Source organism: Lotus japonicus, chromosome 5 (genome assembly GCF_012489685.1).
Source record: "Lotus japonicus ecotype B-129 chromosome 5, LjGifu_v1.2".
NCBI classification, from domain to species: Eukaryota; Viridiplantae; Streptophyta; class Magnoliopsida; order Fabales; family Fabaceae; genus Lotus; species Lotus japonicus.
Window position 1 is genome coordinate 42,912,729 of NC_080045.1, and position 72,089 is coordinate 42,984,817.

The 72,089-nt window shown below is 37.0% G+C and overlaps 5 protein-coding genes and 1 pseudogene across 5 annotated transcripts in view; 4 read left to right on the plus strand and 2 right to left on the minus strand.

Annotated features, from left to right (window-relative positions):
* Positions 1 to 8,510, plus strand: part of LOC130716638 (uncharacterized) — an 8,531-nt gene extending 21 nt beyond the window's left edge. Inside the window, exons 1-9 of the mRNA XM_057566619.1 lie at positions 1 to 177; positions 271 to 2,478; positions 3,157 to 3,298; positions 3,402 to 3,481; positions 3,700 to 3,935; positions 5,321 to 5,407; positions 6,032 to 6,131; positions 6,792 to 7,005; positions 7,130 to 8,510. The exon at positions 1 to 177 is cut by the window's left edge and continues 21 nt beyond it. Coding sequence (XP_057422602.1) covers positions 412 to 2,478; positions 3,157 to 3,298; positions 3,402 to 3,481; positions 3,700 to 3,935; positions 5,321 to 5,407; positions 6,032 to 6,131; positions 6,792 to 7,005; positions 7,130 to 8,157 — 3,954 coding nt within the window. The 5' untranslated portion in view covers positions 1 to 177; positions 271 to 411 and the 3' untranslated portion in view covers positions 8,158 to 8,510. The remainder of the gene's footprint in view (positions 178 to 270; positions 2,479 to 3,156; positions 3,299 to 3,401; positions 3,482 to 3,699; positions 3,936 to 5,320; positions 5,408 to 6,031; positions 6,132 to 6,791; positions 7,006 to 7,129) is intronic.
* A 23,167-nt stretch (positions 8,511 to 31,677) lies between these two features.
* LOC130719590 (NADPH-dependent oxidoreductase 2-alkenal reductase-like) lies at positions 31,678 to 33,501 on the plus strand. The gene is made up of 5 exons (XM_057570208.1): positions 31,678 to 31,754; positions 31,896 to 31,962; positions 32,085 to 32,354; positions 32,799 to 32,881; positions 33,018 to 33,501. Exons 1-5 carry the CDS (start codon positions 31,678 to 31,680, stop codon positions 33,394 to 33,396), a joined length of 876 nt encoding a protein of 291 aa, XP_057426191.1. The 3' UTR covers positions 33,397 to 33,501.
* Positions 33,502 to 35,244: 1,743 nt separating this feature from the next.
* LOC130719591 (uncharacterized) lies at positions 35,245 to 37,740 on the minus strand. Its single transcript, XM_057570209.1, has 4 exons — positions 37,614 to 37,740; positions 36,784 to 37,033; positions 35,866 to 35,943; positions 35,245 to 35,518 (listed from the first exon to the last, which is right to left on the minus strand). The coding sequence occupies exons 1-4, from the start codon at positions 37,738 to 37,740 to the stop codon at positions 35,245 to 35,247; spliced, it is 729 nt and encodes a 242-aa protein (XP_057426192.1).
* Positions 37,741 to 38,143: 403 nt separating this feature from the next.
* LOC130720571 (60S ribosomal protein L26-1-like) lies at positions 38,144 to 38,628 on the minus strand (annotated as a pseudogene).
* Positions 38,629 to 49,028: 10,400 nt separating this feature from the next.
* On the plus strand, positions 49,029 to 51,833 carry LOC130719592 (protein FAR1-RELATED SEQUENCE 5-like). The gene is made up of 3 exons (XM_057570210.1): positions 49,029 to 49,109; positions 49,197 to 51,723; positions 51,826 to 51,833. Exons 1-3 carry the CDS (start codon positions 49,029 to 49,031, stop codon positions 51,831 to 51,833), a joined length of 2,616 nt encoding a protein of 871 aa, XP_057426193.1.
* Positions 51,834 to 62,114: 10,281 nt separating this feature from the next.
* LOC130719593 (uncharacterized) lies at positions 62,115 to 62,759 on the plus strand. The gene has a single exon (XM_057570211.1). It carries the CDS (start codon positions 62,115 to 62,117, stop codon positions 62,757 to 62,759), a length of 645 nt encoding a protein of 214 aa, XP_057426194.1.
* The last annotated feature ends 9,330 nt before the right edge of the window (positions 62,760 to 72,089 follow it).

Sequence of the window (72,089 nt, forward strand, 5' to 3'; positions counted from 1 at the left end):
CCTAAAACCCGTTTCAATGTTTCTTTCAATTTCTCATTCATTGTCTCTTTCTCGCTCTAAAACCTCGAATTTAGAAACAAACAACACTTTGTTTCTGCACGGAGAAAAAAAACAACAACAACAACAACCCACTCATTCACCGCTTCAACTTCTAGGTTTTGGTTCAATTCCCACATTGTAAGCTTCGAAACCTTTGCTACCCCTCTTTCTTCCTCGTTTGATTTTGATCTGACCCATTTTTTGTTTTTTTCATGGTTTTTTTCACTGCAGTTTCTGCTTCTCAGAGACCGAGTTTGAAGGCAAGCATTGTTTTGGGGTTAGAATTGAATGGGTGTTTTATGCACTTGTTTTTAGCTTTGTTTTGGTTTGATCCTGATATAGTGTGTTTGCTGAGTTAGGGTTTTGTGAGACATGAGGGAGGGGCTGAGATCTCGGTCGAGACCAGGGAAGGGTTCTGGTGGTGGAGGGGTTGTTCAGAAGAAAAGGGTTGGTGTTAAGGCTGAACCTTTTGACTTGGGTGGTGAAGGTTTAGGGGATTCGAGCTTAATGGTTGAGAAGAAGGGTGGGGTTGAAGAGCTTGACTTGGATTTGAAACTGGGGGGTGGGAGTGGTAATGTTGAACCAGCTGAGAATGGGGACGATAGGGTTTTTTTAAGTGGCGGGGGTAGCATTGAAGAAGCTGATGTTGATAGGAAGGGGGATGAGGTGTTGGTTGAGGGCGGAGTTGAATGTGGCGGGAAAGAAGAGCGTGACTTGGATTTGAATGTGAGTGGCGGGAGTGGTGATGTTGACTCAGCTGAGAATGGGAACGATAGGAGTTGTTTCAGTAGTGGGGGCAGCATTGAAGAAGCTGACGTTGGTAGGAAGGGGAATGGAGTGTTGGTTGGGGGTCGAGTGCTGCGCTCGAGGTCCAAGAGGGGAGATGATAAAATATCATATAAGGAAGATAATGATGATGTCTTTTCTGGGAGTGACAGAGAATGTGGTGGGTTTGAAAGGGTAAAAGTTAAGGAGGAGTCTGAAGGAACTGATGAATTATTGGGTGGTGGTGAGGATCAAAGGGTTATGGTAACAAAGGGAGGGCATGACAAGGTGAAATTGAAACGGAAGCGGGGGAGGCCTCCGAAAACTGAGTCGAAAGAGCAAAAGCAAGAGCAGTTAGTTGATCGGTTGACACGTAAGCGTGGGCATAAGCGTAAGCGTGGAAGACCCCCCAAGGTTGACCATCAAAACGATCTCTTGACAGTGGTGCATAATGATAAAGAAAAGGCAGGCCTTGTAGAACATGAAGAAGATTTAACTATAGGAGATGGTGCAAATGTGAATGCCATAGATGATATGTGCTCAGAGAGATCTTCTGGTAAAGAGTTAGAAGAACAGGGATTTTCTCCTGTCAACAAGAATAAAGTGGTAAAGGTTTTGAAAAATGATAAAAATGGGGTGACCTCACCGTTAAGATCAGATAATGTGAAGGGAACTGATGCTAATAAAAGGCAAAAGAGTAAAGAAAAGCAGTTAGTCAGGGATAAAATAATGGAGCGGTTGTCATCTGCTGGCTGGACTGTGGACTTTAGACCTAGAAATGGCAGAGGTTATGATGATTCGGTTTATGTCAGTCCAGATGGGAAGACACATTGGTCAATCACCTTGGCCTACAATAGGCTCAAAATGCTTTATGAAGCTGGTGATGGTGAAGGGAAAGTCTACGGGCCAGGTTTCAAATTTACACCAATACCAGAGGAGGAAATCAATTCACTAACCAGAATAGTTACCAAGACAAGAAATGATAAGTCCAAGCCAAGAAAAGATAAATCTGGGCCACTTGGGCGAAAGGGTGGAAAGACAGTTGATGGAGTCAATAGAAAACAGAAAAAGGAAAAACCAGGTTCTGGTGCAGTGAAGGGGAAAATGAAAAGAAAACGGTCACTTCTTGAGGAGGGGAAAACAAGTGTTGTGGTCAGGGATCATAAGCGACACAAGACACAAAACAAGAAGCGATGTGGTCTGTTGGTTCGCAATGCTAAGGAAGAGGTAGATTCAGAAACTGATGGATATGTTCCATACAGTGGTAAAAGAACTTTGCTTGCCTGGATGATTGATTCGGGCACAGTCCTCCAGAATGGGAAGGTCCATTATGTTCAACCTGGACGGAAATTTGATGGTAAGATCACAGGAGATGGCATTCATTGTGGCTGCTGCAATAAGATTCTAACAATTTCAGACTTTGAAGCTCATGCAGAAAGCAAAAACTTTGATCCTCTTAAAAATATATATATAGAGGAAGGAATTTCTCTCTTGCAGTGCCTGCAAGATTCATGGAATAAACAAGATGAATCTGAACGTAAAGGTTTTCGTTTAGTTGATATTGCCGGTGAAGATCCAAATGATGATACATGCGGTCTCTGTGGAGATGGTGGAGACCTGATCTGTTGTGATGGTTGCCCATCAACTTTTCATCAAAGCTGCTTGGATATAAAAGTAAGTATCTTGATATGTGGAGAGGGACTTTTTTAAATGATTTTGTTGTTACTGGTCTTAATGGAGCTTTTTCGTTACATGGTTAGAGGGGTATATAATTCATACAGTTATGAACTTTTCAGTTGTCCCTTTTCCTTTAATATCTATTATTGCATTATAGAAAAAATACTTGAATTTCTGCTGACCCAGTGTAAATTTTATTGGATCTCAGGTCTTTCTTTCTTTTACTTTTTGGTTGTGTTATGTTTTCTTTCTCTCTTTCTTTCTTTTTAAATTTGAAGGTCGTATGGATGGGAAAATGCTTGCCTTGTTGTTTTAGTTGTATGAAGGCTCTCAGGATCCAGCTTATTTTAACAGCTGTTTGGGGCATAACTTGTGCTTGTTCATCTGTTATTATCCAACATTGATATTTTGTATTAATGGCTTTGATTTTTCACTACTTGAGAAAGATCTAATTATTGCCTATTGTTAACTATAAATTCATTACTGAAAAACTTGTAATGGATATGCCTTCTGAATTTCGGGAACATTTCATGAGACTCCATGGGAAAATCATATTGTTATTTACTTATTTATATGGTTTATAGTTTTCAGATGTATCCATGATATATCTGCATTTGGAAAATTGTACAACTTATAATATTTGTACTAACATAAAGTGTATGCTTTTACTTGCAGAAGTTCCCATCTGGTGACTGGCACTGCAATTATTGCTGTTGCAAATTTTGTGGGTTGATTGGTGGAAGCTCAAATCAAAGCGAGACCCATGATGATTTTACTGTGTCTGCGTTACTCACATGCCATTTATGCGAGGACAAATGTATGTCCTTAGCTATATTCTTTTGTTAATTAGATACTCACTTCTCATGAGGAGTTGCTTTATTTCCCAGCTAGAAATTAATACGACTTTTTATCTTCTGTAGATCACAGATCCTGTTTTGAGGCAAATGGTGCTATGACTCTTGATTTGAGGGACACTTTTTGTGGAAGCAGATGTCAAGAAGTATGTTCTGTTCTTTTCATGCTCTTAAATCTTGACCACTGCATGTAATTGGTTGATGCTAAGATATTCTGTTGTTCTAACTTTGAAGTTGGATGCTTTTGACTTGTAATAGTATCTACGATTTTACTGGTTTGTTGAGTCCGGTTGATTTTCCCTTTCTGTAGACATTTTCTGGCAATTGTAATCAAACTAATTTTTTATTTTATTTTGTACTCCAGTTATCTGAGAGACTCGAAATGCTTCTTGGGGTTAAACATGAAATTGAAGATGGATTTTCTTGGTCTTTTATTCGGCGGTCGGATGTGTGCTTTGATGCTAGTCAGATTAAACCTCAGATTGTTGAATGTAATTCCAAGCTGGCTGTTGCAGTATCAATAATGGATGAGTGCTTCATGCCATATGTCGATCATAGAAGTGGGAGTAATCTGATTCATAGTATTCTATATAATTGTGGGTAAGATCACATGACCTCTCTTTTATGTTCTCGAAACCACTTTTCTTGGGGTGGCCTTCATGGTTGAGTTGCGTTGCGCCAATGACACTTCTTGAAAATATTTGGTAAAAATACATTGACATATGAGCTTTGAAAGTTTTGAACCTTGTGAATATAGGGATTAAGTACGAGTAATTGACAGGTAGATATGATTTGTCATTTAAAGCTTGTTTTGACTCTAGCAAGACTAAATAAATCAGTATTGTTTGATGGATTTGCTTGATCATTGTATATGGAGGATATTAATTTTGGAGCTTTTTGGCTAGACCCTTGCCCCTTCTGTTACTATCTATGAATATATGTTTCCAAATTTTATGGTTAGTTAATGTGCTAGTATCCCCTCCTCTCCTCTCTCTCCCTCTCTCTAAAAAGACAACAAGGAGTGGTATCTATATTTTCTTGGAACTTACAGGGATCCTGTAAATTTTATGCTAGAGTTTATTCTATAGATAGTTAGATACAGTAATTAACTCACCATTTTTTCTAATTAAAGGTACTATGTACTTCAATTACTTATTTGAATGTGGATACATCATGAAACAATCAATGGGAAAACTTGATAATAGAATAGAAAACAACCCCTTGGAGGAGACTGGCCTCATTATATTGCAGCTATCTTAGCTTGTTGTCTTAAAGATAATGGAGAAGTGGATTTTATTCTTCTCATTTAAGGCACCAAATAAGAGGGCGCAGGACTGAAAACAACCCTTTAGAGTGTACCTTGAGAGGAAGAGATAATATTGGAAAGTCAATTTCCTTAATTCACCCTTAAGGACAAGGGTTTACTTACAGCTGGGGGTAGTAATAGGACCCGTGGATTTGTGGGATTAGAGGAGGACAAGTTGCTGGGCAAACCAACCATTTGGAAGTTTTACTCTACAAGGAATAAGGGTGGCAGGTTTGTAATTTAAAACTGAAAATACGAAATGAAAATATTCCAAACAAACCTATAATATTCAGAAGTCTAAAATCTTAATTACAAAGGGGCACCTAAAGGCCTAGATAGATTTTAATTGGATACACAATCTTAATAATATAAAATTTTCTTTCCTACCAGATCTCTGTTGTTTATGCATTACAAAATTATAAATAACCCTAATCTATTTTGCATCTCTACATTATCTCTTTGTGTAGTAAATCAAACTCTCATTCATAGTGACAAAAATTACTTTATCATAAAATTTCAGAGAATATATTTTCTTTTAAAATGATTATTGTAGTTTCAACATTCACATTTAAGAAAATAAAATGTCATTGTTTTAATTTCCAAGCTAATTACTCCACTAGGATATATTGGTATTGTTTTTATGCTACATGTAGTACTTAATGCTTGTTATCTTTGTCAGGTCAAACTTCAAACGTCTGAACTATAGTGGGTTTGTTACTGCAATTCTCGAGAGAGGTGATGAGATCATCGCTGCTGCTTCCATAAGGTAATTGTCCACTTATATTTATGTTCTCTTATAAATGCTTCCATGAGAAATCATTAATTAGCATGGTGCAGAGTGAAGACTGGACATGGATCTCTGTGTAGTATGTACAAATATTTGGTTTCTGGGGGGGGGGGATGATTATTTAGTTTCCTTTGGTATTTGACTGCAAATTAGCGGGTTAAATGTTCGCAGCATTTTTTTTCTCGATTACCATTCCTTAGAAATAACTGTGATATAGTTAATATCACCAATATGTAATCAACGTTGCCTTTCTTTATATGATTGTAAATGGATTAATTATTGAACTGCCCAGGGTTGTTAATGGCAGATAGCGTAGTGTAGCGGCAAGCCCAATAAACGCTATTTAGAGCGCTATTGCGGCGCTATAGCGGTGAATGGTGGAGTAGCGGTGAACCCCTAGGGCGCTACGCTATAGGCTATAGCGCGCTATTAACAAGCCTCTGCTTTCTAGTACTCCCCCCACCCCCTCCTCTCTCTCCCGGCAAAAAAGCAATTAACACAATTGTGTATTCCATCTTACATTGTGATTTTTTGTTTGTTTTTGGGACCAACGGAAGAAAGTGAGATTTTATTCTGATTTAAGTTTTTAAATTCGTCAAATAGGATCCATGGAAACCAACTTGCAGAGATGCCATTTATTGGGACCCGCTATATGTATAGGCGACAAGGAATGTGCCGCCGGCTTCTTAATGCCATTGAATCGGTATGTCAGAACTTTCATATTTGTTTCTTTAGTTTTAGTTGCGAAACTTTAACTTGATATTATTTTAGTCATGTATAACTATTTTCAAATTTGTTGCTTTTCCTTTTCCTTTTATTTGAAAATCTGCTGTTAGCCTTTAGTTTCTTTACTGGCTAATGTGGCTTCTGCCATATTTTGCTAGAGTAATTACTAATTAATGTATGCCATATTAACTTAAGGTGGGCTGCGGTTTTAGCTGGATGCTGAGACTTATGTTTGACAAGATTTGTTTAATTCCTTGTTTTTGTGTCTGGTAGTTTAGGACAAACAAGGAACCTGATAGTAATTCCTTTTGCTTTCGCTTCTAGAAAGTGGACAAAATGAAAGTAAATATTACCAAAGGCTCCACCTTTTCATCTTCTTAACGTATGTATGTGCTGCAATGAAATGAATGCTTTCGATGGCACTGAATCACAACAAGAAAGTACTATTAACTGATTAGCAAAATTTACTTCTGTTTTATCATATTAATGATTTGGAAAAGTGAGAATGAGCCTTAGCATTTTATTCAAGGGTATATATGGTTATTCTTATTGCAGGACATGATCATGTTTTTTCTGTTTTCTTTGAACCTTTTCATAATGCTGATTCCAAAACTTCTGTTTCTATTACTGTTACCAGGCACTCAGTTCTTTAAATGTTGAGTTATTGGTAATACCTGCTATCTCAGAGTTAAGAGAAACTTGGACCTCTGTTTTTGGGTTTGAGCCACTTGAATCTACGAGCAAGCAAATAACAAAGAACATGAGTCTGTTGGTATTCCCTCACGTAGATATGTTACAGAAGAAGATATCTAAGCACAAATTTGATGATGAAAATCTAATTACTACAGAAGGTACATTTTGCTAAACACTTGGCTATCCTTTTATTTGGTTTTGTATGGTTGGAGATCTACATCCTTGTTCTTTTTCTTTCTCTGAAATTTATAGTTGATTTTTGCACAATGCAACTTGTTGCAGTTTCCAATTTTAAGAAGAATCATACTACATCTATGGCAGCAAATAGGGATGGAGTGGGCTCATCCGGTTCTGATTTGATCAATTCTACTGGGATCCCTCTCTCTGTCACTTGTCAAGTTGTATGCCCGGCAGTTCAGGGAAATTGGGCTGGGGATGACAAAAGTACTGCAAATGCCTGTGAATATGTGACTGATTCTTGTTGCCAATCTGAAGATACAAGTAGATGTAAGAATACTAGTTGCACTTGCATGTTACTGAGCCATGACGAGAAGCCAATAGATTTGAACAGTGTTCCTGACAAGGAAAGGCATTGTCTCAGTTTGTGTCATGTCACTGAAGCTCCTGAAGGACATCAAGTTGGTGCTTTGTTGGAGGTTACTGAAAACTTTCCATGTGAGGTCAAAGTATCGTGTGAAGTCTTAAAAAACAGTGTTGAAAATCCTGCACCTTGTGGCGCAGAAAGCATTCCTACTGACTCTCCAGCTGTTTTCACGACAAGGGAATCAAAAGATTCTGCTGACACTATTCAGCATGGTTCACATGAGATTTCTGATAGTCGTGAACTGAGAAGTAAGGCTTGTGTTCAACCGGACTTTATAGGATCAGAAGTACTTGGTGAACCTGTCGATGATTGTGGCTCTCATTCTATACCCAATGGTGAAGAAGATTCTAGTGTTGTTAGCACGTCAAATGCAGAAGAAGTAGAATTATGTTCTGCCAAAACATCCGAGCTCCAAACAAACATAAATCTCAGAGATTGCAAATCCATACCAGTATCTTCAGGTGTTGGTGAGAAGATTGCAGATGGTGTCAATGAGAGGGATAGAGCATCTAGTGTAGCTGAGGCCAATATCCTTACCTCCAATGCTGACACTATTCCTGACGATCAGCCTGAGATGAAAGAATCTGCAGAGCTAGCTGAGCCTGATTTGCAGGTTGATCAAACTGCACGGAGCGACGCCCCATCCTCGTGTCACCCTTCTTGTGGTAGTACTGAAAGGAGAGTTCTTTCAAACCAAGTCAGTTGATTTTGTTCTTTCATTTGTAAAGTTTAGTAGGTTATCTGGTGGCGGTATTCACTGACAAAAGGAAACTAGCATTACATTTTGATCCCTCGGTCTTCACTTCAGGAGGTGAGAGCCCCCCCTGCTTAGTCGGGACGAGAGATTTGTCTTTATAGCAATGTAAAACACAAAACAGAACAAAACAGGTAATTATTTAGGATCTTACCTTGAGAAAAAGTTCTACGGAGGTTAGCACCATTTTTTTGGAGGGAGGATGGGAGGGTTGTGCATTTTGTTACTCCCCATGGTTATTGTCATTGTGAAGTAAATGGAGTAGAACAATACTTTTATTATAATGGTAGCATTTATTTTCTATCTCTTTGAGGCGTTGCAGTTCTTAAAAAAGTTCTAGATATCAACTGATTATTGGAGGTAGATGTTAAAAATATTATTGGGTCATTTAAGACTAAGGTGATTATTGTGTGATTTAGACAATTGCATGTTAAAAAAGAAAGAACATTGCAAGAATATCTTTGATTATTTTTGTTGGTCCTTACTCTTTTCTTTCTTGCCATAAAATGCCGCCTTTTTTGGTAAGGTCAAAGGCGAATTGAGGAGTGAAAAATATATAAAGAAATGAACTTGAAGTGAAGAAAGAAAAATGTCAATGGAACAAATATAAGGTCTTGTATAATGAAAGAGTCAATTGAATTACATTTGAAATGAAAGGTACTGCGTTGCACGTCCAAATTTGATGTTGAATCGTGCAAACATGTCAATTGCTAAGAAGATATGATCATTAAAATTAATACTACCTTATGTCACGTCTAAGAGAATTGAAGCTTTTAATTTCATTAAGAAACATATTAACAACAATAATAATAAACTTTATATTTATAGTACAGAAATTCCATGTAATAAGTAAATTCATAATAGTAGCAGTACTTCATATCTTTATCAAATAAAAAACGCAGTACCTAATCTAGACATGGTTTCCTATTGATGTTGAAAAATATTGATGGAAGCCGGCCCTCGTAGAGATTACATTGTTTGTTGTGTGAAATCTAGACTTGGTTTCCCATTGATTTTGAATATTTAGGGATGTGTGTGTGTCTGTTTTCTTTAATGCTAGGTGTGTATGCTGCCAGATCGAAGTTACCATCTAAAAAATTTGGAGATGTTGTAACTTTTGATACCATGTGATGCACTGGTTCTAAGTTCTAACAATTTGGAACCATCCATATCATATCTAAATATAATAAAAAACTAATAATATGTATAACACCAAAAGAGTTATATCAGTCTAAGATAAGTGATGGCAAGTGGCAACATAGAAATTTATTCTTTTCAACAAACTTTTTCACTGTCCGATTCACTAAAATAAGAGTGAAATTCATATGATTTAATGCACTCATGGAATTTAACCAATAAAAGTGTATGTATTGGAAGGGTTGTCTAAATGACCCATGATAAAGTTTTGGTTAAATAACCCATCATCCAATCACATTTGAGATAAATGAATTGGAAATAAATTAATAAATAAAATATAGAAATTCCAACTCACTTATCTCTAATGTGATTGGATGATGGGTCATTTAACCCAACGTGTTTCAAAGACACTGTTGTATCACTAAAAAAATTGCTAGTTAGTTAGGTTGAAAACCTGAATGCTAAGTCAAAGCTTACATTAACTCGCTAAGGTTGTGTTTAATTTTTAGTTTGGAAGTATCTTTGGAATATTGAAATTCGAGATTTTACGTCTTAATGCCTCAAACAAAAGAGACTAACAGATACTAAAGCATTGGAAAAAATCACATACAATTTTTTTAGGTGACTATCATGTCTAGCTCATGTTAAATGAGTTGGAGCTAAATATCTAACATTGGTTTAGCTGACTCAATCCACTTGACAGACTATAATATACGCAAATATCTATAAATTAGCGTCAGTTGTATAAGCCCACTCTAAATAGTGTCGGCCTAACCAACATTATGTATAATGTGGGAAATTAAAAAGTGTGTGTAGGTTAAAACTGACACTAATATTGACTATTAATACAAAGATGATGATGAGTTATAGCCATTTGCTCACAATTTATAAAAGCCTTAATTGACCGCTCTTGACCAGATCAAACAATACCTATGAGTTGCTACTGCTATGCTTAGTATCTCCAAGTCCAGGGTATCGTTTGACTTCCATGAAACTACTAAATTATTAGTAAGGGATGCAAGTCATCAACAAATTTGTATTGAAAACCCAATATATCAAGGTAACGTATATAACATCAAACATGTTATAACATAATGCACTTATTATAATAAAGTATCATATAATATTTTCATCCAAGGAACCAAAAGTTTAAAGGTCAAATATCACAAATGTTACAACTTGACATAAGAAAAATATTACACATTGACAAAATTAAGTTCAAGCTAATTAAAATTCTATGTCTCCGACAATGATAAAAAGAAGTAATTTAAAGGTTCTCCATCAAGAGTTGTGTTTCTTGTCAGATTTAAATTCTCTCATGTGACATGATAATGTTATGTGAAACATTGTATTTATATATACTTAGAGTATCTCAACCCAAATATAAGGAACAAATGAAAGGAAGGGAAAAGAAAGTTCCAAAGGAACCAGTACAATGACAAATCCACTAAGTGTCTCAAGATTCCACTACAGACCCCGTGAGACAAACCGAGACAGAGCTCCAACAGCAGCCAAAAAAAACAGGCACACAACCAGCAAGAAATTGAACCAGACCACATCCAAAAGCCCAAAATCCCAAGGTCAGAGATACTCAATACAGCTTCTTGGATTTGTGCTCCAGTCACTCCAAGTTACACATAACTTCTTGTTTTTAGCTCCCAACCAATTCCATGCTCTTACCTGAGCTAATTCCCACACTCTCTCTGCATCTTTCTCCCCTTCCTTAAATATAACTTTGTTCAATTCCTACATTGCCAAATAGACCAAAGGACTGCCACCCACACTGTTTGAGCTCCCATCCGTTGTTCTGCAGTCCTCAAGTCTCCACCATCTGTACACAATCAATGCCACAAAAAATGACACGTTTTCTTACACTTCACACAAATATCATGGCATTCAGAAAAGTTACTTTGTCAAAGATGAGTATGCAACCCTGAATATTTATTGTAAATAAAACTTTCATGAATAAGCATACCAAAGCGTTCTTAAAATTATGTAATAAAATCAGTTAGAGTGAGAAGTTCAAATCAATGTGTTATAGATAAGCATCATCTAATAGATTAGACATTGACATCTGACAAGGAAGCAATGTATATGCCCATGCATGGGTCTTTGCCAAATCAAAGCAGTCTTTGAAAAGTATTCTGATAATGTATCTATTAAATTCATTAACTAATGCTAAGTACCAGCAATGCGTAATTTTATAGGAGTTTTTTGTGGTGCCCGGCGTTTTTTTATGGGTAGCGTACAGGAGTTTGACTGACCAATTACATTATTTCATTTGTTTTGATTTTTTTAAATCCTGGATAATAGTACCATATTTTCGTAAATCATGATTCTACCCCCTAACTTCATTTATTTTTAAGTTGGTCCTTAATCTGAGGTAAAAGAAAACAAAAACTGAGTTAAAAAAACCTTGCTAGATTTTACCAACTGTGTTCATGAAAGATTAGATTAGGTTTTATGCTAGAGGATTTGTTCTTGAATGGCAGATGGTTGAGGCCCTGGGCCATTTGCGTCACCGTCGCCGCCGATTGTGCTTTGAAGCTTTAGAAGCCGCCGTCATCGTCGATGTGTTCGAGTCTGTGTTCTTCAGGTGGTGCGTGGAACCTACAAGGGAAGAGAAGGGAACGTGACTCAGGTCTACAGGCGCAAGTGGCTGATCCACATCGATCGCAAGGCCAAGGGACGCCGCCGCCGCTGACAAGGAGAAGGGTACCCGAAGTGCTGCAAGTCTGGTTCGATCAGGTCAGATTTCACAAACAAACACCAGAATCTCGATTTCATACTCGATATGTTCAAATCAATGGCTATTCACGTTGAGCTTAATTAGGTTTTCAACAAACAAACATTCACTCACTTGAAAGAATTTAGGGGTTTCTGTTGAATTCTTGATTTGTTGTTTCTGTTGAAGTAGCCTGTATGTGAGAGTAACCCATCACTCATTGCTCTATTCAATTTGTGCATAGCTTGTTAATTGAATTGCTTTCAAGTTAAAATAAAATGTGGAGTCCTGATGCCATGAGTTTGGTTTCAATTGAGATCTATTAGCAGGGATCTTATTTGTGAGATATATAACATCATTATCATGTTCATATTTGCCAAGTATCTGTGTTGTTTGGCCTTTTCTGATTTAACAGTGACTCACTCTTGTGAATTCAGCTACTTGCTTTAGACTCTAGAGGAGTTGAACTCAGGTAGTTGAGAGCTTTCTGGCATGACTGACTTGAATTAAATTTTTTTGTCATTTCTTAATTTTTAATTTCTTAATTTGGTTACTCGCTGAAGTGTACTGAAAGGCATTAACTTATGTTATTTTGTATGCATAGTAATTCATGACCAATAACCTTTTGATTTGAAAGCATCATCTCAATTACTAGCTAGTGTGTGTCAATGCCAAAGGTGGTACTTCTTGCTCACCTTAATGGATTCATCATAGACTCCACTCTCATATTTCTTCTTCACTTTTGTAGTAGTGTTGGTTCTCATTTAATGGTATCTATGCATGCTTAATTTGTTCCTGACCATCTTATGATAAATTAGTGAATTGAGTGTGAAGAGTTTACTTAAGGCTCTAACGTTGAAGAGGCACTTAAAGTAGCACCATGCTTTAGGTCTTGAACTGTTGAACACTTCATCTGTTCTTTTATGTAAACCATGCTTACTGCATAAATCATAACAGGTTAGGAGATGGTTCCCCTTCCTAGGTGCCTCACTTTAGCTTTCAATTGATGGCCCTTAGTTGAATTGCATTGCTACTTGCATTTTCTGTTTGAAATTAGATAAGTTGCTAATGATGAGAAAACTGCATAATTTTTTTTATTTTTTATGTTGATTCTCTTATTACTTGATTATCTTGCTAATGATGAAGAAATTGTTGAATGAATAGAAATAGGCCCGGTCAAAATTTGGTGCCAAATGCAGTCTTATTTCTTATTTCTTATCATTCTTATACATGTGCTAAGTAAAAGCTTGAGTATTTTCTTTTTTTTGCAGTACATGCTGGGTTTATATCAGAAATCTCTGGATTATAGTCCCTTCCGAGTTCCGAGAGACGCTGCTTGGAACAGTGTGAGAAGAAATGCTTGACATGGTATGGGAATTTAATCGACACGGAGAAACTAGTGATCAAGGCCAAGCACTTGTCCTTGATACTGTTTTAGGAAAATTGAGATGAGTTCACTTGTCTATGTTTATGACCTTACAATGTTCAAATGTCATCTAATGTTAACGTATTTCTGTTTGATCTGTTAAAATGGGAACGGATCCTGATATGTAAATAAGTAACACAAGAAAGGGGGGTTTGAATTGTGTTCTTAAAAATTACTTGTTAAAACTTTAGTTTATGAAAAGAAGATAAGTTCTTAAGAAAATTGTTCTGGTGACTTTTCAAAAACTGTTTAGTGCAGCGGAAGTAAGTAAGTAAAGCAGAACGATCAGCACACAGGAATTTATACTGGTTCACCCTAAACGATTGGGCTACGTCCAGTACTTGGCCACCACCAAGATTTTCACTAGCAAGTATCAAGGACTTCTCCAATACAAGTATTAGACAGGACTTCTCCAAGTATTATCACGGACTTCTCCAAGTATTGTACAGGACTCCTCCTAGTATTATCACGGACTTCTCCAAGTATTGTACAGGACTCCTCCTACAATCAACAAGATTGTTTGGCTCTACAAGAAATCTCTTCTCAAAAGAGTTGGTGTAGACAATTTATGGCACTGGAACTCTCAAGTGTTTTGGGTTCTGAAAGGACGTTGGAACACACAAGAGTTCAGAATCTAAGAGAGAAGTAAGAGAAGAGGTTTGACTCTTTTAAGGTTTGGTATTCTCTCTTGATTTAGCAGAGGTATGAGATCGGATTTGACTCTTAGGAAATCTGCTGTGAGCTTTTAATGCTTTGAAGAATGTTTGGAGTAACTGCTCTGGGTTCTTTCTTTTCTTGCAATAAATTTTTCTCTTTTTCTTCTTCAATCTTCAGATATGTCCTTTATATATGATCTTGCTAGTTGTGTAGCCGTTGAGACACAAAATCTGGCCGTTGTTTGTAGCCGTTGTGAGTGTCATCTAACCATTGATTCAAATCTCCGGTTGGTAGCTTCATTAAATGCATGTTGCTGTTCAAAGCTATCCTTTAGCCAAAAAGGTGTACTTTGTCAGCTAGTAGGTGGTGATAGCTTTGGACTACTTTGCAGAAGAGAGACATTTTGGAAAAGTGATGTTGACGTGTTGTCCTTTTTCCTCTTCATTGGTCATCGAGACTTCTCTCTTCAAAGGTAAATCAGTTTGCACGTGACCAGATTAGTTTCCTTCTGACTAAAGCATGGGGCAAATAGTTGAGATACAATTTTGACTTTCCCGCTCAAAGGCTTCTTCTGAAATTCTGAGGTATGACGTGGCATGAAACGATACAGAATAAGTGTCTTCCTTGTTTACTGGACGATGCGGTCATATCTTGCGTAAACTTCTTTTTCCTTATAAGGCTTAGACATATTCGTTGAAGCATGTGACCTTATAATATATATTTCCTGAAAAATGTCATTAACATCTGGAATTAGATTTTAGTAGAGAAAAGTATTTATAAAAATTGTTAGGATCAAAATAAGATTGAAACACGTTGTAACACGTTTGAACTTAACAGATCCTCTCAAGCAGTGTCATTAAACTCGGCTCGAACCGGCCGGTTCGACCGTTTGAACCGTAAACCGGACCCCTGACCGGTTCGAGTCGAGCATCGGATCGGCCATGCAAGTGACTCGGTGAGAATCGGATAGAACCGGCCGGTTCGGTCAAAAAACCGGCGACTCAGATCTATACCGGTTGGACCAGTGATTTTTTTTTTAATAAACTGCACTCTTCCATTCTTCTTCTTCATTCATTCACCCTAAAAGCTACGTACTGAAGCAATGTGTAACAAGGGCGGCGTGATCGGATCGTGGCGGGTTGGGGGCGTTTGGCTCGAATCGTGGTTGTTTGGTGGCAGAACATGGTCGTTGGGGGCAGATCGTGGCTTTGGAGGGGGTTTGTGGCCGGTTGGGGGCTTTGGATGGGGTTTGTGGCAGTTGAGAGGATGAAGAAGAAGACACGAAAGGCATAAGAAGGTTAGGGAGATAGGAACGTGACAGAGGAAGAAGAGAGGAAGAAGGGAGAGATGAGACTTAAACCTGTGAATTGAATCACAATTGATCTGGTTGCAGCAAAGAAAGATGAGAAGGTTTAGAAGAGAAAGAGAGTTGGACATGGAGAAAGACAAAAGAAAAGAAAGGTGCGGCTAGTTCTAAAGTGAGAAGTGTGGAAAAGTAAATATTAGGGTTTAGTAATTTGGACTTTACTATACAGGGCCCAAAAGTAAAACTATCCATTTTTAATGTTTTGAAAATGGGCTTAACAGAACCGTTGACCAGCATTGTAAAGTTTCCATGTTTTCTTTCTTTTCTTTTTCATAAATTTCAATTTCTTACTTGACCTTAAAACAATGCAAAGATGTGTAACCAAACTATGTATGTCATGGTAGGATTTTTAAAAAAAATGTATGTCATGGTAGTGTTTTTAAATTTGGATTATAAAGTAAAGAAATAATGATAGTTACTAGTCTAGTATTAATATTATTTTTAATTTTTTAGTGTAAACCGAGTCAAACAGTTCAACCAGTGACCCAGCGGTTGAACCATTGACTCATTGACCCAGTGCCTCGACCGAGTCGATTACCGGTCCGAGTCTGATAACACTGCTCTCAAGTCTTTTCTCTCAATTTTCTGCAGTGGACATTTGTGGCGGTTTCAAACCGCCACAGATGTTGCCAATAATTCGCATCAACATTTGTGGCCGTCTTGCAACATTTTGTGGCAGCTAAAAACCGCCACAAATGTCCACGGCAAAAAATTGAGAAAAAACTTGAGAGAATCACCCATGGGGGTCTTTGTTGGCTAATTATAGTGTCCATATTGTATTGGTAATTATTGGACTACCTTATTTCGATGTTGTTACCACAGTATAATGTTTTTTGTATTCTCTAAAGTTCTACTTGTAGGAGTCCGAACCTCCCGCAAAATACAAGATTTTTCTCTGTAGTGTTAATACATATACCGACGGAAAACAAGCCATAAGAATGTCTTAACGTATTATTTATTTATGTCACTACAGGCTATAGTAATGACAATTATCCGTAGGTATAGTGACTGAAGGTATGAAAAACGGTAGAAAGGGGGGGTTTGAATAACGTTTTCAGTACAAAACTACCACCTTAAAGATTTTAACAAATCTTTTCGAGAACTAAGTGCAAAAGATAGAGATAGAAAAGCACACAAGGACTTTATCCTGGTTCACTTGATAAATCACTCAAGCTACTCCAGTCCACCCGTTAAGGTGATTTCTTCCTTCTTAGAATGAAGGCAATCCACTAATCAGGTAAGAGTTACAACTGCACTTGAAACCTACAAGTGACTAACAATTACACTGACTTAGCTCACACTAAGATTCACTCTCTTAGTCTTCTCTAGGATCCGATCAACCTTGATCTCCTAAAGGAAAATCAAACAACTGTTTGAGGTTGGTGTTTACAAGGGTTTGCTTCTGAATAAGCTGAGTGTAAACTAAAATAAATTACAAGATGAAAGAAAGCTTAGAATATTTTGAATGTCTTGCGCGTGTGTTGCTTCTTAGTTTCTTAGCCGCTTCTTTCAATCTTCAGCCTCTATATATACTCCAAGGATTAGGGTTGAGCGTTGCATGGGAAATGCTACCGTTGGAGGGCAGTTCTGGAAAATCCAGCTTCTGCTGTGGCTGAGAACGTTAGGTAGGTCGTCAGGAAGGTACACTTGCTTTTGTACTTGGATAGCGACTTGACCTTTTAACCTAGGAGACTTCTGATCAGAGGAATGCTTCGTATTGGAACTTGTGAAGCCGGTTGATCAGAGTCAGAGGGATAGCACAGATCCTCTGACCATTGTATCTTCTGATTCTGAACTCAGAGGGAAGAACATGGCCTTCAGAGTTTCTTGCTTCTGGACTTCAGAGTTTCCACTATTCAGCTTCTGGATCTTCAGAGTCTTCTACACCATCAGAACATCTGAACCTTCAGTGTTTCTTGGTTGTCAGAACTTCTGGATCATCAGAGCTTCTAGCGACTGAGTCCTCATCAGAGTTTGTATAGCTTCAGATCTTCTGAAGCTTTTCCACTGTTCATACTGAACATGGTGAATGCGAAAGCGTTGCTTGGGTTACCCTTTATACACAGTGCTTCTGATTTGTGTGAAATTGAGTCAGGGTCAGAGCCTGTAAACAGCACACTCAGAAAAACACGTTAGAGTACCACAATTGTTCATATCAAAAGGTTAACTTGTAATCATCAAAACATAGAGTTGTACTACTAGATCAAAACTTGATCTTACAATCTCCCCCTTTTTGATGATGACAAAACTAAGATTTTTGATGAACAATTCTTAAACATTAAACTGAATTCACTCAGAGTTTATAGAATAAGACTTATCCTGATGTGAATAGTTTATCTTGCTCATTCTGAATTCAAGTTACTGCTTGATTCTGAGCTTAGCTCCCCCTGAATCTAATACTTGATGAAAACGTTAGTAAAGTCTAGATTCTGAGCTAAATCATATAAGAGTTCAGAGTGAAAAGCTTATGACATAGATGAAAAACGAATAATCAGAGCGCATAAGTGATCAGAGTCATGGACAAGGTATCAGAGTCTTGGGTATCAGAGTCAACTTAGAATCACTTCAGAAGAAGTGAAATGTATTCCTTGTATTTGCCCAGTGACACATCTATGGTCATGAAGGTGGAACTCTTAAAATCTCCGAAAGAAAAATAAGTCACACTAACACATCTTACACATCAAAAACTGGGTTTACTCCCCCTTTTTGTCATAAGCAAAAAGCTCGGGGTGTGAAAAACTTAGCTTGAAGTACAAGGTACTCCCCCTTAGAGAAGGTCTAAGTTTAAAGAAAATGAAGACGATGTAAGAATCAGAGTGAGGCGATAATAAATAGAAGAGTTAATGCAAGGGATGAACGTTTACCACCGGTCAAGTGAGTAAATAGAAGGGTCAGTTACCAAGAACTTAACCTCGAGAAACTGTAAGAGCATTAACTTTCAGAGAGAAAGTGAAGCCTATAAAAACGTTGGAGAGAAAGGTAAGCTTCACATCTCGAATAATATTCAGAAAAAAAAAAATGGCATCATACAGAATGGCATTAGAAGAGCTCAGAAGGAAGGCGTTTGAGGAAGATATGTTCCTCAATATTAGGCATCCCGATGGTACAAAGACCATACAAGAGCTGACGAAGACACTGCTTGAAGAAGATCTTGGTCCAGAGATGGAGAAAGATCTGAAGGAGTTCCTCTGCTTCGTGGAAGAGATTCAGGAGCTTTGCCAGCGGGAGCTGAATCTGCTGGAAGAGAAAGAGACTGTGGAAAAGAGACTCAAGACGACAGAAGATAGTCTAGAAAAAGATGATCTGAGCATCAAACTTGGCAACATAGAGTATGCATTGGATCGTCTGGAGAAGGAAAGAGTGGAGCAGCGCCAAGAATGCAGAAGAATGAGGAAGGATCCTCCATTCTAGAGATAGGGAATAATGTATGATGGAAAGAATTATGATGTAAACATCGAACAATTATGAATAAAACAGGTTTTGCAAACATATGTGACACAAATATATATAGATATAAGCATATAGAATCACAAATGAACAAATTAAAGTAAGTAAATAAGCAGAGTTTAAATAAAACAATGTTAAATAAAAAGGAAAAGGAAGAAAAAGAAGAGATCCTAAAAAACTAAGATTTGTCAGTACGGCGCAGAAGTTCCATCATCATGTGCTTCATCTCAATCAGCATGGATTCATGAGTGTCAAGACGTTGTTCCATGATGTCGAGTCTGGATGAGCTTGTCGGAGTAGAGCTGGAAGGAACGTTCTGAGCAGCTTGAGGTTCTGGAATGGAAGCAGAAGCAGCAGGAGTAAACAGAACTGGTGCAAGTCGCTCTGCCTCAGCCTCAGCTTCAAGACGTTCTGCCTCAAGTCTGGCTTGTTCAGCCTGAGCTGCTGCTTGACGGGCAGCTTCTTCTTCTTGTTCTTTCTGTCTCTTGGCTTCTTCAATGGCTTCAAGAAGCTTGGTTCTCTGTTCGAGTTCATGAAGAGCCACCCTCCTAGCAAACCTTTGCTTTGCAGCCTCAATGCTCTGACTTCCCTCTGCATGCAGGAGCTGCAGCATAACGGGAAACTGAGCCACCAGCCAAGTGCTCAACTCATTCCACTCATCAGCCACATTTTCAGCATTCTCACTGAGGTCAGTCTGACCGTGCACATTGCGGAGCCTCAAGGAGGCTTCATGATTGAAAATATTGATGCACTCAGAGAGAGATGTGGGTTGAAGGTGAGTGTAGGGAATGATGGAGAGGTTGGGTGCAGGAGGGGCTGGGTGATTGCTGCTATGAGCTTCAGAGGCACCTTGTGGAGAACCAATGTTAATTATGGGAGCATTGGGTTCAGAGGTTCCACGGTGAGGGTCTGAAGTTTCAACCAGAGGGTGAGGTGATCTAACCGAGGATTGGTTAGATACTGATTGTTCAGGTTCAGGGTCTGGTTGAATTGGCTCTTGGTGGTCAGGGACAGGGTGAGCCTGTTGGACTAAGGGGTCTGCCTCTTGGATAGGATTGGCCAAGATAGGTTCATCTGGGTCAACTAGACGTTCAGGTCTAGGGCCAGGATATTGCCTAGGGCTTGGACAGGTAAGGTAATATTCTTCCAAGGCAGATACCTTCTCTTTCCTAACCTCCATGAATTTTCTAAGTGATTCAGAGGTATTGGAGGGAGGAGAGTCAAAGACATTGATGGGGAAGGATACAGGTGTGAAGGCTGATGAAGAGTCTGTATCCGTGGTTCTGACAGCGGGACGTGCTGATGCTCTGGGAGCAGAGTGATCAGACGTTCTGGGTTGTGGATCTGTTGGTTTGGGTTCTGGTTGATTGGGGATGATGGGTTCAGAAGGTAATGGGTCATATGGAATGGTAAGGAGAGAGGTTGGATCTTCTGACCTAGAGGATTGGTTCTGAAGCAAATTCCAGAGTGGTGCTTCAGTAGGAGAAGGTTGAAAGAATGAAGATCTTGGGGAATGTGGTGGAGAGGTGGTTTGTGCGGCTGGCTGGGATTCATGAATAGGAGTGAGGGGATTTGAAGAGTGTTGGAGTAAGGCAGAAATTGGGAGTGCATCAAATAAATTCAAATCATCATCAGAGGTAAGTGCAGGCTTACTTGTATGTGCTGATGATCGAGTCACTCTGGCAGGAGGTTCAGTCCTTCTGACCTCTGCAGCAGCTGGTTCCACCCGAGTAGGCTTCACCATAATTCTGACTTTCTTCTGCTTCTTCTTTGGAGGACCATCCTCACTATCATCACCATCATCATTATCAGGCTTGCTCTTCGCCTTCTTGACCAGAGGGACATCAGATTCCTCTGAGGATTCGTCCAGAATCATCTTCCTCTTGGTTTTCTTCTTGGGAGGAGAAGGAAACTCTGGAGCTGGTGGAAGTCTGCTGACGAAATCATCAAGGTCAATCTCGAATCCTTGAGCCCTGAGGTCTTCAACATAGCATCTGATGGCTTCAGGATGGTCTGCTTGAGTCCACAGAGGGTAGTCATTCAGAGGCATTCTTCTTCCTCTGATCTCAGAAGATGTGTCCTCATGAGCAGGAGCAATCTTCTTCTGGACCAAACCCATCTTCTTCAGAGAGTTGGCAGTGAAGACATCGCTAACAATTGTGCTCAAGTCCTCTGTGCAACCAGCATTGATCAAATCTTGCACCAAGTTGCTTTCAATGAGAAAGTCTGAGATCAGCCTCCCAAAAGGGATATATTTGATGGCTGACTTGATGGAGGAGGTGGTGCGAGACTTCCGGATGCATTCCTTCAAATAGGAGAACAGGAAGTAGGGAAGGCAGATCTTCTCCTTGTCTTGAATGAAGAACAGCATCGCCTTCTGATTGAAGTTGATGTAGTCTGGAGAACTGCCCTTTGGTCGTTGATTGATGCAGTTGAGCAGGATCTTGTGCCAGACCCGGAGTTTGGGTTGAAGGTCCATCACTTTGTAGCTCGTCTTGCCCGGTTTGAAAGTGGTGTACAGGGCCTTGTTGACGATGTCCTTGGTTCTGGGTTTCAGCTTCGATTCCGTCAGTGAGAACCGATACCCATGAGCAGTTTCTGCACCTAGCAGATTCACGAATGACTTCTCCGTGATGATGATCTTCCTACCCAGTATGTAAGAAACCACCTGAGTGTCATCACAATCAGCGTGCTTCCAGAATTCCTTTACCAGCTTCTCATACACCGGTCCTCGAAGTCGATTGAAGTAGTTTCCCCAACCTTGAGCTTGGACTTCAGGACGAAGATCAAACCCATTTGCAGCCAAGTTGTCGAGGTTGAATCTCCATTCTGCCAGGACTTGGAGTTCCTCATGAGGAAATACACAGTGAACGGCACAGCCCCGTTCTGCAATAGGAACAATCTCCTCTTGAGCTTGAGCTTGTTCTTGTGCTGGGTTCTCAGAGCCCCGTTGACCCGTTGCCAACCCGACTACCATGTGAGGGAACTGAGGTGCATCTGCAGTAGATCTTCTGGTTTGTCTCACCATTTTGAAGAGGTTGAAGGTTTGAGGTAGAAGATGAAGTTTGAAGGATGAAGAGAGATCGAGAGAGAAATCACGAAGGAGGCGGTTTTGAAAAGCAGGGAGTGCGAGAGTGAAAACCGGAAGTGAGAGAGAACGTGTGTGTATAGTGGGTTTTATCAAATAACCGTTGTTGATTCAAAAAGCACTTTAAGATCAACGGTTGAAAATTAAAGATAGTCAGTAACAGTAAAATACACAATCACACACAGAAGATAAGCATATCTACACGCAATCACAACAGACTGTCACACGGGCACAAGGAACTATGCATCAGAAATTCTGACGCACGTGTTGTTGTCTCAGCTTCAGAGTCAGTACCAGTGGGCACACACACTCTGATTGAGTTACCTTCTGGACTAGACATCTTCTGATCAAGAAGTATCATAGTCAGAGGTTCTGATCTATCTTCACTCTGGACAAAAGTCCATGTTTAGATTTTTCAGAATAAAATTAAATCTATCTTCAGCTAAGGGCTTTGTAAAGATATCTGCCCATTGATGGTCAGTATCAACAAACTTCAGAAGAAGTACGCCCTTCTGCACATAATCTCTAATGAAGTGATACTTTACCTCAATGTGCTTTGCCCTTGAATGCAAGATAGGATTCTTGCTCAACGAAATTGCAGCAGTGTTATCACAATAGATTGGGATATTGCTCTCAAGGATCTGATAATCCTCCAGCTGATGTTTCATCCAGAGCATCTGAGTGCTGCATATTGCTGCTGAGATATATTCTGCCTCTGCAGTTGATAGAGCAATGGTTGATTGCCTCTTGCTTGCCCATGAGACTAGATTGCTTCCCAGAAATTGACAATTTCCAGAAGTACTTTTTCTCTCTGTTCTATCTCCAGCATAATCAGCATCACAATAACCTGAAAGCTTATACTCTGATGTTTTCTTATACATCAAGCCAAGGTTAGTGGTGCCTTTCAGATACCTTAGGATCCTCTTAACAGCAGTTAAGTGGGTTTCCCTTGGATCTGATTGGAAACGAGCACATAAATGAACACTAAATAATATGTCTGGCCTAGATGCAGTTAAGTACAGAAGTGAACCTATCATGCCACGATAGAGCTTCTGACATACTTTACCACTTATATCTTCTTTTTCCAGAATGCATGTTGGATGCATTGGAGTCTTGGCCACTGTAGATTCCAGCATATTGAACTTCTTCAGAAGTTCTTTAGTGTACTTGCTCTGATGGATATATGTTCCTTCTGGTGTTTGATCAACTTGTATTCCCAGAAAGTACTTTAATTCTCCCATCATACTCATCTCAAATTCAGCCTGCATCATCTCAGAAAATTCTTTGCATAGAGATTGATTAGCAGAACCAAATATAATATCATCAACATAAATTTGCACAATTAAGATATCATCTTTATAAGTCTTGCAAAAGAGAGTTGTATCTACTTTACCCCTTACAAACTCATTCTCCAGAAGGAATGAGCTAAGTCTCTCATACCATGCTCTGGGAGCTTGCTTCAGACCGTAGAGTGATTTCTTCAATTTGAACACATGGTCTGGTTTCTTTTCATCTTCAAAACCTGGGGGTTGATGAACATAGACTTCCTCTGAGATATAACCATTTAGGAAGGCACTCTTTACGTCCATCTGATGTAGAACTATGTTGTGATTTACTGAGAAAGAAATCAATAGTCTGATTGCTTCCAGTCTTGCTACTGGAGCAAATGTTTCAGTGTAGTCTATTCCTTCCTGCTGGCTGTAGCCTTGAGCAACTAGCCTTGCCTTGTTTCTGACTACATCTCCTTTCTCATTTAGCTTGTTTCTGAATACCCATTTCGTTCCAATAACATGGACATTCTCAGGCTTCTTCACTAAGCTCCAAACATCGTTCTTGGAGAATTGATTCAATTCTTCTTCCATGGCCAGAATCCAATCCTTGTCCTGAAGAGCTTCATCTATGGACTTGGGTTCAATTAAGGACACCAATCCTTTCAGACTCAGCAAGGTCTCTTCAGAGGGTCTGAAGGCAGATCTGGTTCTGACTGGTTCATCTTTGTTGCCCAGAATCAATTCCTTAGGATGAGCTGCAGTGATTCTGCTCTTCTTCAGAGTTTGTGAGTTAGAGGGACCAGCTTCTTCCTCTGGTTCATCTTCCTCTGGCTCAACTTCCTCTGGAGCTTTGCCTTTGTCAGAAACATTAATGCTTAAATCTGCAAACTTTTCAACTAGCTTTGACTGGTCAGAGTCAAGCTTATCATCAAATCTAACATGAATAGATTCTTCAATAGTCTTAGCATCAGTATTATAAAATCTAAAACCTTTAGATCTATCAGAATAACCAAGTAATAGACACTTAGAAGATTTAGCATCAAACTTATGCAATCTATCCTTAGTATTGAGAACATAACAAACACAGCCAAAAGGATGAAAATAAGAAATGTTGGGTTTTATGTTCTTCCACAATTCATAAGGAGTCTTATTCAGAATTGGTCTCACAGAGATTCTGTTCTGAATGTAACATGCTGTATTTACTGCCTCTGCCCAAAAGTGCTTAGCCATGCCAGTTTCTTGGAGCATGGTTCTAGCCATCTCCTGAAGAGTTCTGTTCTTCCTCTCAACAACACCATTTTGTTGAGGAGTTCTGGGACAAGAGAAATCATGTGTAATTCCATAGGAATCAAACAGACTCTCAAACTTGTCATTCTCAAACTCTCCACCATGGTCACTTCTGACACGCACAATTCTACAAGCCTTCTCGTTTTGCACTTGAGCAATGAAGGTAGAGAACACGGCATGAGACTCATCCTTGCGGGTTAGAAACTTTACCCATGTCCAGCGGCTATAGTCATCAACGATAACCATCCCATATCTCTTGCCACCTATAGACTCAGTTTTCACTGGTCCAAACAGGTCGATATGCAGAAGTTCTAACGGCCTTGAGGTTGAGACAACATTCTTTGCCTTGAAAGGGACTTTTGTGAATTTGCCTTTCTGACATGCTTCACAAAGAGCGTCTGAAGCGAACTTCAGATTGGGTAAGCCCCTGACAAGGTTTAGCTTGCTCAGCTGAGAAATCTTTCTCATACTGGCATGCCCTAACCGTCTATGCCATACCCACTGCTCTTCATTAACAGACAGAAGGCACTTCACATTCTGAGCCTCCAACTCAGATAATCTGATCTTATAAATGTTGTTCTTCCTCTTGCTGTTAAACAGAACAGAGCCATCGATCTGACTTACAGCCCGGCAGGACTTTTGATTGAATATAACATCATAACCCTTGTCAGCTAATTGACTTATAGACAATAAGTTATGTGTTAAGCCGTCTACCAATAAAACATTATCAATGCATGGACTACTATCTACACAAATAGTACCAGTACCAATAATTTTACCCTTTTCATTTCCTCCAAAGCCAACTTCGCCTCCAGGCTTAAGTTTCAGCTCTCGGAACATACGCTTTTCTCCCGTCATGTGACGCGAGCATCCACTGTCCAGATACCATGATTGGTGTTTCAGTGGAGCTATCAAGGATATCTCATTTTCATCGTCAGAGTCAGGATCTCCTTCTGATTCTGAGTCAGAGTCAACAGCTTCCTTTGACTCTGTTCCTTTGTCTTTGACAATAGCCATGAGTCCTTGGACTTCACCATCAGAGTCAACATCCTCTGACTCTGATTCATCGAATGTCACCATCAGACTCTTCTTGGTCTTGAAGTGCTTCTTTGGCTTCTTGTCCTTCTTCAATTTTGGACAGTCACTTTTGTAGTGCCCTGATTCTTTGCACTCAAAGCAAGTGACTTCCTTGATTGATGACTTCTTCTGACCTGAGGATTCAGACTTTCCTCTTGCCTTTCCAGAGCCTTTGAACTTGCTCTGCCTGTGTTTCCAGATGCGGTTGAGTCTCTTGGAGATCAGAGTCAGCTCATCTTCATCAGAATCTTCTGATGCTTCTTCAGATTCTTCTTCTTCAGCTTGAAGAGCCTTTGACTTCTCAACCTTAGCCTTTTCAGATTTGGATTTCAAGGCTATGGACTTTTTCCTCAGATCTTGCATCTCTGAGCGCTTCAGCTCATGGCATTTCAAAATGCTGATGAGTTCTTCTAAACTCATATTCTCAACATCTCTCGTGAGCTCTATTGAAGTCACCAAAGGCATCCAACTTTCAGGAAGACACCTGATGACCCTTATGACGTGATCTTTTGTTGTGTAGCTCTTGTTGAGAGGACGTATGCCAGCTACAAGCAGTTGAAATCTGGAGAACATTTCTTCAATGGACTCATTTGGCTCCATGATGAAGGATTCATACTTTTGGATCAAAGACAATGCCTTTGATTCTTTGACTTTCTTGTTTCCTTCATGAGACATCTTCAGAGAATCAAAAATGCCTTTAGCAAACTCACGATCTGTAATCTTCTGGTACTCCTCATAGGAGATAGCACTTAGAAGAATTGCTCTTGCTTTATGATGTTGTGAGTACAGCTTCTTTTGATCTGCAGACATCTCTGACCTTGGGATCTTTTTGCCATCTGCATCAACTGGACGCTCATAGCCATCCACAATAATATCCCAGAGATCTGCATCGAAACCCAGAAAGAAACTTTCCAGTCTATCTTTCCAATATTCGAACCTTTGACCATCGAACATAGGAGGCTTTGCGTTGTAACCATCTCTTTGAGTTTCACTGGTGGTGGCAGCCATTGTTTTTCACACCGGCCCGGATCACTGAACACTGTTAGGTGTGGTAATCAGAACTTGCGCTCTGATACCAATTGAAGGTATGAAAAACGGTAGAAAGGGGGGGTTTGAATAACGTTTTCAGTACAAAACTACCACCTTAAAGATTTTAACAAATCTTTTCGAGAACTAAGTGCAAAAGATAGAGATAGAAAAGCACACAAGGACTTTATCCTGGTTCACTTGATAAATCACTCAAGCTACTCCAGTCCACCCGTTAAGGTGATTTCTTCCTTCTTAGAATGAAGGCAATCCACTAATCAGGTAAGAGTTACAACTGCACTTGAAACCTACAAGTGACTAACAATTACACTGACTTAGCTCACACTAAGATTCACTCTCTTAGTCTTCTCTAGGATCCGATCAACCTTGATCTCCTAAAGGAAAATCAAACAACTGTTTGAGGTTGGTGTTTACAAGGGTTTGCTTCTGAATAAGCTGAGTGTAAACTAAAATAAATTACAAGATGAAAGAAAGCTTAGAATATTTTGAATGTCTTGCGCGTGTGTTGCTTCTTAGTTTCTTAGCCGCTTCTTTCAATCTTCAGCCTCTATATATACTCCAAGGATTAGGGTTGAGCGTTGCATGGGAAATGCTACCGTTGGAGGGCAGTTCTGGAAAATCCAGCTTCTGCTGTGGCTGAGAACGTTAGGTAGGTCGTCAGGAAGGTACACTTGCTTTTGTACTTGGATAGCGACTTGACCTTTTAACCTAGGAGACTTCTGATCAGAGGAATGCTTCGTATTGGAACTTGTGAAGCCGGTTGATCAGAGTCAGAGGGATAGCACAGATCCTCTGACCATTGTATCTTCTGATTCTGAACTCAGAGGGAAGAACATGGCCTTCAGAGTTTCTTGCTTCTGGACTTCAGAGTTTCCACTATTCAGCTTCTGGATCTTCAGAGTCTTCTACACCATCAGAACATCTGAACCTTCAGTGTTTCTTGGTTGTCAGAACTTCTGGATCATCAGAGCTTCTAGCGACTGAGTCCTCATCAGAGTTTGTATAGCTTCAGATCTTCTGAAGCTTTTCCACTGTTCATACTGAACATGGTGAATGCGAAAGCGTTGCTTGGGTTACCCTTTATACACAGTGCTTCTGATTTGTGTGAAATTGAGTCAGGGTCAGAGCCTGTAAACAGCACACTCAGAAAAACACGTTAGAGTACCACAATTGTTCATATCAAAAGGTTAACTTGTAATCATCAAAACATAGAGTTGTACTACTAGATCAAAACTTGATCTTACAGTGACTTAAATGCTATAGAAGAAAATGTATATGGGGACACCTAACTACCAATTTTATGTTTAAATTTTTTAAAAATAATAAAAATAACGATGATAACATGTTTGATTATATTTTTAAAAAATATATAATATTGAAAAAAAAATATAGGCATAATAATGAAATATGATCAATACATAAAATAAAAATAGGCATATGTATCTCTTATTGGCACATTGAAGGTTTTTTTTTGGAGAGTGCTCATTGAAGGTTAATGATGCTTTAGGGTCACTTGAATTCTCTTATTAGGTCAAAGTAGCCCTTAATAGTCCATTGAAGCTTAAAGATACACTTGAGAAACTTGACTTTCCTCATTGGGTCTAAGCATATCTTATTGGCTCATTTAAGCTTAGTCGGCGAAGCCAGGATTTGGATATCGGGGGGGCCAATTAGATCAAACACAATTTTACCGAACGATAATCGAAACGGACTCCACAGTGCAAATCAATTGATATAATCAATTTTTATAAGTAGAAGAAATATATAATTAGTTTGAATACAAGAGATACTAACCAACTTATAAGTTTTTAGAAATTGAAAGTCTAAAATAAATAACAATCCAACAAATGTGTTATCATCTCAAAAAAGTGATGGATTCAAAGAGTAATTATATGTTTATAAATAAATTAAATTGTAATATGACCATAAAAGCTATGCTTGGCTTAGTGGTAAATCAATTGAAAGTATTGTTTTGTGTCCGGGGTTCGAATCCTCGCCAAAACTTTTTTCCGTATTATAAACTTTTTTTGTTAGAAATTTGAATTTAAAAATGTGGCAACTGGGATTCGAACACGGGACGAGTAGAGGGACGATTGACAGAAACTCCGCTACGACACTTTGCTTTTTTGTATCAAACTACCTCGATATGTATATATTTAATTTCTTACGGGGGCCATAAGAAAAATTACATAGTATCATGATAAAAATCGAAAAGATGCACTTGAGACACTTGACTATTCTTATTGGGCCTAAGCATCCCTTATTGGCACATTGAAGCTTAAGGATGCACTCGAGACACCTGACTTTTCTTATTGGGCCTAAGCATCCCTTATTGGGTCATTGAAGCTTAAGGATGCGCTTGAGACACTTGACTATTCTTATTGGGCCTAAGCATCCCTTATTGGCCCATTGAAGCTTAAGGATGCACTTGAGACACATGACTTCTCTTATTGGGCCTAAGCATCCCTTATTGGCCCATTGAAGCTTAAGGATGCACGTCAAACACTTGACTATTCTTATTGGACCTAAGCATTCCTTACTGGCCCATTGAAGCTTAAGAATGCACTCGAGACACTTGATTTTTCTTATTAGGCCTAAGCATCCCTTATTGGGCCATTGAAGCTTAAGGATGCACTTGAGACACTTGACTTTTCTTATTGGGCCTAAGCATCCCTTATTGGGCAATTGAAGCTTAAGGATGCACTTGAGACACAAGTGATTTCTCTTATTGGGCCTAGGCATCCCTCATTGGCCCATTGAAGCTTAAGGATGCACTTGAGGCACATGACTTCTCTTATTGGGCCTAAGCATCCCTTATTGGCCCATTGAAGCTTAAGGATGCACTTGAGACACTTGACTATTCTTATTGGGCCTAAGCATCCCTTATTGACCCATTGAAACTTACGGATGCACTTGAGACACATGACTTCTCTTATTGGGCCTAAGCATCCCTTATTGGCCCATTGAAGCTTAAAGATGCACTTGAGACACTTGACTATTCTTATTGGACCTAAGCATCCCTTATTGGCCCATTGAAGCTTAAGAATGCACTCGAGACACTTGTTTTTTCTTATTAGGCCTAAGCATCCCTTATTGGCCCATTGAAGCTTAAGGATGCACTTGAGACACATGACTTCTCTTATTGGGCCTAAGCATCCCTTATTGGCCCATTGAAGCTTAAGGATGCATTTCAGACACTTGATTATTCTTATTGGACCTAAGCATCCCTTATTGGTCCATTGAAGCTTAAGAATGCACTCGAGACACTGGATTTTTCTTATTAGGCCGAAGCATCCCTTATTGGGCCATTGAAGCTTAAGGATGCACTTGAGACACTTGATTATTCTTATTGGACCTAAGCATCCCTTATTGGCCCATTGAAGCTTAAGAATGCACTCGAGACACTTGATTTTTCTTATTAGGCCTAAACATCCCTTATTGGCCCATTGAAGCTTAAGGATGCACTTGGGACACCTGACTTTTCTTATTGGGCCTAAGCATCCCTTGTTGGCTCATTGAAGCTCGTTGAAGTTTAGATAGGATTAACACAAGAATAAGTATAACTCTTAGTTAGGATTGACCTAAAATACTTAGGGTATTAGTGAGGAATGTGCAGATCTCTTAGCTAGAGTTGACATAAAAACCTCTACTTTGAACCCTGATACGAAATGTCCTCATGCCGATGACTTCATATGAACCAAATAATGTAAATTCAAGATAATCATTACACAAAAATTGATCGAACAGTAAGTAAATCGAGAGGGCTCGACCCTAGCCCATGTCCTACATGCTACCTCTTAGGTGTATGCTTGAAAGCATCCTTCGTGGGCTAGCTGTATGATGTCCGAGTCATATGGTTGAAGAGTCGATCGGAGCAAATCGTCAACATGAATTATGAAGTAATGAATTTTTAAAATAAGTAAATATTAATAAAAATAAATCGTCGACATGAAATAATAAGTAACTCATTTTCTAAATAATAATGTCGATCTTTTTTTAAAAAAAATATGAGAATTATGGCGGGACATTTTTTTTTTTGAAACTGGCGGGACATGTTGGCGCTAACATAATTTCAAAGTTTTGAAATTGTGAGGAAAATTCCAAATTCATTTAATTTTTGGGAAGAAACCTAGCAGCCCAATTCCATAACCTCCTTCCTATCCAGCGCTGCCACCCAAGTTGTTGCCCTCCCCCAGCCACATCCTCTTCACCTTCCTCAACCCCCAAACTCTTCTCCTTCTTTCCTCCTCCTTGCATTCGCTTCCTCCTTCAAATCACCACGAAATCGCCGCACCACCACTCATAGACCAGCGCTGCGCTCTTTCTCGTCCGTTTCTCTCTCTCTCGCCACCACCGTTGAGGGAGTGGATTTCACCGCCGTTATGGACGGAAGTAGCTGTGGGTAGAGTCTCGTCCTCGATCTCCGCTGTCGCCCACTTCCACCACCATCCTCTTTACTCTTACTTTTTCACTTTTAATCTTTGTTTTCTCACTCTTTTTTTGTTTATTTAATCTCATTGTTTTAAAATCATTCTAATGAGCTATGTGCCTATGTCTACTATTGTATGTTGGTTGGTATTTGAGTTCTATTTTTTAAACCTGTTTCGAATGCTAATCTAATCGATAGTCAAATTATGGGTTTCAAGATGAGCATAAATTCAGGGAGAAAATTCATTGAACTTTGCAATATAGGGCAGCCAAATGCATCTGTAACCAAATATCTGACGATATCTTCATTTTTAAAGCAATTTGTGCAAACTGGGAGCCAGAGTACAGCGACCATGATCAAGTGGTACTAGAAGGCATTCATGGGGCACCTTAACTTTGCTAGCATGGTACACTTCCACGCGCTTCAGTTTTGATACCAATGTACACTTTCTTATTCATGTTCATTGCATATAGTGTGAAATTGTATTATATTAATGTAGATCTTTATCCCCACTAATGACAACGGAAAGATCTAAGACTTCATTGTTTACCACTGTCATTCCAGATGGTATAGGTGTCCAGAGGAATGGATTGTAAGTTTCAATGTCTCTTTCTAATATATTAGAATGATGATATCTTAATTTTATCACCTTTTTAAGGGATGGATCATACCTTGCAACATGTCTATTTAACATTCATCACAATTAAGATTTGTTTTCTGTTTGTGTTTCTAGAAATAATTGTGGTGTTTGGGTGGCAAAGTGGATGATGGAAATGGGCAAGAATGGATATAGAATTGAGGTAAAATCAACTAATTTGGGATATTATAAGTTTTACATTTATCTTTAAAAATACTTTTTATAAATAGATGGATAGATGGCTTAACCATCATCATGGAATTATATAGCTAATTTTTTTTGTAGGCCTGTTGCAGCCACAACTCTGTAATAAACTCCTCTCAGCTTTCATTTGACTATTTCCTTGTGTGTTTTGACCTTACCAGTGTGTTTTCATCTTTTAACACAGGTATGCCAGGATTGACGGCATTTGCAGGTCTCTTTGAAGTGGGCTCTCCCAAGAAAGGAGAGAATGTGTTTGTTTCAGCAGCCTCTGGTGCAGTTGGTCAACTTGTTGGCCAATTTGCTAAACTTACAGGTTGTTATGTTGTGGGAAGTGCTGGAACTAAAGGAAAGGTATTGTTGAAATTATTGAAGTTATGGGTATAATTCATAATCACCTATTCTTAATTTATTATTTGTTTAAAATACTACTATTCTTTATTAGCCTATGAACATATTTCTGCTCTGCTCATTTCAAGCTTGAGCAATACTCTTTTAAATTGAAATCTCCTAATGAAAATTGAGACATCTAGCATAATTTTTTCTTTAATTTATCCATGATTGATGGTGTATTTAAAATCAATGAATTTTTTTCTAGTCAATGCCTCAATGGAGCATCTCGTTACTTTACTTGCACCAAAAAATGTATAACTTTGTGGTTCTATGCACAGATTTGGTTAAAATGTATACTTCATCATGTATAGTTTTCTTTGCATAGCTCATTCAAGGTTAGGCCTGAAGTAGATTCTGTTTTATCAGCACAAAAGTAAAAACTTAATGTGGATCTTTTACAATCAGGTTGATCTATTGAAGAATAAATTTGGGTTTGATGGAGGTTTTAACTACAAGGAAGAGCCTGACCTAGATAAAGCTTTGAAAAGGTTTGTGTTCTATACCTGAATTTTTTTTGTAAATGTGAGGTTTAGATCTAAGTTCCTTCATGGCCATCAAAAATTTAAATTATGTGTTTTGCAATGAAACGCAGTAGTGACTAGTTTATGTCATTATACAAATCAGGCACTTTCCAGAAGGCATTGACATTTACTTTGAGAATGTTGGGGGCAAGACACTCGATGTTGTACTCCTGAATATGAGAGTCCACGGTCGCATCCCTGTCTGTGGAATGATTTCACAGTATAATCTTGCTCAACAGGAAGGTGTACAAAATTTGGCACACCTCATATATAAGCGGATTCGCATGCAAGGGTTTATGTTCAGTGATTTCTATCACCTATATCCCAAATTCTTGGAGTTTGTCCTGCCTCATATCAGAGAGGAAAAAATTGTGTATGTGGAAGACATAGCGGAGGGTCTTGAGATTGGTCCTGCAGCTGTGGTTGGCCTTTTTAGTGGTCGCAATGTTGGAAAACAAGTGCTTGTTGTTGCTCGTGAATGAAAATCTTTTCTGGCATTATTATGGTATCAGATTTTGTTCTGAATTCTTATTGAAAATTTAGCAGTCTTGATATCATCTTTTGTGATCATCTTTCTGAACTGTATGCTGATGCACTCTGTTCCTGATGGTTCTTTGAGTTAAGTCAATATATTATACTGATTACTCATGACTAAAAGAAGTTACTTCTTTTTTCTAATGTAAATAATTTGTTATTTTACAGGTCTGAGAATAATTCTTGGTATAAATATTCATAAACTTTGATTAGATTTCACCTATTTGATCTTTATAAAGGAAGAAAAACAAAATTCTCATGAGACACTCATGAGAATTTGTGGCTTCCTTTTTAATAAAAGACATTAGATTTGCCTCGAGCTGTACACATAGGGTGTGTTTGTGAGTTGGGGCAGGGGAGGCTTATGAGTTATGAGAAACCATCCTCTTGTTTGAGAGTGTGTGAAGAAGGAGGTAAGGGTTTGAGGAAATTTTTAAAACCCTCCAAAATCCCTCCAATACATTCCTCTTGTTCTAGTTATTTTGTGGAGTTTCTCGAAAGTGGAGTTTTGGTGGAATTTTAAGCTTCCAAACAATGGGAGGATGTATACTCCCTTCCCCTCTTTTCCCCTCCCATTCCTTTTCCCTCAAAGTCTTCATCTTCCTTCCCTCAAAATCTCTCAAACAAAGCCATAGGGCACTTCCTCGCCCTCTCAAGTGAGTACTTTACACAAACACCACTTTCTCTTTCTCGTGTGTTCTTCCTCTTAGGTTTTTTTGGCTGCGCCCAGCACCACCATGTTTCACATCTATGATTAAAACTCCTCGCCGCTCTCAATGTCGTCGAACATGTTTCTCTCTTCACTACCCTCATTGCTTACAACAACCACTATCGCCGCTTCCACTCTCCTCCTATGGAAACATCTCTTACTTTATCCTTCGACGACACCTCGGTTAGTTTGACAAGGATTGGACAAGATTGAACTTTTTGTGAATTTTAGACTATGATCATGCAATTGATAGTCCTTGGTGGTTCTTGAGAATTTTTTTTTAATACAGAGCATCCCTAGCAGAGGGATAAAGCCATACGCCATGGAAGAAGCTATGACATACTTTACTTTTTTTTTAAACTTATATCATACTTTACTTAAATACAAACAATTTTCAATATGCATTTATAAATCCGATCCTACCAATAACTAACCCAGCACCTCAAGAGTCAATCACCAATCTGAGTTTAAGATAGATTTGTTTCACGATTTACCTTCAATAATCAAACGACCTACTGCCACTGAAGTTCTAAATGATTTGGGACGATGAAAATTATTCATAAGATCTTCGGATGTACACAAACAAAGATAAAGCATCAATGATAATACTGATACTTGGATACATTAATGTTTCCATAATTGGTCCTCTGAATTTCTATAATCAATAACCCAATAGTTACTACTTACTACATCAGAAATGACCTGATCAAGCAAAGCATTAACACTGAAAAGCACTCTTACCATTCAAACCGAAATTTTCCCAACCATATCGAGCAATTCAAAAACACCATCTAACTGATAGTGCAACATCTTAATTTGTAAATCCAAAACAAATGACATAATGAACTGTGTACTCGTAATCTGGATACTCTGCAGTGCTATGAAGCCTACCTCTAATATACAAAGCTGTTGGTCCTTAGCAGATAGGGGACATCCTATTACAATGGTTAACACTTCAAATGATGTTCCCTGTACTCAAAAGCCTGAGGACCTACATTGTGATGTTACGGGTGGTGGCAGCAAAGGGACACCCTGGCTCAGCATTTGTTGGGCTGGAAAACCTTTCCGATACGGTGTTGGTGGAGGTCTAGTACCCTTGCGGAGGTGGCATTGATGGAGGTCTAGCACCCATGTTGAAACCTGTTGATGCGCCACTAACAGGAGGTGGGGGTGGGATAGATGGCATTCCACCAGGAGGAGCAGGTCTAGGACCGTTTGCTGCCATAGGAGGCGGAGGCGGTGCAGATCCTGGCATTGGAGGTGGAGGGGCTCTAGGAGGATTTCCAATAGGTGCACCAGGAGGTACACTTTGTGGAGGAGGTGGTGGTGGTGGTGGTAGTGCACCTTGTGGTGGTGGTACACTTTGCAGTGAAAGTTACACTTTGCTGTGCTTTGGTGACGTTAGCCAAATCATCATTTGGTGTGCAAGATCCACAAGAACCCTATCCACTGTCTTTCTGCTAGAGACCCTGATATGAAAATTCTATGCTAGAAGCAAAAGAACTTCTTCACATAAAGTATACACATCTATCTATTGTACTTTAAAAATAGATTAATCATCACATTGTTAACCAAAGAAAACTGTCAAATATCCAGTAATACGGAGTTAACCAACAGAAAACTATAAAATATCCTTTAACAGAAATGAACTGAAGATCAGATACCCGACATCGAGCATGGCAGACCAAGCCAACACACAAAAGTATACAGTAATGCAGAGTTAACCAAATCAGGTGCAAAACTCAAATTCCAAACATGTATCACCATGAGCAAACCAATGAAGAATCTTAACCAAACAATAAAACCTTTAAATTAACTTCAAACAATGTAAGACTCAACCTTTAGTTGAAAGCACAGAACAAGCCAATAGTAACGAAAAATCCCTAAACATGTGCATTGCTGCATTGCATCCAAAATGTTTTACGCAAGTCCACAAAAACAGTATTGAGATAATTGGATTTCCCACAATACACTTGGACATCCATGCAGTTAAATTTCCACTCCTGAAATCCATTGCAGAGAACACATTTCAGTATTTCACCACCCCTCATCTATAACCCTCACCCTCATCTATAAGGAAATGCAAGTATTCAAGTTCAGATAAATAAGTTGAAAACAACAATGGCCAGACAAAGGCACTCAAGTAACTGTAAAATTGTTAATCTCATCAGGCCAAAACAACAACAATTGAACACAGTTTTGATATGCAGCAAAACAGAATCACAGTAAACAGATTTGCATAATTAACTCCTCTACTAAAGTAACACAAGATGATCCACAATTGCAAACTAATAAAAAATATCGAGCAATACAAAAACACCATCTAACTGATAGTGCAACATCTTAATTTGTAAATCCAAAACAAATGACATAATGAACTGTGTACTCGTAATCTGGATACTCTGCAGTGCTATGAAGCCTACCTCTAATATACAAAGCTGTTGGTCCTTAGCAGATAGGGGACATCCTATTACAATGGTTAACACTTCAAATGATGTTCCCTGTACTCAAAAGCCTGAGGACCTACATTGTGATGTTACGGGTGGTGGCAGCAAAGGGACACCCTGGCTCAGCATTTGTTGGGCTGGAAAACCTTTCCGATACGGTGTTGGTGGAGGTCTAGTACCCTTGCGGAGGTGGCATTGATGGAGGTCTAGCACCCATGTTGAAACCTGTTGATGCGCCACTAACAGGAGGTGGGGGTGGGATAGATGGCATTCCACCAGGAGGAGCAGGTCTAGGACCGTTTGCTGCCATAGGAGGCGGAGGCGGTGCAGATCCTGGCATTGGAGGTGGAGGGGCTCTAGGAGGATTTCCAATAGGTGCACCAGGAGGTAGCCTTTGTGGAGGAGGTGGTGGTGGTGGTGGTAGTGCACCTTGTGGTGGTGGTACACTTTGCAGTGAAAGTTACACTTTGCTGTGCTTTGGTGACGTTAGCCAAATCATCATTTGGTGTGCAAGATCCACAAGAACCCTATCCACTGTCTTTCTGCTAGAGACCCTGATATGAAAATTCTATGCTAGAAGCAAAAGAACTTCTTCACATAAAGTATACACATCTATCTATTGTACTTTAAAAATAGATTAATCATCACATTGTTAACCAAAGAAAACTGTCAAATATCCAGTAATACGGAGTTAACCAACAGAAAACTATAAAATATCCTTTAACAGAAATGAACTGAAGATCAGATACCCGACATCGAGCATGGCAGACCAAGCCAACACACAAAAGTATACAGTAATGCAGAGTTAACCAAATCAGGTGCAAAACTCAAATTCCAAACATGTATCACCATGAGCAAACCAATGAAGAATCTTAACCAAACAATAAAACCTTTAAATTAACTTCAAACAATGTAAGACTCAACCTTTAGTTGAAAGCACAGAACAAGCCAATAGTAACGAAAAATCCCTAAACATGTGCATTGCTGCATTGCATCCAAAATGTTTTACGCAAGTCCACAAAAACAGTATTGAGATAATTGGATTTCCCACAATACACTTGGACATCCATGCAGTTAAATTTCCACTCCTGAAATCCATTGCAGAGAACACATTTCAGTATTTCACCACCCCTCATCTATAACCCTCACCCTCATCTATAAGGAAATGCAAGTATTCAAGTTCAGATAAATAAGTTGAAAACAACAATGGCCAGACAAAGGCACTCAAGTAACTGTAAAATTGTTAATCTCATCAGGCCAAAACAACAACAATTGAACACAGTTTTGATATGCAGCAAAACAGAATCACAGTAAACAGATTTGCATAATTAACTCCTCTACTAAAGTAACACAAGATGATCCACAATTGCAAACTAATAAAAAATAGGCTTCACTATCAAAATGTATCAGAACATCTCTAATTTAAAGGCTACAATTCAACAATTCACCCAAAATTACAGATTGAATACGGGTTATTCAGCATAATTGCAAGCTGTGAATAAATAAACAACTGGATTCATAAACGCATATGCAGCAAAATTAAAATAAAAGCTAATGTTGATAATAGAAGTATCAAAAGGTTTGATTTAACATTAAAGCAAAAGATAATAACCCATAACGAATAGCTGAGATCCAAAAAGAGCATATAGATAGTTTTCTAATATCAAATGAAAACAAGAACAACACTCAGGAGCAAACTTGGTACTCTTCTCCTTATCAGTAGCGGCGCGTCCCTTGGCCTTGGGATCCTTGTCGAGCCTGAGCTTGGTGACCACCACCTTGGAAGGGTGGATCCCAACGTTGACGGTGGAGCCGTTCACCTTCTCACGGGTGATGCGCTCGATGTGGATCACCCACTTGCGCCTGTAGACCTGAGTCACCTTCCCTTCTCTTCCCGTTGTACTTGGAGCGCAGGTCGGTTGAGAGCGGTGCGCTCATGAGGACGCGTGCGGACGCTCGACAGCGCTGTGAAATGAGCCTTGCGGCTCTTTCGCCTGCTGCGCGAGACTAGGGTTGAACTTCATCTTCTTTTCCTTTTCCTTGACAAGTTTGTGGCTATTGTTGTTCCAACTTCCTTCAGAAGTTCTTTTAGAAATGGTACGTGAAAATTTACTGGGATAAGTGAAAATGACAGTGGGGTCATTAATTTAGAAACTAGATAGAAATGGGGTCGTTTCATAATTAATGAAAGTATAAGGATATATTAAAATACAATATAATTCATTTATTGTGCCTAACTATGATTGGTCTATGACATTTCTGTACCTACCCATGTTCAAAATTGTGGGCACCACAGCAAGCACCAATTTTATATGACCAAAAAATGGGAAATTTTATTGAGAATGACAAACAAAAGCAAGTACAAACCAGACCAATGAAATAAAAGGATTTTCACCATCAAGCCGGACAAATGTCAACTGCTTTCTCTTAAATGCATCCACAGCTGGAGTTAAGGGCTGATTTTCAGATGATGCATCTATATCACTGTGCTTAAACAATGCTTCTTGGACCATGCTTCTTGGACCATGCGCATGGTCCAAGAAACATTATCTAAGCACGTGAGGTAGATGAACCAAACATTACAACCTCTAACAAAATTTTACAAATAAATTCATTTATAATGGTGGTGATTGAGAATTTTTGGAATCTGTTAACTCTGTGAGTGAGTGCAGTGAAAAATAGGAAACTAAATCTTCTACATTAATCAATAATAAACAGTCTCTTAAATAGGCTTTACACCCAAGGGTTACAAACAACTTGACAGACAACTAATAGACACTTTGTCATTCTTGATAACTTAATGCTAAAGTTTAGGAACTAACAACTTGACTTAGTCCTCCTAATTCCTAAAGCGACTTGAACAAAACCACATTAACATTAATAAAATATTTAACACCTTTGAATATGTCCTCCGATATTTAAGAAAAAAAAAAGAATATGTCTTCTGAATCTGAATATCTTACACGTTTCTCTAACTGTTGCGAGTTGCGAGTAACCTATGCTACACGTCACTTGTTCTTCCACTTTTTCAGATGAAAAATAGTAGTGGGCAGATTTGTTCAAGCAGGGAAGAATGACAATAGATTTTGAAAATGGCAACGAGATATTGCCACAGATTTCGGTGGAGCTGATGGTGAATAAGGGTATGTTTGGATGTTGCCACTTAACTGCCTTATCTTATCAAGTTTTTTTTTTCCAGCAAAATGGAATTAATATATAAAAACTCTTTGGCGAACCAAGCAGAAATAAATACAGAGGGGAGTGAAGGTTAGTACATCAAAAAGCTAACCATCAGATGAAATAAACAGCCCCAAAGAAAAAAGATCCAAGCCAAACCCAAAAAAACCATCTAAAACATACTCCTATAAACAAACCTGAGCACGCCTGAAGCGGCCAAACAATATCATTCCTTTTTTTCTCCTTTATTTAACCACACTACCACCCTCTCCTTCACGAGCTACAGAGAAATTTATAGTAATTGTTCATCATCTAAGTCGTCTAAGTCTAACTCTCTCTGAAGGTATGTAAAATAAATATTGCTACTACTCCCTCCGTTCCAGAAAGTTTGTTGTTTTGCACAATTTTTCAATATCCCAAAATATTGGTTGTTTTAGAAAATCGATGCATTTTTTACTAATTTTTTCCACCTCTACCCTCATTTAATACATTTTCTCTTACTTATCACCTTTCATATTAACCAACCACAACTCTTCTCTATTAATTACATTCTTCTCTATCTTAATAGTTGCACATCATACTAGTAAAATTAAATAAGGGTAATCTAGTCAAATTATGCTATCAATAATTGTTTTCTTACTCTTTGTTTCATAACCTTAAACTACAAACTTTCTGGAACGGAGTGAGTATTATTTTTGTATGCGTTATATTGTAAGTTTCAGTCCTCAATCTTCAACTCATAAAGTCACACACCACCATGGATGAAAATCACTTTTTTTATCATTCAACTTCAGTCTAAACATACACCGTACGTCTTTTAATAGTTAAGAGTCCTTTTTCATTTACACGTCTTTTAAAATAACGTCTTTATAAATGCTGAAACCGTAATAATTTCTATAATAAATTAAAATAAGATATTATAAGTCCATAATTAATGAAGTTTTTGATCAATCAATCCCACAAAAGTCAGGGAATTAATAATGGGCTAATTAAATACTAATAGTATACTTAATTAGAAAAAAAACGTTTTCCACTAAGATCTTCACACAAATTAAAAACCATTCTTTATAGTTGTAGCTATAGCTATCTAATACTATATACTATATATAATACCCGTGCGTGCATTGCACGGGTTTATTTAGAATATCTTTTTAAAATTTTATAAAAAAAATATTATAAGAAATAAAAATTAGGGGTGTAATCGACCGGATTGGTGCGGATTTATATATGGTGTTTAAATGTCCGAACCAATCTACCATGTTCAGTTTGGGTTGGTTCGGATTTCATGATTTTTACTTCTAAACTCGAACCAAAACCAACCAGATCTCAATCGGTGCATCGATTCGGATGATCGGATTTGAAATAAAAAAATATTATTTGGAAATATGTACGAAGATTATTCTAAAAACGTGAAAAATTATAAAAATTATAGAAAAAATCTAACATTTTCAAAGAACAGCTGAACATTCGATAATGACAATCCATATAATCTAAATAAAAATAACACTTCCAATACAAATATAAACATGTAATGTAATGATGGGCTGAAAGTGTTTGAGCTTAATGTAAAAAAAATTATAAAAAAATATAATTTTAGTCTATTTATCCAAACAAAACAATTTTAAAAAAGTACCTATAGCAAATCAACTTTGCATATGAATGAAACTAACCTTGAAAGAAAATATGACTGAGCAAAAGGAAATGAGCGAATATGAGTACGGTGGAGTGAATGAGGGGGGAAGAGAACGTGAGTGAAAAAGAATGTACCTTTAAGAAATTGTTATTGCACCTAAACAAACTCCTTAATGCATTCCGTTTTGATTTATTATTATATTATATTAATTAGAATAACTAAATAAGAAATTATTAAGAGTTTTTTTCATTCCATGGAATGATTAGGAGTTGATATCCCTCAATAATGGAAAACATTTAAAAAATGTATTTTTATATTTTATAATTGAATCACAAAATTGATTGTGTTAAAGAAATTATTTGAATTTGAAACACTTGTTAATTTAAATGTTTAAAGTATTTATAAAATTAACTAAATAATTAAGGGAGTAATTATTACTACATTTATGACTCTTATTCTTAAAAAGATATAACTGCATATATTGGTCAAGAAATTGTTAATGCCCCGTATTCAAGTTCTCTACTTCTCTTTAAAAGAAAAAAAGGTCTCCACTTCGCATATGGTTCCAATTCGTTAATATATGTGCCAAAACAATATTATTCAACTATTATTTTAAAATCTCTATGTTAGTAATATTGCTAAATTGTAAAAAGTAAAAGTAAAAATTAATTTTTAATTATTTTGGCAATATTTTCAATTTCCAAATATGATTCAAAATAATGGTTACATAAAAAAACTGAAAATTTAATTTTGAATTAAATAAAACCATAATAAATAGGGTGAGTCATGATTGTATGTTGTGACAAAAAAGTAGATTAACATTTTTTTTCTTGGAGGGAAAATGGATGAATTTTGGAGTGCCATGTGTCATAAACCTTCTAGAATAAAACCTTACTTTCATATATACTAGCGTTTTTACCCCGTGCGTTGCACGGCGAATATTGATCTCATTATTTAAGCACGATTTATGAATTAGGCTTAATGGCTCTTTTGGTCCCTCACTTATCACAATTTTTCACTTTTGGTCCCTTTAGGAAAAAATTAGAAAAATTAGTCCCTCATATTTACACACTTTTGCAGTTTTCGTCTAAATATGGATCATTTTTGCAAACAAATAAGCAATATGGAGGACCAAAAGTGCTATTTTTTTTATTGGGGACCAAAAGTGCAAAACTGTGATAAGTGAGGGACCAAAAAAACTATTAAGCCTTGAATTAAGATATGAAAAATTGAAAAATGAGCATTCAACCAAACAAAATCACAATGAGTATTACACAACTTGCAAAATTTGACAAAAACTTTATATACATTTAATCCTAAATATTTTTAAAATTATAAAAAATATACTTAAATTAGATTAAAAATTGTTCCCAAGAGTTAGCAATAGTGGTAAAAGCTAGGAGCCATAAGGGAAGGATGGGAATGAAGAGTTAGCAAAAATTATTAGTTTTTACATGAACTATTTCTTGTGTAGAATGTTTTTCCCCGTCGAACTTTTTTACCATGTAATCTAATCATAAGTATATAGTACTCATTTAAGAAAAATGTTTTAAAATTTGACTGAAAATTTGGCCTCAATTACTATTATTTAGTACTCATTTTAAATTTCAAACTCAAATCTCAATTTTTTTTACAATTTTTAAAAAAGGAAATTCATTAACTTAAATTGAATATTGACTCATTAATCAATGAGATCATTCTATAAATTATACTTATTTCTTAAAAAATTAAAAGAAACCTAATTAATTATTATGAATGAATTTACAAATGATTTAGGGTGGAAAGAAAAGCGTATTCTGTGTCTGAGCAAAATAATTTAAAATCCGAGTGAAAAATTGGATCAAATTACTTTTATTTAGTACCCATTTTAAATTTCAAACCTAAATCGCAAAATTATTTTTTACAATTTTAAAAATAATAAATTAATTAAATAAAATTAAATATTCGCTCCTTAATCTATGAGATCATTCCATTATTTACCTTTTTTCTAAAAAAGGTAAAAGAAACCCCAATAATTATTATGAAAGGAAAAATCAAAATCTACTCATTAAAACGGAACTGACTCTTTTTTTCATCATTCCACTCCGAAATTTAATGTTGCCCAATTAGAATGTTTTTTTTTCTAAATTGATTATTCATTTCCTTTTTACTTAAAAAACGGATTTGCCTTATTTATACTCATAACTAACTAAATCTGATTTTGCTTAAGAAAGTTGATTATGTACTGCACTCATTAAATTCAATATTTATTTTCTTTTTTCATTAAAACTAAAGGATTAAGCGTTTACATTTTTTTTAATATCACACCATAAATTTTGACGCAAGTACTATTATTCACAACCAATTTTCAATTTCAAATTTCAAACTCAAATTTCAATATTAAATTGAATATCCACACCATAATCTATGGAATTATTCTAAATTTTATATTTATTACATAAAAAAGTTAAAGAAACTCCATTAATTATTATTAAAGGAGAAATCAAATTTATTCACCAAAACAGAATTGACATTTTTTAATTTATTTTACCTTGAAATTAAATGTATCCCAATCAAAATGATTTTTTTTAAAATTGATTATTCATTTCCTTTTCATTAAATAAACGGATTTCTCTTATTTATATTGATCACAAACTAAATCTGATTTTGCATAAGAAAGTTAATATCTACCCATTATATTTATTATTGATTTGCTTATTTTGTTAAAAAAAAGTATCAAGTGTTTTAAAATCTGACTGAAAATTAGGCTCCAATTACTATTATTTAGTACTCAATTAAAATTTCAAACTCAAATCTCAATTTTTGTTTACATTTTATAAAAAAAAACTCCATTAACTTAAATATAATATTATGAGCTAAAAAATTCTATATGACCTAAAAAATATAATATTCACACCATAATCTAAACGCAAAACAGTAAATAACTCAAAGTGCACAAATAAATAAATAAATTACAACTTAAAACGACAATCTTTGCTAAGTTGGAAGAAGATGCATCAGCCTTTAATCTAGAAGTAGTTGTCATGAACGGATCTGAACTATCCTGAAATAAGAGTAAAAATTGAAATTCACAATACATAACTATCTATAGTGATAGCATGTGCATATATAATAGTATTTAATTTAATTTTAACTTACATCACTTAATACTAATTATGTAAGCCGCAACTGTTCAAAACTGTCACCATCAACCAAAATCTGTGAACACCAAAAGAAAAAGAGTATAACCAAATTGTAACATGCTAAACATTAAATCAAGCAACAAGGTCAGTAGATGAACATTCATGCCTAAAATATAAAGATGTATATGTTTTCCTGAGTTATATGTTTCAATATGCTTTGCTCAAAATAAATGTGAATCAAAAATTCATAAGGCTTACCTCTCCTTCCTCGTATCTCTTCTTTGGTTTTTAATTGTAGAACAAAACTCAACCAAGCCACTCTTGAAAAACAAACAAAAAAATTCAGCGAAATCTAACAGAAGGGGAAATCTTCCATACGGCATCTCTCTGAGGAGGTACCGGTCCACCAAAAAAAAAAGGACTGAAACTACAATTATTTTTTTTTCGGCGCCATTAGTGTAAATGCGCCAGGGGCCTAGGTCAAACTTCAAGATTTGTTTCCACTTTCAGTCCCTTTTCCTCTTTAATTTCATATCCAGCGCCTAAAATATGGTATATTTCAATAGCTAGTCCTCTAAAATAGATCTGGGCTTCATCACCATGTTCTTCATCATCATCATCATCATCATCAATACTTCCTCATCTGCCAGAACCATCATTTTCACTATCTCCGTCATCAATTTTCATGCGGGAAGCCCATACAGCTGCACCAGTAGTCTGTTGCTTGGAGGCCCGCGAACTTCATTTTTCCGGCGACATTCACAATCTGAAAACGTGTTCTTGTACGCGGTCTGGTCTCAGATTGCCACGCCGGCGGATCCACCACCTTTGATCGGATGCATCACCTTTGTTCCTCTATAAAAATCCCACATCATCGTGGGTGGTCCATTCATCTCCGGCGGAACTCCGGCGTGGTGCCGCCACACATTCGTCTTCTCCGGCTAATAAATCTGGAAATTTTCCAAATCTGGATATTTCCCAGATTTTGACATTTTTCCCAAAATTGTTGTCTTAGTTTTACCTGCATAATTCGTTAAAGATGGATAAAGATTAATACCACCTTTCTTTTGAGACTTTTACCATGACCTCAGTGATAACTGAGGTCTTCCATTTGATTAAATGACAATTACGGTACACTTAAATCAACGTAATGATAAATAGTTTAGTTTTTCATCTGATCCTATTAACTAACTGTTAGGAGTACAATAGTTGCGATAGTCATCTTTTATTATCTCCTTTTGAAGGAATTATTATTAGGTTGCCCTATCCATTAGTTATTATATAGTGAGTTAAATTATGTTGATGAACATCTTAACCAAACGTTGGTGATTCTAATATCTCGTATAAACTGATGTTATCTATTATTATAATGGCCTACCTAACATAATGTTAGTACTTATATAATCTGAATCAAACTGGGGTTAGTTAATATATGGTTCGATTAAACGAGTGTTGGTTGTCGACAGATGTCGGAAGTACTACCCTTGGTGGAGGGACTATTGAACATCTAGGTTAAACCACAACTATCTAATTCAATGACATGTTAACCCATTATTAGTTGTTACAACGAAGAAGATGACATTAAAGGTAGTTAAAATTTAGTCTTTATTAGATGAGAGTTTGTTATTCTAATGACCCTGCTAACTAAATGTTGCTTAGTCATGCTCTAGCAAATCATATAGTAGGGTTAGTTGTTCCAATGATCCACTTAACCTAACATTAGTTATTTGATGGACAATTAAAGGTAGATGAAATTTAGTCTACAATGGAGGAGAGTTAGTTATTCTAATGACCCTTCTAACTAAATGTTACTTAGCCATGCTCTAGCCTTTCATATCATAGGGTTAGTTGTACCAATGATCCACCTAACCTAACATTAGTTATTTGTTGACAACGTAACTTGATGACTACATATAAAATACTCCCAATTGCATAACCAAGTTTGTTGTTAAAATTATCAACTAAACTAACATTAGTTGACTTAATGACAATGTAACGTGAATACTATCTTAGTTAAACTCTCAGTTGTCTATGCTCGAGGTTGAACAAAATACAGTACTGTACAAAATAAGGTAACCAATTACAATTGTATATGATCTTAAGCTAGGGTTAACTCAACTATATTATCGGCTACAGAAGATTATGTTTTTAAGATCAAATCAGCAAAATAAAAAAATAAAAAAAACATTAGGTAACTACTGGGCCGTCAACCACGTTAACAAAAAACGGCCTATATGTTTTTCTATCAATAAAGGCCTACAGGATAAAAAAAATTAACATTTTAAAGGTAAGGCCCACCAGAAACGCAATGAAGAATTAGTCCAGAAAATAAAGGGAGGGGTTCTTTAGTGGTTTAAGCAAAGCTACAAGAATATTGACCAAAAAAAAAAGAAAGGATACAAGCACAATTCCGTCTTTAGACAAAATAATTCAACCAATTCATCTTTCTTCACAACAATGCATATTCTGCTAGTCATTTCATCATTTATCTGTGGTTCCTGCATAATTCGTTATAGATGGATAAAGATTAATACCACCTTTTTTTTTAGACTTTTACCATGACCTCAGTGATAACTGATCACTTTGGTCTTCCATTTGATTAAATGACAATTACAGTACACTTAAATCAACGTAATGATGAATAGTTTAGTTTTTCATCTGATCCTATTAACTAACTGTTAGGAGTACAATAGTTGCGATAGTCATCTTTTATTATCTCTTTTTGAAGGAATTATTATTAGGTTGCCCTATCCATTAGTTATTATATAGTGAGTTAAATTATGTTGATGAACATCTTAACCAAACGTTGGTGATTCTAATATCTCGTATAAACTGATGTTATCTATTATTATAATGGCCTACCTAACATAATGTTACTACTTATATAATCTTGAATCAAACTGGGGTTAGTTAATATATGGTTCGATTAAACGAGTGTTGGTTGTCGACAGATGTCGGAAGTACTACCCTTGGTGGAGGGACTATTGAACATCTAGGTTAAACCACAACTATCTAATTCAATGACATGTTAACCCATTATTAGTTGTTACAACGAAGAAGATGACATTAAAGGTAGTTAAAATTTAGTCTTTATTAGATGAGAGTTTGTTATTCTAATGACCCTGCTAACTAAATGTTGCTTAGTCATGGTCCAGCAAATCATATAGTAGGGTTAATTGTTCCAATGATCCACTTAACCTAACATTAGTTATTTGATGGACAATTAAAGGTAGATGAAATTTAGTCTACGATGGAGGAGAGTTAGTTATTCTAATGACCCTTCTAACTAAATGTTACTTAGCCATGCTCTAGCCTTTCATATAATAGGGTTAGTTGTACCAATGATCCACCTAACCTAACATTAGTTATTTGTTGACAACGTAACTTGATGACTACATATAAAATACTCTCAATTGCATAACCAAGTTTGTTGTTAAAATTATCAACTAAACTAACATTAGTTGACTTAATGACAATGTAACGTGAATACTATCTTAGTTAAACTCTCATTTGTCTATGCTCGAGGTTGAACAAAATACAGTACTGTACAAAATAAGGTAACCAATTACAATTGTATATGATCTTAAGCTAGGGTTAACTCAACTATATTATCGGCTACAGAAGATTATGTTTTTAAGATCAAATCAGCAAAATAAAAAAATAAAAAAAACATTAGGTAACTACTGGGCCGTCGACCACGTTAACAAAAAACGGCCTATATGTTTTTCTGTCAATAAAGGCCTACAGGATAAAAAAAATTAACATTTTAAAGGTAAGGCCCACCAGAAACGCAATGAAGAATTAGTCCAGAAAATAAAGGGAGGGGTTCTTTAGTGGTTTAAGCAAAGCTACAAGAATATTGACCAAAAAAAAAAAAGAAAGGATACAAGCACAATTCCGTCTTTAGACAAAAGCCAATTCATCTTTCTTCACAGGAATGCATATTCTGCTAGTCATTTCATCTATATCTGTGCTTCATCTCCACACGCCATTGATAAGCAACAAGAAGAGTTATAACAGTCTTGTATACCAGTTCAATGTTTATTTTTTAGCGTTTCCCTTGCATAGCTAAAGCACGAAAACTAGGTGTATTCCTTGTCGAGCAGATCCAAACCCTATCTTGTCTTCCACAATCGAATAAGATCATCCCTGTTGCATTGTGAGGCCTTCAAATCTGTTACAGTTTACTATTGTTGGCGCGGTTATATTGATTTATCTGGCTACCCGTGTGCTGTTAACGGATTTGTGAAGAAATTTGTTTGTGAGTATACTCCTTGAGATCGACTTCATCTCCTTTGAGTTGCGTGCGTTATTGTTATCTTTGGTTTCATGCATTTAATTTTATTTTATTGAAGTTAAAAACTATAGTGATGCCGCCGGAGTTTCTACTCTGTCAAAGGTCCTCTAAGTAAGTAATAAATTTGATATATATATATATATATATATATATATATATCTTGTGTAGGTCTGAGTTGATCCAATGAGCGACAACATGGAGGTTGACTCGAATTTTGGCCTGGATGAGGACTCGCAGAGTTCACCATCTAATGACTCGTGGTCAGCAAATGAGGAGGTATGCATTGACCGGTGTATTATGTACTTGTAACATACTTTAACCATGGCTGCGCACTCTAAGAATCTCCTTCTTGATTGTTTGTAGAACATATATGAATATGATTTTGGGGCCCTTGAAAATTATTTTAACGGTGATGACGGTCAATCTATGAATGAAGACGACAATGACTACGAGGACGGTCAATCTATGAATGAAGACGACAATGACTACGCTGATGGACAAAACAACAATTCAGATTATCAATTTGAGGGTGAGGGCCTTGGTGACCGCGGCGATTATGATCTTCATGAGACTGAGCTTGACTCCGGTGAAAGGTCGACAAGCGATCTCGATGGCGAAGAAAACAACTCTATTTGTGATGAGGACGAAGGTTCGCCTGACACAGCTAACCCAGCTGACAATACAGATGATGTAGCGGGGGTAAATTATAACGAAATGCATGGCAAAATACCCGTCAATCCTGTCAGAATTGATTCAAAGGATGACTTTCTCCTTCTGGATCTAATGACCATGAGACTGGAGGAAATCATGAGGTTTTCATTTTTGAGCTTGGAGCTGGCGTTCGAGTTCTACTGTTGGTTTGGAAGATTGTCCGGATTCTCTATTCGTAAAGACACCAAACGCTGGACCAAGAAAGGAGAGGTACGCCAACAAACTTTTGTGTGTCATAGGGAAGGCTTTCGCAAGAACAGTGATGTGAAGCGGACAACTGAGGCTAGGAGTAATTATAGGTGTGGATGCAAAGCTAAATTACGGGTCCGTATTCAGGGTTACTCAAAACGGTGGTACATCAGCTTGTTTGTACACGCTCATAACCACGACGTGCTCCAAAGAAGCCATGCAGCAATGTTGGCTGCACACCGGCAAATGCACGAAGCGGATATCTTGAGTTTGAAAACTCATTTGAGTTCGGGTCTAACAACAGCCGACGTCTACAATTCACATGCTGCACAGGTTGGGGGGTATAACAACACGCAATACAGCTTGAAAGATCTGCAGAACCAAGTTGGGAAGCAACGACGAGCACATGTTTCAGATGGACGCAGGGCATTAGATTATCTAGCCTCGTTAGGTATCAAAGACCCATCTATGTTTGTGCGGCACACGGAGGACGCTGATAAAAATCTGGAACATTTGTTTTGGTGTGACGGGATAGGTCGGATGAACTACAGCGTGTTTGGGGATGTTTTAGCATTCGATGCCACATATAAAAAAAACAAATATCGGCGTCCCCTCGTCATATTTTCATGTGTCAATCACCATAATCAAACAACCGTTGTTGGTGGTGCTGTAATTGGCAACGAGAATGAAGAAACATATGTGTGGTTGCTAGAGCAGTTGTTGGAGGCAATGGACAAGAAGAGTCCAACAGCAGTTATCACAGATGGAGATAAGGCAATGAAGAATGCCATTCGGAGGGTCTTTCCCAATGCCAGTCACCGACTCTGTGCGTGGCACTTGATGTGTAATGCAACCGATAATATCAAAATTCCTGACTTCCTCCCTAAGTTCAAGACTTGTATGTTCGGTGATTTTCAAATAGGTGATTTTAAAAGAAAGTGGGAATCATTGGTTGAAGAATTTAATTTACATGAACATCTGTGGATTATTGACATGTATGCCAGAAGACATACTTGGGCTGCGGCCTACTTTCGTGGTAAGTTTTTTGCCGGGTTTAGGACTACATCTCGGTGTGAAGGGTTCAACGCCCAACTTGGGAAGTTTGTCAAGAGAAGATACAACTTGAAAGAGTTTCTACAGCACTTTCATCGTTGTCTCGAATACATGCGACATAGAGAAGTTGAAGCTGATTTTCGTTCAGGCTATGGAGACCCGGGTTTGAAAGCTCAACCCCTTTTTCAAAGTATTGAGCTTTCAGCCTCACGTATTTTGACCCGCCAATTATTCTTCCGATTCCGTCCCACCATTGTATCTGCCGCTGAAATGATAATTTCTAATTGCGAAGATACCCTTGGCATGTCCATGTACACGGTTAAGCGGTCCCAGGAATCTAGTAGGGAGTGGCTTGTTTCATACTATACGGCTACATTTGAATTCCGATGCTCATGCATGAGAATGGAAAGCATTGGTTTAGCTTGTGCCCACATCATTGCTGTGTTGGTTGATCTCAATATACATAACATTCCCAAGTCACTTGTGCTTGAAAGGTGGAGTCAAGGTGCAAAGGATCATTTATGTGAAACGCCGGGGTCATCCCCGTCGCTTTTCCGAGATTCCGCGGTCCTTGCCAGGTATGTTTGTATGCTCGAAGCCTGTAGGAAAATGTGTACACTTGCTTGTCCGCTTATTGATGACTTTCGCCAGACATGGGAGATTGTTGGAGGTCACACTCAACACTTGGAGAATAAAAACAATCCCTCAGTTCCAGAAGGTGTCACTGGAACTCCATCTGCTAACGCAGGTCTAACGACTCACCGGCGCAGAGGTCGTCCCCGTGGACCGTCAACTTCTCGATTGAGGGCAAAGCGACCCTTGAAGTGTAGCGCATGCAAAGTGATTGGCCACAATCGCTTAACTTGCCCATTGGTTAAAGGAACGTCGACCGATGGATCCTCCATGGGAGGGGATCATGAATTTGATGACTTTGAAGGTGTTATTTTTTTAATACCTATGATTTTTAGTGATCATTTCCATGATTAACAAAAAAACAAAAAAACCGTATAAATCTTACTTAATTTGTTTCATGTTGCAGCTTACTAGGACGCCACGGACGGGTAGGGCCATATGCTGAGCATTCGGTATCGTTGGATGTCTGAGACTAAGTGCTATGGAAACTGTTTAACGTGATGTAATGTTTTAATCCATTATTTGTTGCCTTTGTATTATTGTAATGCATTATTAAGGAGTTTCAGTTGCATTAGCACAAATTCTTTACCGAATATCGCATCATAACTTATGGATATTACTCCCCTCCGTCCCCATATATAAGTCACTTTTTGAGATTTTTTTAATCCCAAAATATAAGTTAATTTATATTACCAATGTAGTATTTAATGCATTTTTCCAAACTTACCCTTATATTTAATATGAAAGACGTAATGTAATCTTGAAAAAAAAAATTAATTTCAAGAGAGAAGTTGATGTGTAATCTAGGAAACTCAATAAAACATTTTACAAATTTAATACTAGTAACTTCTTTTCTTAATCCTAGAGAATTACGTAAAAGTGACTTATAAACGAGGACAGAGGGAGTATTCGACTATGAATTCGCTGTCGTCTCAAATTCGCTCCCGTGTAGTTCTTGAAACTCGGCGTGCCAGCGAAAAGGAGTTGTCTCGAAAAAATCGAGGTGCCAACTTTATGTCACGCAATTATCATCGACAGGTTTCAGATTGGTGTCACATACTTACGAGATGTTTCAGCTTTATGTCACGCTTCATTGTGTCCTTCGGCGCGATAGCACACACTCTGAGATGTTCTCAACTGTTGGTCCTTCATTAGCTTTATGTCTCACAATTATCTAGGTCACCTTATGATGTCAGGCACGTTCTTCCATTCCATAAGGAAGCTTCATGGAATCCGTCTTTATCCTAATAAGACAACACGACTTTCATGCCCAAATACTGTAAATAATCGTGGCTTACTTACTACCATTCCTTACAACAAAGATCGCATATTTAGAAAACAATAACTATGATTAGTTGTTTTTGGAAGCAAAAAATATGATTAATGTATTACATTACGAAAATAGCATACTTTCCATTATATTTAAGTTTTCACATTTTCTCTTTATAATTAATGATATTTTTTTTATACAGCGGAAGTATAATTAATGATAGAGTGAACAAATTTATAGAATTGAGACAACTAATTTGAGGGTATTGTGTATATTGTTTTAATAGTTTAAAGTAAAACGTCTTATATTTCCTTAAGATATTAAAAACTAGGTAAGCCAATATCACATTAAATTTACTACTAACCGTTTATGGTTAAAAATGTGATGATGGCCAAAAAAAGAATAATGGCTTTGCTTTTTTAACTGTACCCTTAGATGTGGATGTTTTGATCCTTTTTTATCTATTATATCCTTACTAGTAAATGAAAATTAAATTCTCATTACATCAATTCAAAGTCTTGGGTAGTAACTGTAAATTAAATTTCATGAAAGTACCGATAAGATATTCCAAAGTTATATAGAAAAAGGTGTTAATATTAAATTATGTCAGAAGAAATAGATGGAATTGGCGGGAGTTTATAATTTTTTTATTCTAATATGGAGGGAAGAATGATAAATGTTTTTTTCATATGAGAGAATAGAAAAAAAGTTAATTATCCACTATCTTGTTTAGAAAGCTTTATAACTTCATTGAGAGGATAGAATTGGAAAAAAGACTCCAATAACCCACTATCTAGGATGAGTGGATGACACTTAAAAAATAAAGGAAGAAGAGTAACAGACAAAGCTAAACCAGTTGCGTTAATTTTTTTTAATTGTCACATTACAGTTGAGAGGATCATACATGCCACACTAAACCATGTCAAAGGCCCTTTTTTTAAGAAAGGTGAATTCTAGTCCACCTGAAAAAGAAGATACAAGCAGGCAAAGGGACTAACATGATAAAATCCAATGCATAAAGGATAAAAATATAGAAGACATAAGGGAAAGAAAAACAGAAACTACAACTACAGATATACATCACGCTTAGAGCATAGGAAAATACAAAAGTAACACAACAGCTTTAAGAGCGCACTCAGAGGGAAAACAACGCCAGCATCTTGATTCCACTACTAATACACCAGAACCGTATTTGCAGGAGGATAATAAGATGAGACCCTTCAAGGAAGGGGGAGGGAGAACTTCTGACATAGGCTGAAGCAGAGTGCGTTCATAGCCCTGTTCTGCAAGACTATCGGCGATAGTATAAGCTGCCCTAAATATGTGAAAGACATCAAAAATTTCCACTTCAGCCATAAAATGTCCAAGTATCTTTATGCGACATAATCTCTATCCCAGAAAATGAAAATGAACACTTAAGTAAGACATCCATGTCTAAGTAATCTAAATATTGTATACGAAATGAAAATGACCACATTTGCCAAGAGATGCACGCAGCAACCCAATATTGTGGTTGAATGAAATTTAGTTAAGGGGCAGATTGTTTCGCCTAGAATATATTAGCTTTGTGTATCATCTTTGTAGTCCAAAGCAGATTGTGTCGCCCAGAATATATTAGCTTTTTCTTTCATCTTTGTAGTCCAAAGCTCGTTGTGATTACCCCGAAACATTTCAATTGCGATTTCCATCCGCATAGCACTTTCATTAATCTACTAATGCAAAACAAAGAGGTCAGGAGAAGTTAAAGCAAAATAGCTATTTTGATTGGCAAGCAACCAATCATGTATGATGTTGCTAACCTCGGCAGGGATATTGGATCTAAAGTTATGTTCCATACCCATCCAATCCAACACGCGAAGCACGGAGTCATAACTGGAAATATGAGCATAAATTCAAACGATAATTAGATGAACACTGACAAGGTCAGGTGACAAGGTCAGGTAAACAAAACAAGTCAAAAAAAACAAAAAACCTTTCTCCGGATGGGGGAATCGGACTACCACAAATAACTTTCCAATCGTCATTTTGAAATGCGTTTTCTAAACCAGTGACCACTGCAGAATCCTGCGCGGGAAGAAGTTGGCCAACGACCAAACACTGCAAAGTGCAAACAAGATGTAAATACAGACGTTATTGTGTAAATTTTCACTGAAATAGTCGTAAAGGATACCAAGTTCCTCATCATCTCATTTCTGGGCTCTATCTTGTTCTTTTGAAGATTTGAATCGAAATGGTGAATGACTCGATCAGTAACGGATACAATCATTAAGTACCAGTGATCCGTCGACCGTTCCTCTATTGGAATGTATATCTACAGCAGGAAGCAAAACTAAGCATCAACTTTTAACACATTATAAAGGACTTTTGTAAAGATGTTAATTAAGTATTTGCATCTAACATATTTGATAGAGGGGGTAGTAGGCATCCAAGATTTGTATTTGTCCTTCAGGTTTGACAATGTCATGCTTTCGTTTACGTCTATCTGTTTGAACAACAAATGAAATTTTAAAATAATAATTTGCCGACCATAGTACTATATATGTGATATCAAATAGTCGAGACCGAGACTAAACTGCAAACGACGGTGGCAATGAACAAATGGTTTGTTCCGAGGCTAGTTGTTGATTAAGTGTTGCCTTTGTAGAACTCCATTCAATTACCTGTAACAGAGAAAACAACAAATACACCTATAATTTTAACAACAATACGAACAATGTAATGAGACACGTAACAACAAGACGTACATTGGAAGAAATTCTGTTGAACGGGATAAAACATTCAAAATCTTTTCGGGTGGCAACAAGATTTCTCATCCTCAGGAGCTCCTCGCTGCGGAAGTCGGTGAAAAATGTCAGATGATTCGGTGGTACAACATTTACGTCACCAACAATATAAAAACTACATCTATTGTGTATTTGTGTATTACAAACTTACCTATCAGTTAGATTGGTGTGAAAAAGGTAAGCAACAAAGGGTGCATCTGCGATCGAGACACCCACATCACTTGGAGGTCTAAATTTATATTTGATGGACTGAAAACGAACAGTGAACGTCAAACATTTGCACAATATTGTGGATAATATCAGGAAAAATGGGATAGCGATGCTGCACTCACATTTGACATAACAACCATAGATAGTGGTCCACATCGGAGCGCCTCTTCGTTTTCCCTTAGTTGTAATGTTTTTTTCCCAGCACGCGTTTAGACACCACCATGATTTGATGGAACTTTTGGTGGACCGGTTTTTGGCCTAGCCGTTGATATAAATTCTGTGTTGGACAGGGTTGAAGTTGTCACACTATGCGGGAAACTATTCATTTTATTCGTCAAAGCTATGGGGTGGTCTGTGCGAATTGTTTTCATCTTCATTCCCGGACCAATACGTACACCGACCGTCTTGGTGGGAGTAACAATTTCAATGCAACTTTTTTTGGGTGTGTGGCTAGTTCGGGGAGTACTGTCATAGCGGCCAAACATTTGAGTGGCACCTATAGGTGCAAGGGGAGAACTACCGTAGTAACCTCTAAGTCGCTTATTATGCATAATAGCTGCATGAGAAACTTTCGAATGTGGTCTGGGTGGTCTCGCAGACGGAGTAGCCGTAGACCTTGGAGAGGTAGATGACGAAGGGTTGCCAGATATGGAACCACTTCGCTGTCTGGACGCTGAAGTTATCATACCATCAAAATTCTTGCACGTGGCTTCAATCTTAGCCTCTAACCTAGCAAACCGTGTTGAGAGATTTTCTACTCCATCAGCAGTTTCCTGATTGAAAAGGAATCCATTTGGAAATTAGTAAAAGGAAAGACCTAAGTAATAAATAAATATATTAAATAATACGGTTATATTACTTTTATGCGCCCAGACATGTGGACCACATCGTTAGATAGAGACGACACTTTTAACCTTAGGAATTCCAACCGATTCCATTGGTCCCTTTTGAAGTCCGAAAATGCAGACATTAGTGCCGAGTAAATCAAAGCTACATCCCCGCAAGAAGATTCGGGCTCAGATTGAGGTGTTGACCTGCATCAAAGCAATTTGTCTTACCCGTCCCCCACCACAGACAACATACTAACATTTCATATACACAAACCCATTTTTCTCATGTGAAAGTAATAAATGGTAGTGAATGTGCTTACATTGTGATATCCTCGTTGTCTATGTTGGAGGAGGAGCTTCTTTTGCCTTCCATAAAGGACACTTTGCTCTTGTTATATCGTTCTTGGTGACTTCCACTTCTCTGCCTAATGTCATAATACCAAAATAATCAGTTTCATACTATAAGTAGATAATACTATTATTTGTACTTTATTTCAAAAAATAACTTGGTTTGTAAAAACAATGATTATTTTCTCTGTTTCATGATTATATATTATTATTTAATATCATATTTCCTCGGTCCTTAATAATAATTTAAAGTTGTATTTATCACTCTTATTAACAAAGTCTATCCAACTCTCACTATCTACTTAACCAATAATAAGACTTCTTTTCTTCTTTGTATAAACTTCTTATACAAAGAAGGTAGTGAGAGTTGGTATTTCGGTGCATGCTTGGGTGCCCATAAATTCATGTGAGTGTAGGCTACAGGAGTGAGGTGGACCAGTAATATTCGAACACTTAATATAATAAGTGCTGACTAGATCTTTTTTATACTATTCAGGATATGAGCCCAGCTAAATTGTAGCTTACTAAATATAAATATACCCTCACCTTTTTTATAATTATGTATGTGAAACTATGTTTTACCACTATTAATATAACTTTTTAATGTATTGAGAATAGGGTGGTTGTGTTCGTTCTTCCCTGTGTTCATTGTTCTTGCCCTTTTTAATAATTAGTGAGATTCATTGTTCTTGCCTTGAACTTCCATCAAATTTGTGGCTTGTGTTCATTCTTCCCTGTGTGCAAGTAGTGAAGCTTTGTTCTTCCTTGTGTTACTTGTCCAATTCCAAAGATCCTGAACTGGGTTTTCTGATAACATATTAGAATCCTCGTCAGCAATCTGAAGCAGCAAACTTCAAAAAATCTCCTCATCAGTGAAAAAGAGAATCCTTTGTGAAACCGCGTGGTGTAAACTCAAGAACTATGCCTCCCCTCCCTATACAAGTAACCAGCAGCCCAAATAAGTGGTACTCAAATCCCAAATACAATACAAGAGAACAGTCACATAATCACAAGAAGACAGAAAAAACAACTTACAATGAAAGGAAATTGACATAACATAGGACAACCCCAACAACCCACAAACACCAGAGAAAACAAACGAAGCTCAGATTGAAGAATGAAGCTTCACGGCATACACAAAGGAAACAACAATCCGAACCCTAGCTAGAACCTTCCTATGGAGCGGAGCCCAATCCACGGTTGATGCAGATTCAACATGTATAGTGATCAATTCGAAAATCAGAGACGAAGAACATAACGAACCCAGACGCTGAACCTTTCTATATATGGAGCCCCAATCCACGATTGATGCAGATTCGAAAACCGAAGAACAGAACGAACCCAGAAGCTGAGGTGAATTTGGAAGAAGCGAAAGAACCCTAAAACTAGAGGAAAAATGTAAAGAAGGTGAAAGAAGGTACATGGGGTTAGTTTATGATTACAATAAACTTAAAGGGTTGATTCAGAGTTTCAACAAGTCTACAATATTATTAATAAATAATTCAAATGTAATTTTTCTACTGGTACATGTCACTCCTGTATTTGACCCAAGAACTTTTTGCTTGTACTAGAGGAATTGCCTGGTATTTCAATCAAATATTTGTTAATTAATCAACTCTTTAAACAGAGTGAGTAATAATTTACACACTGCATGAACAGAAGGAGACTTTCCTAAATGAAGCCAATGACATGAACGTGATTGACTTGCAGCTCTACCAATTTGTCACCTCATAAGATTTGATTTATCCAATAGCTATAAAACCGGATCGGAAAAGGGACTCCCAATGGGTTAACATTACTTTCCTGTGCCATATCTATGCGACTACTTGAAACAAGTTTATGTTTTGACAAGGCAACAATGATATGTACACACCTCATTTTTTCTCCACTTCATTTTTACCTATTTTTATTTGTATTTCTATCTCTCTCCTCTTATGATCTATCACATCTTATACTTTCTCTCTCATACTTTTTCTTTTCTTCCTATCTCTCTCCTCCTCCACCTCTTTCCACCTAAAAAATGAGGTGTGAAAGAATAATTATTCTTTGACAAGGTAAACACCTGCTACATCCGTTTCAAAGCACATCTAGTTTAAACTTTTTTTTGGTTCCCTATTTATTGTTTTTAATACATTCTAAACATTTTTTTCTCATTATTTCTCATATATGCCTCATTTCATATTGTATTCAAATAGCTGACCAATGACTTATATTTGTTTTCTTCATATAACTCATTTATAATAATTGTGTTTAACTTAAATTATGACATTAATTGAAAAACTCATGCACTTTCAGTATAACGTGGGAAACATATCCTCCATACAAAAATTTTCTTTCTAATATTCACCATTTTTAGGTAGTGTAATTTTATACCTCATACTTTAACCGGGTATAGTACGTCAACACATTCTTTAAAAAAAAAATATGTTTAAAAATTTGTCATATATTAAATTTATTCAAAAAAAATGTATTTACCAATTATAGGAGGTTAAAAAAAGTGCTCTAAAATTAGACCACTAAAAGTGGTCCACATTAGGTCAGTCATGTTATGGTGAGGTGTAGTGCTGTGAGGGAGACAGGTTGTAATAGGTGCGCGTCTGCGCGACAACGAAAAATAATTATATTTTAACATCTGATTTTTTTTTATATAGCTTGAATAGAATGAAACCCGAGGCTAGTTGATGATCAAGTGACATAGGTAGCCGTAACTAATCATGATCTTTTGCTTTATGTCAGACGAAGCTTTCAACCAATTCTCCTTTATGTCAACAAAACAGCTTTATACACTTCACGGCACCCATCTCCTTCATGGGTCAAAATCAACTTTATCCTTTTCAAGCTAATCCAATTCAGATTTACTTCAGCCGACGGGGGTGAGCTAATCGTATCACACGTAGTCACGTATTGTTCTTCTCGGTAATTAAATTCTTGCGGTACGTCAGACGCAGTTATCGAGGTCAACTTGCGTCAGGCACTGTGAGCGAGTTACATCTATATGGTCACGCGCTTACTACGACATACATAACCTTTCCGGGCACCCTTCGAAATACACAACAGCAAGCGCGGCACGTGTGGTCATGATGCACGTTTGCATTATTGTAGTTTCATCTGCAGTGTTTCACTTTTGAACTGACTTTTTTGGTGGTGTAGTTAGTAAATATAATAATTTAAAATTTAACGCTTGAGATCGTAGCCATGGTAACGGTATTTCAACGGCACGGCTACTATTCCTTTGCGGCAGGGCTACAGTGTTCCGGTAATAATAAAAGGATGAAAAGATAAAATAAGTAGGTTGAGTTTACGACTTGGGATAAAATCATAGGAAGGATAAACTAATGTGTAATAAATTTTAGGGTCAAGATTATTTTTTGTCTAATCACATGCATAATTAATCTTAACCCCTTTGGCTAATTTTGAAAACAAATGACTGTAAAGTTAGCCTCTTATTGTAAGTGAAAAATCTCATAACCTAGTTATTCTTTAATATACCACACTAAACTATCGAATGTATTGGTATCCGGTTTTGGGAATGAACAATGTTTGTATTTGAATGACATAAAAACTTATAATTCAACAACATGAGATGTGTCATATAAGTAATATATCCCTAAACCCTAAACATTAGAGTAAATAATTACCATTAGTATCATGAATAGTCAAAGATGAAATGTTGACTATCCAATTTAATAAAGGTAATTGTGGTTACTGAAATCTATTAGAAATACACGTTTCCTAAGGTCATAGTAATGTTCAAAGTCTTCACATATGATCACATTATCGTACATTCATGCTCAAGTAACCTTAATTGAATTTAATATGAGAGTAAATAACACTAGTATGAGTGAACAACAACATGCATTATAACACTCTCAAGCAATCCTGCTCTCAAGTAACCATAATTGAATTTAATATAAAAGTCCATAACACTAGTATGTGTGAACAACAACATGCGTTATAACACTCAGCTCGTGCAATCCTGCCAACTAAATTACACATACGTTTGGAGAAAATGGTCGTTCACGTCCAACTAAACAGTTCTGGCATTTTTTGTAAGCCAATACTTGTATTTTTAATTTGATAAGCAATTATATTATTGAAAGCCACAAGGTGTGCCACCATAATACAAAGAGAATAACAAGATTTGGGGCAAAAAGGGGACAACAGACACACAGGTAAAACAAGAAGCTACGAGCAAACAAGGCACGAGTCAAAACATTACTTTCTTGTATTAAGATTTATGATACACCAACACATCACACTTTTTTCATCCTTATTTTCTATTTATTTATCTATTCTTTAATAATAAAATCATTTATCAAATTTTAGTTTTTTCTCTATTTTCTTCCTATCTATCTTTTCTTCCACCCCTTTCCACCACTACTATGCTTAGTCGGCCAAACTTTATTCTTGTAATAAAAAAAGGTACAAAGTATTTTATGATAAGAGTAATATTTCCTTATGATAAATGTTGCATGTTGCGGATCATATCACACTAGCACATTTATCTCATGCGTTTATATCTAGTTCGTTTGCTATTCGTTTTTGGTTCATACCACCTATTGAAACATTCCTGTGACAATCAAAATTTTGCTACTCTGCTCTCGTTTCTATAGTTCTTCATCCCTCTTATTTTCGTCTCCTGTTGAAATCGTATTCCTTTTGTGTTCCGCTCAGTCCAGGCATGACCTCCTGGGTTGATGAACTGGCCAACGTGTTCAAGCTTTTCCCGGCCTTCATTGTATGTAGGTTTAAGTGTGTAGGGAAACTATTCGACTACACCACGAACCCCAAATTTTGTGCAGAACAAGCAAGTCATATGCTGTCACTTGGGGATCAGCATATCTTCACGTCTCCGGGCTCTCACATAATATATGATTCAGGGATCCACCTACTTCATTTATTACACAACGGGCCTTCTGATGGCGTTCCAAAGGACTTTTTGGATTTCATTGAACAGTCTGGCCAGATCATTTCATCGTGGAATGGATTAGTTGTGGTTCGTTGTAGGCGGAAAAACCCATTCAGTTATTTCATCTGTAATCCTGTAACCAGTTCGTGGACTCCCCTCACCACACCGTGCCCTAATTACTATGTTGAAGGTACTCTCAATATAATTATCATCCCATCTTCGACTCCGACTGCCAATGACTACCGCTTGCTTTCAATGATCCGAGGCCCTTCGATTTTCAAACACTATTATGTCTTAAAGGAGTACAACCCTGTAGGGGACTACTGACAAGTAATTAACCCAAACATGGGTTTGGGCGACCGTAATGTCATTCTTGGTCAACCAGCAATTGTTAATAATTGGCTATATTTTATGTCTGATAATTATGAATACAGCTTCTTCGGATCCGATCGCTTCTATTTGCCATACGTAGTGGCCTACTCACTCCATGATCATACATCTGTCCTGTTGGACCTTCCAATTGAGGTTCTCCAGGAACCCTTCGACGGGAAGTTTGGGGTTTACACATGGGGATCTAGATGGACTTCGAGAGAGTGTCTATGTCTCGTAAGGTTTATCAACTCTTCGTTCTCTGTGTGGACTTGTGCAGACTCGACTTCTGTAATTGCTACTTGGGTTCAAATTCTTCATATTACCAAGGATGAACTAGGGCTGTCTGGTGAAAGTTTTTCTCTCTTCTCTATGTACGTGGAACCCATAAGAAATCACTACACTGTTGTCAATGGAGACTGCTTAATCTTTGCCACCAGAGATAAAATTTATGCTTACAACATAAACGGCCCTTATCCGTGGAAATTTTGTCAAGTTGGGATAAATGAATCCAGGACAAATGTGATCTTGGTTCCGTACTCCAGTACATTTCGGATTGTCCATCGTGGTCATTCGTCTTCCTTTAAAGAGTTTCTTGCAAACAACTTGATTAGAAGATAACCTTATAACATATGAATATATTTTGACATTGTTGCATTATTATTGCTTGTTTTTGTTTTTATTCCTCTCTTTAATGCGTTAAATCCTATCCATGAAAACATCTCAGCCCTTGTTTATCTTTTACGTTTGTTTGAGGAAGAGGATTGATGTACCAAATGTTTGCTTCAATTTTGAACTCATGTTTATCTTCTTGTTAGTATTGCCGAACAGAATTATTGTACCATTTGATGCCAAGGTACCACGACAAATACGATTTATGAGTACAAATATGACTATCAGTAAACCTAACAAAACCTACGGGTGTCGATTTAAGATGAAAAAAGTTGTTTTTTGAATTCGTAAGTTGAAAGTTTGATTACTAAAGGATTCAAACAAAATAGATATGTTATGTAAATGTAAGTGTTGAGTCTTTTCCTTACGTTATGTAGGCTAAGTCTATTATGAAGTCTTTTGATGTAATGTAATGACGAAATGCAGAACATCATTAGAGAGGGTGTTTGGCATCTCTCTCATGTATCTTTCCCCTAATTCCCAATTTTGGATTAGGGTTCTTCATGAATAATACTTTATACTTCTACATTTTATATTTACTTGTTGAAATAAATAACTTGAAACCTACGGGTGTTGATTTAAGATGAAAAAAGTTGTTTTTTCATCTTCCTAAGTTGAAAGTTTGATTCCAAAAGGATTCAAACAAAATAGGTAAGTTATGTAAGTGTTGGGTCTTTTCTTTACGTTATGTAGGCTAAGTCTATTATGAAGTCTTTTGATGTAATGTAATGACGAAATGCAGAACATCATTAGATTTTTTTTTTATCAGCCAAACAATATTATTAAGGGAAGTACTATGTATACTTCAAACCAGGAGAAACAAGAGGAACACAAAAACAGGAAACAGGAAAGAAAAACAGTTACTAAGCAATCCTAATCCCAGTAAGAACTATCAAAGTATCTACAAAGCAGTCCTAAACCAGGTCTCAAAAGTAATGTATGTGCAAGGTCCAGAAGCAAATCAAGCAATATAAAGATCAATCGAGAGCTCCCTGTGATCAACAAACAGCCAAGAATGTATCCAAGGAATTATAACAAAGACAGATATAAAGAAGGATGAATTTCCCATTCATAGAAGGAGCATCCAAAATCTTTGAATTTTCCACGAAACCAAACCCAAGACCTGAATTGTAAATTGTCAATGACTTTATCAAACTCAATAAGTTGCTTATTTAAGGGTTAGAGAGGGTGTTTGGCATCTCTCTCATGTATCTTTCCCCTAATTCCCAATTTGGGATTAGGGTTCTTCATCAATAATACTTCTACATTTTCTGGGTTCAATCACCAACATGTGCTGATCAATCTTGGGAAATCGTTGGTGTTTATCACACGTGGGTTAAAATTGAGAGAGCAACTTGAACACACTAACAAAACTTTGGCCAAAAACATTAATTTTGCAATATATCTTCCTGATTTACAAAAAAAAAAAAATATGTTGTCTTAGGCATTGGAATTTAGGTACGTAATTCAAACAAGATAGGGAATTCTAGTTTTAGGTGATCCAATAATATTTAAACACGTGTTATAAACCTAAATTTCCATTTTATTTTTCTATGACTTAAACTATTGTAATTTTATCCAATATTTACCTAGAGTGGTTTAGACAAAACCTTACAAAAATATCATATGCAAGTATGCAACATACGTACCCTATTTTAAAAATATAGAAAATTTCCATTTCAAGGTGACATAAAGGTAAATAAGGACGTGATCCATAAGTGTGATGGGTGCCGTAAAGGTCTTGTCGACCCATGTGCAACACCGCTTTCCGAAGTGCGTAAAGGCTTTAGATAAGCAATTTGTGTACATACAATATTCGCATAATCTTATTAGATATTGAAGATCTCGACGTTTGAAAGACATAAAATAGGTGTGATAGAGTTGATCTGACTACACATTACTTACCTATTGTCACATCTCATTCTAGAAACTCAAAATGTGATCAGAAAAGAAAGGTAAATGGGCAAATAGATAAGGACACATCGGGCCCCGTGCGTGATCAATGAACGGGGTGTGGGTTTATAATGGGCACCGCAAGTGTGATTAATAGTTTTTATTTTTTGTAACATTCTTATCAAAAATAACTTCTAATCGACAGTTTGTACTTTGTACTCCTCTGTTGTTTTTTTAGAAACCATTTATCAATTTAGTTTGGTCATTTTTTTAAGAAAGAAACAAAATTTTAAAATTGAGTCAAATAATAATCTCTAATGCAAAGATATATATTTCCAATGCAGAAATATATTGGAAAATTACAAGCAACAATTGCGTGATCACATTCCATAGGAATTAAGATGATTGTTCTAATAAAAAGAAAAAAAATTATTTAAATTAAACATATTTTATTTTATCGTGTACCAAAAAAAAAGTTTATTTAATGCGACCTTATTTTATACTACTCCCTCCGGTCCTATTTATAAGCATGAAAGAGAAGAAAAACCTTGGTTCTTTTTATAAGAACCAAATGAAAGTTTGAGCTATATTAATTATTTTTTTTCCAATGATGCCCTTATTAATTCTAACTTGTAGAATGTGTCTCATTAATGATTCTCTCTCTTTCCCACTTTCCAACACGAATAACAAAGGGTAATTTTGGAAGTTTATTTTGATTCAAGACAAATTTAATGCATTTTATCTAGTTTTACTATATTTATTAAACTCTGTGAATTTTTTTTTATTGCTTATAAATAGGACCGGAGGGCGTAAGAAATACTCCCTCCGTTCCAATTTGATTGTTGTTTTAGCATTTGCATACAGTTTAAGAGCTAATTATTAGATTAATATTTTCACAAAAATACCCCTATTTATTTTCATTAATGTCAATCATTTCTTTCTCATTTTCCACACTCACACTACTAATTTCACATTTTCTCCATTGAAAATATAAGAGAGAGAATGTGAATTCAAAATTTGAGTTACTACTACAAGAGAGAAACTTGACCAGAATAATGGCTTACATTTTCGTAAATAGGGAGAGTAATTAATGGAGATAGTGGGGATAGTTAATTTAGTTGGTAGGTTGGTTTATTGAGAAACTTTGAATTAATTATTCAACAAGGGTATAGAGGGAAGAAAATGGGAAAAAATGCATTGAATATATAAAACAACAATCATTTTGGAATTTCTAGGAAAAGCTAAAACAACAATCAAATTGGAACGGAGGGAGTATTAGTTTTATTCGTTTATATAATTTGTATAATTTATTTTGTGGGAACTTATTTTTTTCTAAGAAATATAAGTTTTATTCGTTTGTGTAATTTGTCCCGGTTTTTCTTACAAAAAAGGTTCAATTATCAAGATGTAGACATCTCAGCTGCCATAGTTGATTCTAAAATCCAAGTCAAATTTTTTTCCGATATGCACATAAGATTTTTTATAGGAAAAAAATTTGGATATAAATTGGGTCCCCATAATTTGAAGCACAACAGAGATTTAGATATAAAATAAGGTAAGGAATCCGTATAGGACTTCTATTAATACCATAGCGCACAAACGGTCCCCATTCATTACATTAAGCATGTCAAAGTAATTTAAGTATACAAAAAATCAAAATGACCACATTTGCCACAGATCCACGTAACATACGGATCATCGTATACGAAGACAACTTTGTTAGACCTTGTGTAGTTGAGCAAAGAATATTTTTGTATCATTCATCAATTGTGCAGTCCAAAGCTCGTTGTGCTTACCTCTGAACATTTCAGTTGCGAGTCGCATCCTAACTGCCCGTTCATTTATCTAGGTATACAATATTGAAAATTAGTCACCACCATAAGTGAACTATTACAAATTTAATAACGGTAAGCTTCATCTATAGTTACTAACATTTGGAGGGATATTGACAGTAAACTTATGTTCCATACCCATCCAATCCAACACGCGAAGGGCGGAGTCGTTCCTGGAAAATAAAAAAATGAATTCGGTCGAAATTTATATAATGGAACAGGTAAACAAAACATTTCAAGACCTGCGAAAAAAAAATGAAACCTGTTTCGAGTAACGGGAATCTCTGCAGCATCAGTAATTTCCCACTTCTCCTGGTCAAATACATTGTCTAGAAAATCCGAAGGATAATCGGGCGGGGTAAGAAGTTGGCGAATTACATTACACTACAATAATTTAAATACAAACGTTAATCACCGCCCATTCAATATTTTGATAATTTTACCAATTGTTTTAATGTTGCTTCTACCAAGATTGTCATTGTTTCCCTCTGCGCCTCTATCTTGTGTTCTTGAATATTGGAATCCAAATGATGAATGACTCGGTCAGTAATTGATACAACCATTAAGTACCAGTGATTTGTTGACACATCCGGTATCGGAACGTATATCTACATAACGAATCAATTCTAAGAATCATCGTTTCACAAATAATATATTCAGGTTATATTTGTGTTAAATCTTACATATTTGATGGCGGGGGAAGCAGGCATCCAAGATTTGTATTTGGCCTTCAGATTCAAAATAGTCATCTTTTCATTTATATCAATCTGTTTGAAAAACATTGGTCGAATGTTAATTAATTAAAATGCCGATGAAATACTAAATGAAAGCTAATATGAGATACTGAACCGTAAAAGAAGGTGGCAGGGACCAAATGGTTTTTTCAGACGCTAGTTGTTGCATTCGTGTTGCCTTCATGGCGCTCCATTCAATAATCTGTAACAGGCAAATAACCACTTCATGTTCGGATGACTATTTCAGTAAAAGACAAACATTTCACGCGAGACCTACATCCGCAGTAATCTTGTTGAATGGGACGAAGCATTCAAAGTCTTTTCTATTGGCAACAAGTTCTCCCATCCTCAGCAAATCTTCGCTGTAAACAATGTTATGTTAACCTGTGGAGATAATTTACGTGATGTGAATTATAGAAGCTCATCAATCTATTGTGTTATAAAAAACTTACCTATCTGATAGGTCGCTATGAAAAAGGTAAGCAACACAAGCCGAGTCCGCCATCATAACACCCATGTCAAATGTTGGTCTAAATTTAGACTTGATTGACTGAAAACGAAACCTGAACATCACACATTTGCACAAGGTTGTGCTCGAAATGAGGGATAAATGAGATTATGATGCTACACTTACATTTGGCATAACATACACATCTATCCGGCCACGAATTAGGGCCTCTTCGTTTTCCATGAGTTGTTTTTTTCTTTTGTCAGCCCTTGTTTGGACCCCACCATGATTTAGTGGAACTTTACGTGGACTGGTTGTTTGCGTACGAGTAACTTCAGAGTCCGGGTGGGAGACGGTTGCAGCTTTCACACTTTGCCGCGCACAGGTTTTCATTTAATTCGGCAAAGCAGTGGGCTGGTCTGTGAGTGTTGTTTTAATATTTTCCGCACCAATATTTACACCGTCGGTGTTGCTCCGCTCGATGCACATCTTTTTTGGCGTGGGGCTAGTTTCCGAAGTACTGTCCACATCGCCGTCTGAAGATGGAGTTGGCCTCAAAGTGTCAACGCCGCCAGGCATTTCAGTGCAACTATTCGGTTTAAGGTGAGAATATCCGTAGTTGCCTCTAACTCGCTTATTAATTATAGCTGCTTGAAAAACTTTTGCCGGAGGTCCAGTTGGCTTCGCAGACGGAGCTGCGGTTGTCCCTGGAGTCGTAGTGGACGAAGGGATGCCTGATTTCGGAGCACATCTCTGTCTGGACACAGCAGACATCAAACCATCAAAATTCTTGCACGTTGCTACAATCTTCGATTCTAAATTAACGACCCTTGTTGAGAGGTTTTCTACTCCATCAACAGTTTCCTGAATAAAATATAGTTAGTTTGGATTGTGGTGGGTGGAAAATCAGAGAGACAAAAATAGGCAGGATTAACCTTGATACGTTCCGACATGTGGGCCAAATCTTTGGAGAGAGAACCCACTTTTACTCGTAGAAATTCCAACCGATTCCATTGGTCGTTTTTCAAATCTGAAATTGCAGACATTAGTGCTGTGTAAAGTACAGCTACGTCCTCCCGTGAAGATTCGGGATCAGATCCGGGGGTTGACCTACAACAAAGGCATTAGTGTGATAACAGCTCAACAACAAATGTCACCATGTTCATTATACATTAAAATGCTATGGAAAATGCTTACATCTTGAGATCTTCGCTAGCAAAGTTGGTGGTAAACCTCCTCCAATACAGGGTCAGTTTGATTTAACGGAGAAAGAAAGGGAAAGGAATGGCTTTGAAGGAATAGCAAAGTTGGGTCCTTTTTGATGTAGTGGCCACAGACAAGTTTCTGCTAGTGGATAGAAAGCTCCTACGTGAGCTCTGTCTTTTTTCTAGTAGTGGTAGTTGGCAACTTTGCTAACTTCTATCTTTGTATTTAGTTGGAGTACCCATTGTACTCCCATTTATATCATTTTTGCTTATCGAAAAAAAAAATAAAGGAAAAAGAAAGGGAAAGGAAAGACTTTGAAAAGTAAGCACAAATTTCGATACTCAATTGTTGAACTTAATTATTTACTTTAGTGGGTTAAGGTGTTCAATTCAATTTTATAAACCAAAATCATCTGAGTGAATGTGAGTAGGATTTTTTAAATAAAAGAGAGATAAGATTATATAGAGTATAAAAATTGAAAAAGGGTTAAAAGCATTTTTGGTCCCCGACAAATGTGTTTCGTATAAAATGAATCCCTAAACAAAAAATAATCGAATTTTTGGCTCCCTATTTAAAAATAGTTTTCAGAAACAATTCTTAAAAACAGTTTTCAGAAAAAGAAAACAGTTTGAATGACATGTTTTCGAACGTGTAGAAAACTTATATCTGAAAATTAAAAACTGAAACTTAAAACATCTTTTACCTGTTTTGGACCAAAATTGCAATTTGTTTAATTTAGGTACGTATTTTGCACAAAACGCATTCGTGATAAAAGTCTACTCCCTCCTTTCCAAAACTATTGCAGTTTTAGCTTTTTTGTTTTGTTTCAAAACGATTATTGTTTTACATATCCAAATCACTGTATCTCATTCTCTTCCATATAGCTAATTTAATATTGTATCTCCTAAGTACCACCACTTATTTCCACCAATCACTATTCTCACCAATTAATTGACCAATGATTTTCATTCTCTTACTTTCATATAACTCATATTAAATACGGGTTTTTCAAACAAATTATAACATCAATTAATGAACTTTTGAACTTTGTGAAAAAACTAAAACTAAAATTGTTTTGGAATGGAGGGAATAATAATTTAGTGTGCGCGTATGATAAAGACTAGGTACATAACGCATGTGTATGTAAAGACAAGTTTTAGAGATATTGATTTTTTGCAATTAATAACTTTTGACTAACATTTCGCTATTAAAAAAATGTTGAATGGGCTTTGAGCCGAATGAACAAAGAGGAACCGCAACATATTTCTTCCCAAATCTACAAAAACCCAAAAGTTGATCTAACATAGAATGATTAGTTCACAAATGCAAGCCGATTCGGCGTCTCAAAAAAGCTATGACGTGATAACCCCTAACGCCATAAAGGGGCTCTTTGGTATAATTCCATCTCGTGCAACGTGAGACATAAAGGCTGTTAGGTGTGATGTGATTGGACAACCAGCTCGGTAATGTAATTTCCCATGCAATGATCAAAGTTGTCATATGACTATACTAAAATACTGTGATGAATGAGACGGAGAAGAAAAGTACAATCAACATCAGCCAACCCCATTGGCGATTTCTCGGATCCGGATCCCCTCCAGCGGATGCACGGTCCAGCAGTGTATGGTGAATGAGAGAATAAAGTAACAAGTTGGTCTCTCACCTTAAGTTAATCATAACCCTTAAATATATAAATCAATGGATGAGATTTTGCTGAAGGGATGATGGAGAGGGATCTGCTGGAGAGGATCCATTTCCCGATTTCTCTAAAACCTGTGAAAAAAAAAAACAAATAACGCCATCAGCCATGGCGATTTATACTATAGTGTCGTAAATATTTTAAAAGTTGCACCAGATTGGTAAATAACTCCAAATTTATACTACCAAGGTAAAAAAAGTCGATACTATGAAATGTGGTATGAGCAACTCCAGTGCAATGGTTTCTTATTTGGTTTCTTAGACATTATCACCAAACCACCTCACACCTCCCACTTTTCCTCGCTGCTATGCGTTGAAGATATATAAGCAACTGTAGGTTATTAGTTTTCCACGCCCCTCCCTTTTCCTTGCTAACCAAACAAACACATTTCCCTCCTTCCTCCAATAACGCCACCTCCAGTGGACGAAACAAATTAAATTATATTGACCAATAAAGATATTGATAGTTATAGGGAAATTTTAAACGTAAATCATCAATATCAGGGTTAAATAGAAAAAATATATGTATACTAAAAGGGAAAAGTTACAAAAAACGTTCAACACTTAAACTTAAAAGTTTGAAAATACATGGTTTTAATTATGTGCTTAAAAAAATCCTTAAGCCACGAGAAAACTTGTTTAGGAAGCAATAATGGAATTTTTTTTTCCCGTATCTAACTTTTAAAATCGCAAGTCTTTCAAAAAAAGCATAAAATGGATTTACATCCTCTCATTCATGATACGTATATATACTTGACACATTCTTATAAAATTAAATAACATCGTTAACGAGTGACATTAAAATTGTTAACAGCGTTGAACTAGTGGTAAAAGACTTTAGGAAAAAGTTAATTTTTACGTATCATATAATAATGTACTAATATAAATTAAATGCAAATAATATTTCTTGTAATTACCATGGGTTGCGGTACCTAGTATATCTTTATTACAATTTTGGTTAAGGAATTTTTTATCCCTATGAATATATGTACTGGGGCCCACATTAGTTCTTTTGCACCGCCTATAAGTTTACACATAGGTTGCCTTTACCATACACTTGTGGGGATTTGTTTAACAGACTCATGGGTGTGAATGACCAATTTTTCGTTGTCTTCACAGGTAGGAAACCTGGGATTTACCATAATTGGGATGAAGCTTGCAAGCAAATGAATCAGTTTTCAGGGAGTCAGTACGGATTGTTTACATCCCTAAAATTAGCATTGGATGCATGGCTGGATTTTCGCGTTGAGACAGCAGCGGCTTTGAGAGCTCGAGCTCGTGAACAAACACTCGCTTTGAGCCAAGGTGCGAGTTCTAGTCAAAATGTGTCCCAACAGAATCAGTGTGAAGGTATCATGTTCAATTGTCATTACTAATTTCATGTTCTTCCTACAGTATAGCTTTTTAAACAAACTATAACTCTATTTGCCCAAATCTGACAAATATCAGTGGAGAAAGAAACTGACCC

What these genes read in the sequence shown, in the direction of transcription:
- LOC130719590 (XM_057570208.1), top strand. Translation starts at nt 31,678, where the DNA reads ATGACAACGGAAAGATCTAAGACTTCATTGTTTACCACTGTCATTCCA. An exon ending in GGTGTCCAGAGGAATGGATT is followed by an intron (nt 31,755 to 31,895) that starts GTAAGTTTCAAT and finishes TTGTGTTTCTAG; the next exon opens with AAATAATTGTGGTGTTTGGG. An exon ending in CTAGATAAAGCTTTGAAAAG is followed by an intron (nt 32,882 to 33,017) that starts GTTTGTGTTCTA and finishes TATACAAATCAG; the next exon opens with GCACTTTCCAGAAGGCATTG.
- LOC130719591 (XM_057570209.1), bottom strand. Translation starts at nt 37,740, where the DNA reads ATGAGGGGTGGTGAAATACTGAAATGTGTTCTCTGCAATGGATTTCAG. An exon ending in TCAATGCCACCTCCGCAAGG is followed by an intron (nt 35,944 to 36,783) that starts GTACTAGACCTC and finishes TGTTTGGTTAAG; the next exon opens with ATTCTTCATTGGTTTGCTCA. An exon ending in TTGGTTAACTCTGCATTACT is followed by an intron (nt 35,519 to 35,865) that starts GTATACTTTTGT and finishes TTCACTGCAAAG; the next exon opens with TGTACCACCACCACAAGGTG.
- LOC130719592 (XM_057570210.1), top strand. Translation starts at nt 49,029, where the DNA reads ATGGAGGTTGACTCGAATTTTGGCCTGGATGAGGACTCGCAGAGTTCA. An exon ending in CGTGGTCAGCAAATGAGGAG is followed by an intron (nt 49,110 to 49,196) that starts GTATGCATTGAC and finishes GATTGTTTGTAG; the next exon opens with AACATATATGAATATGATTT.
- LOC130719593 (XM_057570211.1), top strand. Translation starts at nt 62,115, where the DNA reads ATGGGTTTGGGCGACCGTAATGTCATTCTTGGTCAACCAGCAATTGTT.